Here is a 55981-nt window from a genome sequence, read left to right as displayed (position 1 = left end):
AAAACCCTGCTAGTTCCCTATGTGACTAAGGTGACAATGCCATTTAGCTATACAATTCCGGATACCTTGGACCAGTTACTTTCGCGTACTGTTCGATCAGATTGGGGTGTGTATACGTTTCTTGAGGTACCTGAGAATAATTTAGCAGATTTTTCAGGTAAGGAGAACAAGTTTTTTCAATCAAACTTATTGGTGCTTATCGTTTGGCAAAACGCCGTATGCGGCCAGTCAGAAATGCTTTAGGTCGTAAGTACGTTTTCACAGGTGAGGACTTAACTTACATTCAATTTAAGTGCGTAGGAATGTTCTCAGCCCATTTTTATGTTGGATTCCAAATTCTCAGAAGGATTCGGGCAACACCCAAAAAGTGAGAATTTAAAACGTAATTCGAAACTTCAATAACGATTTTCTCAAAACACGTCAGGTGGCTCATACGACCTAATCAAAACAAACTCTAGAAATGTCTTTTTGTTATTTATATGTTTTCCAATTGTTAGTCTTGTTACACTTTCTGACAAGCCGCATTGCGAAAGAAAAGCGAAAAACAAAGCCCCACTGACAGCAAAACATCGCACGATTTGATGACAACTCAACAAAAGTAGCACGCACACATCGAAATGGCCAAGGCAGTCTTTCTTCGCCAGTCGTTTTCCCAACATCACTCGGCAGTTTTCCTTCAACTAGTGCTGGTGACAAAGAGTGAGGAAAAGCAATTTCCTCATCAATTTTAGTGCCGTCACCGAACAGATTTTCCACCTTTGCTTCAGTTTTACGATTGTCTAACTCGGTCAGATCAAGTCAAACTTAACAGATAGTTATAATCAGTGGAATAATATATATTCGGATGAAGAAAAATTGCAGTTTCGTGAAAATTAGGTTGATCAAGTCTGTCCTCTAAAAGATATTGAAAGAAGTGTGCGTGCGCGAAAATCTTCTGTGTGTGTAATATAAAGCAAGAAATGAATGACGGAAGATTGGAACGGTCCGGAACAGCAAAACTCGAATCGTGCCACCAGTGTTGCCATAAAATTTGCTTCTCTGTAATGTAACTTTTCTATGGAAATGATTATATTTAACTTGAAAATATATCGATATTTATAGTTAGGTAGGTTTTGAGATACTCTAAAATTTATAAGCTGTTACTTGAGCATCGGAAAATGGTGATCAGTTTAGACATTTCCTGCTAGCATTTCAATAAAAACTGAGTCCCGATAATTTTCCATCGCTTTAACAAGCTTTTTGTAATTTATACTAAAAACATTTACTTAGAATCAATTTTACTCCTCTTAACAGTAGATATGTATATGTAAAACTCAAAATTGTAGTTGTACTCTCGAAAAAAAAAATGTTTCGATTTAATGTAATTTGGATCCTAAACAAATTAATTGCGCATTTGCCTTGCGCCTTCTAGAAAGCTGAATGATTTGTAGAAAATTTTCCTTGGAACAGTAAATTACAATTTTGTATACATTTCCTTTGACTCTTGGCTTCATTCAAAAGGGTATTAAGCCTAGTCCACACTAGGAGACGGTTCGTCTCGAGACGGTCACAGCGTCTCCCATTTCCTTCGGGAGACACTGAGACCGTCTCAGGTTTCCAACAACAACAACAGACTTTTTTTGCCAGGAATTTACCACATCGTGGCATTCTTCCCTTAAACAACAACAGACAACAAAGTTAATCTCATAACAAAAATCGCAGTTCATGTTGCCTAGTGTGGACTAGGCTTTAGACAGAACAAAAATTCTCAATAATTAATATACACATACACATATGTTTAATTAAAGTTTCATTCTGAACCTATTTATCAAATTCCTTCTGTAACTTTAAGGTTCCCGTAAAAACTGCTGTATGATGCTGTACAATCAATTTTCAGCTATTCAAAAAATCCATTATTTTTAGGTGTCATTTATTATTAACGAAATAGAAATACTTCAACAGTATGGAATAATGATAGTTTATTATTTTTACCAGATATTGATGTTGATTTGGAATTTCTGCCACGGCAACACTGGTGCATAAGTGCAGGAAAAAATCGCACACACGTCGAAGAAATTCAGAAGGAGCGACGAACGAAAAGTCAAGACTGAAGTTAGTTCAGTCCATCAAAAGACGGCAAAAAGTGAAGGCGATCAGCAACAGCAGCAAGCAAAACCAGTCACACATCATCATTATTCAGTAGTATCACACTGCTGGCCTGGCTGACCGAAGACCAGATAATATAAAAAAGATTTGCTGCAGACAAAAAATAATACCGAAAGGACAAGCAAATAAAAAGTGGCAAGTCTGTGCACTAGAAACGACAAAAAAGGGAAATATCAGAAGTTGAATATTGCGATTCAAAGTATCCCAAGTGTGTGATCTGAAAAGTGACGGAAAATGTCTTGAAAAATCACTTTTTTGCTTGCGCCGATTAGGAAATGTGTAATGTTCTGTAAAATAGCTGTTCAAGGTGATAAAAATGGTTCCAATTTCTTAGTAATACTAATTTAACCCCTTTTTCACAATTGGCTGTGCATAGCTAGGAAGTGGTGGGTGGTTTCACAATATGCTATTTTTGATGAGTTGGTTTTGGTTGCGGTATGGCGGGGTCTTCTCTGGTGGGGAGTGAAAAAATTTGTCCTGCATGATGAAAATTCCATCCGACTGTAGTTGCTACGCGTAAAAGGCCGCAGGTGTAAAAGAAAAAATGCGTAGACAGAATGGGGAGAAAAATGAATCGAGAAGCAAAAATTAAAGTGAACGGTGCTGCGTATGCATGAAACGAACGACCTAAAGAAAGGTGAATCATCATACTTTAGTTCCGAAATCCTGATGGAAAGTTGGCTCACCGAAGACAAACTCAGTTATAAGAGGGCTAGAGAGAGAGGTGGACAAAAAGAGAAGGTCATCGCGACCTAAGGAGGACCCAAGGATAAGTAAAGAAAATCCTGGAATGTGGGATGAATGTCGATTTTGTGGGACCTTGTTAGGTGTTAGGGATAGGGGTTTCGTCAGCTCTTAAAGCGGCCAAGTGGACGCCTAGCCCCCGGATAGGTGGCATGAACAAATATAGGAAAATTCCTGTCTGCTGCGCTGCTGCTGCTCCAACCGAGCAGTGTATGAAGAGCGTAAAAAACGGGCAAAGTAAAGTGCCTTCACGAAATAGCAACCAGCGGCAGCAACAGCACAGCACCAGTCATTTCAGTTCAGTTTGGTTTCAGTCAGTAGTACTAAGTGCAAACGTAAAAAGGAGAACGGTTGAATAAGTATAGTGTGAGCTCACTCGATCGTCATCGTCGTCTTTTTCAGCCGCCTGGGGGCCAGTGCTGTAAGATCGGCAGGTTTCGCTTACACGTATACAATTCTGGCCTCGACCGAACGTTGGATTGGAATGCATATGGAAGGTGGTTTTTAACATAGCTACAAGACAGAAAAAAAATAAACCACGACTTCAATTGGTGTCAGCTTGAGAGCCACTCGGTTTGGTTTTGAGCTTTATAAGACTATATTTTTAGTTGCTGTTTGAAAGGCTTTGGTAAGTTCCTCCTAATTTTAATTTATGCTTCGTGGAGCGGATGAATATCTAGAAGAACCTACCGAAAGTAAAAAAAAAATTAAGTTTTCAGATCACTCCTTAAACCCCCAATTCCTTTTTAAGATGTTGGACAGTTGAATCGTTGAATGAACAACAAACGTCTAGGCCGAAACAAATATCAATTACTTCTTTTGTCACCATCTCTTCAAAATTTTATGGAAACTCCGAAAAATTTATCAAGTACCCGAAAGTAAAAAATCAAAAAAACAAATTTTGTAAGATGGGAATTTTATAACCTTTTGTATTCTTGTTTGTATTATTTTTCGATGAAAAATTACCTGATGTTGCATACAAGCTTTCGTGCAATAATATTCCCCCTCGAGAACTCCGAGTGTCAAAACAAGGATTTGCGGACTCATTTCTCATGAATATTTATCGGAAGTCTACTATATCAAGTAACAAGTCATAACTATTTGTTACTTGATGAAGTTAATTTCCAGTTAAAATTTTTTTTGAGGGTTTCCTGTTCATAACAATTATACTCTGTTGATTATATACCGATTGACATAAAGTCATTTGGCATAAATCCTTTTGGGTAAACCTGAAACACGGGGTCTTCCTATAGGGCTTTGAATAAACCTAGAAAAACGGGCCGTCCTAAAATGATGCATCAATATGCATCAAAATTATGTATGGGAAATTGTCCCTAGCTTCGTAAAACTTAGAAACACGGGGCCTTCCTAGGGCTTCGAATAAACCTAGAAGCTCGGTAAATTGAAAAAAAACTAATGTATTATAATTTTTAGCAATATTTTATGTTACTTAATGAGTTTTTATATTTTTGTGACAAACGGACATTATGCCAAACGGCCATTATGCCAAATTACCATTATGCCAAATGACCAAATGAAATGATTTTATGCCAAACGAATTTTATGCCAAACGGCTTTATGCCAAATGACCAGTCTGTTTATGTCAGATGCTGGTTTCCGGAAGTCATTTCCAATCATATTTAAAAAATATAAAGATATATGGATAAATATAATAAGGCTATGATAGTTTAGTTTCCGGACACTTAACTTCGGCGAGAGGGATGAATCATCCTAAAGGATGAAAATCCTGAAAAAAAAATTTACTTCGGCGATAGCTAAGTTACTAGACCTCGGATATGCAGCGTTGTGTTGGTTATAAAAAGGACTATCTTGCCTATTTTTTCAAATTTTTAAGTTAACGTATGTTTGAGATATTTACGATGCAAAAAGACATGGTAAAATAATTTTGCACAATTGCCTTGGAAATTTTTCATTGTAGACTTTAAAAATCATGAGCTGATGGTTTTTTCTGAATTGTTTTAGGTCAAAATGGTTAAGAAATAAGAGGAGCCACTCTAGAATGCTCACGAAGTTCAAACCAAGCATCAGAGTGGAACCCTTGTTCTCAACTATGGTTAAAAGTCATGGTTATTGGGGATAACTGAATGCAGGCCCCTTAAATATGCAGTAAATCCGTTTCCGGCGGCTAGAAAGTGTTGCCTGACTAGTAGACACATGTCAATAACTATAGTTATTATGCTCACTATTACAATAGTGAGCAGTTCCATAGATCGCAATCTGTGCAACCGATTTTCACGCAATTTGACACATGTGTTCTAATGGACCAGAAAATTTATCTTAAAACCGAATTAATGAGATCAAATTCTTCGAGATACCTACTCATGAAAAGGTTCCAACCAGATTGCAATTGGTTTTTACAGGTGAATTTGAGTAAAATACCACGATTTTGCAAGGGTTTTGCTTCTGTGGTAAAAGTAATAAATAAATATATGACTAAAAAAAGTATGCAAAGATAAAAAAGAGATTTTATGATAAAGTCAAAGTATTTCTTGTAAACAAATTTTTTTTTTATTTTTATATTAAATATCATATTAACACCTTCATTTCCTCCATAGTGTTATCGAAGAAGAACCCCCTATAAAGCCCCTCCTTCCCCTTATTTAAAAAGTTCTAACAGTTGAGTCGCCGCGACTATTACGGCCCCCTTCCCTACTAATCTAGTGAAACGAATACACTCGGCACATTGAAACTTTGTAAAAGTAAAAAGGCCTTTAATAAACTAGTTGTTAAATTAAAAAAAAAAATTCTCCATAGAAAGTTTTTCGATCAAATGAATAGTTTTTAAAATACACACGTTTGTAACCTGTCGGATTCTAAATGATCATAGCCTTAGATATATAAAGTCTAGGGTTTTTTGAAAGAATTTACATTGTGCAATCGAAACATGACTCAAACGCTTCAATTAACAATATTTTTTTTGGTTTATTTATGATACTTTACCACAGTTTACAATATGAATCTGAATCCTTAGGTCCTTAGTATTTATTTCTCATTATTCAAAGTCTAAATGAAAATAAACTATTCTAAACTTAAACGCTTCTGATAATAACACATTGCGGTCCAAATACGAGGTATCTCGTGTGCTCCACTTAGGCGCACAACTCAAATATTATAAATTTTATAATGAAACTATATTCGACAAAATTCAACACAACACTTTCGGTAACTCAAAGATACTTAACTTGTAGAATGCCGTCCTACATAGTAAACGAAAATTACCGAGTTCGGTATTTTTTTTACCGAAATCCTAACATGTGTAAATCGTTAAACTGTTCGGTAATTTTTTTCGGTAAAAAATTAAACGAACATCGGTAAATGAAGAATCGATTTACCGATGTTTGTTTATCTGTTACCAAAAAAATTACCGAACAGTTTAACGATTTACACATGGTAGGATTTCGGTAAAAAAAATTACCGAACTCGGTAATTTTCGTTTACTGTGTATGGTTCTATTTCTAATTTCACTGTTTCGAAGCTTAGATTTTTTTAACAAACTCTGATACAAGATTCTAATACTAGATCTCAATTCTGAATCAATTGTTGTTTGTACAATAAGTGTGAAGACTTCAAAGCCAAATGGATAATGCTTATCAAATTCTGATATTTAAATCTTTAATTAGGGCAAATTTTGGAATTTTACGTTTTTGATTGAATAAAAACCAAAACTTTTCAAAAAATATATTAAGTAGAAACGCGCACAAGGCGCAAAATTCAAGAGCGTATCTTCTCTTGCTTTTGTGCACTTTTATCCCGCTGAGTCATTGTTTCAATTTGAAGTTTTCGAAAATTTTATTTAAAAACTAAGAATTTGAAATCTGATTCTTCAGATTTGGATTCGAATTCTTCCTATGAGAGCTGAATATGAAATTTAAACCTAAAATCGTTATCCAAACACACGTGAAAAATCCCATTCTGTATCTGAAATATGAATTTAAAACCGAAATCTAAAAACTGAATTTGAAATCACAATCTAGAATTTTAAATCGGAATTTGAATCAACAAATGAATCTGAATCTAAAATCTCAATCTGAAACTGAATGTGAAATATAATTATGTGGTTGTTTGATCCGTAGGTACCTACCTATTTCAAATTAAAAATCTGAATCTGGAATATGAAATCTAAATCTGAAATTTAAATCCGGTATATGAACCTTGAATGTTAGAACCTAAAATTTAGAAACTGAATAAAAAAATTTAATGAGAAATTAATTACATTAATTTGATCTGAAATCTGATTCCTAAATTTGAATCTGAAATCTGAACCAGGAATCTGAAATTGGAAATTTAAATTTAACTTCTTAATCTCAAATTTTGAATTTTGAAATTGGAGTTCTAAATTAAAAAAAATGGTTACTGAATAAAAAATCCAAATTTGAAATTTTAAACTGAATCTGGAATCAGAATCAAGATTCTAAAGTTAGGATTAGAATAAGAACTTGAAAATTTCTAAATCTGAATTGTCATAAAAATGTCGATTTCATACGTGAATCTGAAATTTTATTTTGAAATCTGAATCTGAGATCTAAATCTGTGATCTGAGTTTGAAATCTAAATTTTAATTCACATTATATAAGCAGGATGTGAAAAATGCTTCTAAAAATTCACTCATTTTCAATATTTTTTTAAATCTTCTATCCATCTGATACTCTCAAATTTTGAAATGTTCTTACTAAAAATCATAAAATACATCGGCCGTAAAATTAATGAACACATAAAAAACTCACGGTAAATAATTATCATAAATATAAAAATATATATAATTAAAAAACCCCGAATCTGAAAATGAGAGTAGCAATTATTGATCAAGTGGAATAATATCATTTTAATTCGAATAACACAACTGAACAGGTTTGAAGTCGTTATTTCGTGCTATGGTCCATCAAAGTTGAAAAGTATCTTTTGAAATTGTTGATTTATTTCAATATGGTTTTACCATTTTTTTTTCCCAAACATTGTTCATAAGCTGCAGGAAGTTGTTTGTAATTGATTGAGATTGAAAAATTTGTTTGAATTTCTAATTTTGAAGAAAAATCAGCAATTTTACGAAAACTACTTTTTCCAAAAAAAATAAATAAATTTTCTGCATAGCTTCTTCGATATCTCACACATTCATTGAAATATCGTATTATAAATATCTCTGGTAAATTTCTTTTTATCTTAGAATATTTTTTTGTGAATACGTAACCCAAAAATATCCACGCGTTTTCGAGCAATTTGAATTTTAGTGAGTGTTGTTTTAACCCTCGTTCGTCCATGAAATTTTTCAACCGATTTTTACAAAGTTTATAGTTTTTGAAAACCTCGTAATGTAATATAACAAATATGTGCCTCAGACATTATTCACCTACATCACTTTAGTTTCCCGTTATTCAAAGTCTAAGAAAAAAAAATCCGAAAAACATGCTTCGGGAAAAAAAATTCACTCTGTGTTCATGAAAGCTGAAGTTAGAAGTTATTTATTTTATATATTTAAAAAAAAATAAGTTCATGATCACAAAAAATTAAAAAAGTAATGTAAAAACCGTACTTTTCAATCAATGAACCGTCAAAATTATTCAAGTCACACCACATAGATTTTAAAAAGAAGATTGAAAAGTTAACGTAACTTGGCACATTTCCGCATCTTTGGATTTTCAAAATACGAAACACAGAATTTTTGCCGAATTTTCAAAGGTAGCTGTTTTTCTAACTTTTTATCAATTTGAAATTACCCAGATTTTCTTGAACTTAAATTCAACTTAGCACTGGGTTTGGAGTATGTTAACGGAAGATTTCTGCAATAAATTCATATTCACCAGAAAGCCAATTTCATACCGATTCTAGTGGTGTAATTACATAAGCACTGCGATACTTTTCAAAAATATGATAAAAATAAAACTAAAAGTAAATCCAGAAAATTTACGAGGACGCTTACGTTTTCTCTTACTCGAGGTTCCCAAAACATAATTTTTGCAAAAATCGCTATATAGCGGTTTTAAGCGAGGAGTGTCAAATTCGCACTTATGATTAGGGAAGTTATTTTTTCTGGGTCTCCAGGGTGCGTCTAAAAAAAGAAGTAATAATGCAAAACTAAAGATTTCAAGAATTCATTGTGGGTCTCCGAAGAAATTGTATTATTTGGATGCACCCGAATAAAGTAACAAGCCGCCAAACTTCCAATAGAGTCTTAAAGCTTGGTTCTTTAAAAAAATGGGACACTTTCTTTGGCTAATAGCTCGTTTATTAGTAACCGGACATTCAAAATATTGAACGAATTTTGTTGCCTGTACTATCCTACCTATTTTTTTTTTTTTCAAAATTTGAAATTTACGCGTTTTTGAGATATTTACGATTCTAGAGAAAAGGAAAAAACTAATTTTGAACAGTTTCCTTCAAAATCCATCATTATCAAATTGATAGCTGACAAAACCGTTGATTATTCAGAGAATTACTGTATGTGAGCGGTGGAAAAGTATATAAACACTGTCAAAAATGTCTACAAAGTTCAAATCAAGCATTGAAGTAAAGCACACGATCGGGAACTATGGTTGAGGGTCATCAGGGAAGTCAAGTCTCATACCAGCATTTCTTTAAATTTTCAATAAGCGAAAAACTAAGGGTACACAGCAAAAAATAATGTAACGGTGGACGATGTAATTTCTGGAGATGATGTTGTGTTACGGAATTCTGTTGCAATAATACATCTAAATGGTGTTTATCAACGCGAATACGTCGTGAAGTGTAATATCACAACCAAGGCGGGTAAAGCTTCAGGTGTGTTCTTATACCAATGCACGGAATCGTCCATCTTGTGACAGGCAATCGTAATCGTAGGCATGGTAGGCGAACAATTCGCTGTCAAAAAGCGCACCGTCTCCACCCCCCACCAATGAGAAACTTTTGGTACCCCTTGCCTACTTTTCCTCAATATGCACCCACCCTACTGGAGGCACTCTGATCACAACCTTCTATGTGATATCGCATCAAGTAGTCAATGTTTTTCTTTGTTGACGTTCAAATTTGATTTCATTTCAATAATCAAGAAACGGATTACGGACCTCTGCTGTATTTGTTTGGCTTGTAAGTACTACCAAAATTAATTAAAAATATAAGCAAACCGAAAGCTTCAAAAATAGTTTCATTATTTTTCATTTTTTAGGATTTTTGGCCCCCATGGATCGGCGGTACGAAAAATATTCTTTGACTAGAAACCGCCGGGTACATCGAGGCAATGTAAAATTAGGTTCAATTTGCGACTCAAGTTATGTGCAGGTATTTGATGTAATATCGCAATACTTTTTTTGCTGTGTAGACGCTGAAATGTACAAAAAAAATTTCTCCGATAAGCTGAAAGTGTTTCCTAGTAATGAGTCATTCAAGCCTAACCTCAAACAACAATTGTTTGTTAATTCCAGAGCTAGTAAGCTGTATAGCCGGTACCGAGGCTATGTGACAGATGATTTCTGATGAAAGACAAACTTATGAAAAACCCTTTTTCAAACAAATTCCACCTTTTGAATCCTATATCATGACTGCTCGTGACAAGGTCCCGAGTATATAAAAGTATGTATTTGCTGATTATTATGTATAAAATATGATGATTTGTTAAAATTCTGCTAATGTAAAAAAAAACAATTTTCAAAACAAAAACTTTGGTTTTCGCTGTTTTTAAAAGCATAAAATGAGTAATCTCGTTTGTTCCCTCCGCAACCTACGATCTATACTAACCGATTATACTTTAAGTTGAATCTCATGATGGTTTTACTTCGTTATTGCCAGATTTTGCATTAAAAACGATCAAAAAAGTGGCTCAAAAATAATCAAATTTGTTAATTTCGACACAGCTGTATCCACAAAATTGTCCTCAGCTTCTTTTAAAAGAGAAGTACTGGACCGAAAAGAAGCAGGAATTGAAGGAGTAGAATGTAGCTGTCTAAAATACCGATTAGACGAAGAATAAGTTTGAAAAACTGATCAATATCATGACTGAAAAAAGTTGAGTTTTTTTCTTACAAAAAAACGATATATATTTTTTCAAATTTTTCATGAATTATCATAAGATTACCTTCATTTCCTTCATAGAAAGTGTTTAGATCAAACGAAAGGTTCTTGAGATACAAGCATTCGTAACTGTCCCATTTCTAAAAGAACTAAGCTTTATTGACACTCAGTAGCAGATTAGAGTTAAAAGTTCAAATCTGAATCTGAGATGAGATTGAAAGTTTTGAAATCTAAATCGGGAATTTGAACCTGAAATCTGAAACCTCAATCTGTGATCTGAATTTGGCATATGAATTTGAAATCTGGGTCAAAAATCTAAATATTTAATCTATTATATAAAATTCTCTTGTAACGGTGTTTGTAATACTACCCCTGCGAAATGACCCAAACGATTCGAATGAAATTATTTTTAGAATATTCTGTAGCCATGCGAACCGGTTTATATCGGATAAGAAAACAAAAAGTCGCATCAATTGTCCGTAATAATTAAATTTGAAATAATTTGAATCAAATAAAAGTCATGGCTTCCATTTTTTCGAGACTTTCTTACCTTTGGGCGGTTTGTTTTTCGTCTCCAAGGTCGAGGCGTCGCGAGAGAATATTAACGCGTATTTCTCAACCAGGCATACTGTCAATGCACGTGGTGGCGCTATGAAGCCTAGATGTGATTTTTTCTTTATGATTCCCAGCACATATTAATGAATGCGGCCTAGAGGTGGCCCAGATTGATATTTTGTCGACCAAATCAAAACCATATAAACGATTTTAAAAATTAAAACTATTTTGATTTCGTGTTAATTAAAGCAGCATTTTTTGTCTTAATAATATAAATCTTAGGTATCTTTGCGGACGTTTGAAAAAAGACAGTGGGAAAATTTACAAACAATTCTATATTGAATACGCCTAGATTCCTATTGATAGAAGACAAAATAATAACATGGTTTATTTTTTTAGAATCACAATAAAATAGGTTATACATATGTAAAAAGTGAGGATATGCATTTGCTCGATGAATTTTTAGTTGAGAAGGTACACTAGAGCAAGTGCAAACTTTCAACATTTACAAAAAATGAATAACTTATTTCTTCGCCTATAAATTGTTGAGCCCAAACAAACAATCTGACGAAATAAAGTCAACTTTTTTTTAAAAACCATTCACCGAAAAACACTGTACTGTTTGTTTACACACAATTCAAACGTACTTAACATGAAAAGTGTGTTGTTGTTCTACTTATTTTGGCTACATAGAAGAGACTTTTTTTTAGATTAATGTGCTTGTGGAAGCAGATTTTTTTTGATAAATTTGAATATGACAGTGTTGAAAATACTATTAACTCATGTCATTTTACATGGTGTAACAAGTTCAAACGCGCCTTTTAGCCATGAAACATTTACCTTTTAGGCATTTCCTCTCCAAAACGATTCAGAATTATATGAGAAATGTCTGAAAGGGGTATCCCGTGTGTTGAATCTGAAGTGGATATTCAAAATTATAAAAAGTGTCTTTGTAAATGAAGACGTATTGATTAAAACAGCATTCAGTAAAAGTGCAGATACATCAATGAAATTTGATAAAACAAACAGGAACACGTAATAAATTCACTTCAAAGCCTTTACACTATATTTTGCATCTATGAAGAAGGTCAGAAAAAGCATTGTGTTTTCATTTGCTTCAATAATTAGGACAAATGTTTACTTAGAAATATCTCATATCAGTTATGCAACAAACGAAAATTGATTTGTTTTAAAGATTTACATATTTTTCTTATATTTATAAAAGCTCAACTATGTTAAAATTCTATTGCACTTGCCCCGGTGTATCTGAATTGAAATTGAGATTGAAATAAAAAAAAGTTTAAGCAAACGAAACTTTGATACATGTTTGCCGTCTCTTAAAATCATCATTTTAAGGTTTTGTGTGATGTTTACTAAAAATTTTTTAGAAAATATTCATACCACTGTCGAAGCATGAACAGATTGAACACTTCAAGTTGTAATGTGTCATGTCTACAAGTTTAATATATTGCGAGAAAAATTATAAACATGATTTTAACATGGGAAGGAATTTGGATCCGAGATATGTTTCTATGATTGTTACAAACCTTTCTGCATTGCAGTGTGATGGAGGGAGGAACAAAGGAAGTTCAATATAAATTGCGATGTATAGCTTGAAAACTTATCAAACCAATAGCTTGTAAAGCAAAAGGAAGAGAGAATGTTTGGGTAGGAAGAATTAACGATAATCCCTTATTTCTGGGTGGATTCGGAAAGAAGGAGGCAAGTCTTCATTCATATCATATTTGCATAATTTGAAAACTTATCAGACAAATAAAGCGAAATGCTACTCTTTGAAGCTTATAAAAACAGAGTAAAATTTTCAGATCTTGAAAAACAAATCTAGAGATCAATTTTGAGAAAATATTATTAAATCATCTTTGTACTTTTTTTAAAGCATTTGCTTCTAAATTATCTTGACATTTGGTTCGAAATGCTGCTTAAGAAATAAAGCTTGATTTCAGAAATTTTAACAAATTTAATTTATTTTCGGAAGGTGCAGCAAAGCACACCAGGTCAGCTAGTTCGAATATAAAAAGCTGGATAATAAAAAAATATTAATCTGATTCTGAATTTGAATTCGAAGCAAATTCTAAATTTTGAGTCTGATAACTGAATCTGTGATTGGAATCATTAGCCTTCATTTGAAGCCCTTGATTGAAAGTACTAAGAAAGTTTAAGAAAACTATACGTGAGTTCAGATTCTATGAAGTTAAGTAGTAAGTATTTCGATTCGCTTGAAAATATTTGTCAGCAAAGGTAGAGATAGGAAACGGTCTCCAAATTTTGTAACTTGGAAATTGTACGGTGTTTTGATATGTAAATAAATTAATTAAAAATAAAATTTCAAATTCAAATAACAATCTCATAATACATATTACTACGAGGAGAAAATTTGAATTTAGATATTCTAAACCAGAACGTTCAACATTGCTGTGGTAACTTCGAAATTTCCATCCAATGTTTCCCTCAATATGGTTGGGTTTGAAGTTCTGAAGAAACAGTATAGGTAGCTTACAGTTGCTAATGTCACAGCACAGAAGCCTTCCACGATTCCACTTCACTTACTACTAGGTACTACTACACTATACATTGGAGTGCACTGAAGGCAGTCAGTCACTTTTAATTATCTTGACATGCTTTTATGACGAACGGTTGGTTGTGGTTGAATTTCTTGTTGAGAGATGCAAGTTGCACAAATAATTGCCATAATTTTATCTTTTTTTTTGTTCACAAAATGTTGCATGTTTGATGACAATTAAAATATTATCTACAGATCCAGATTGACAACAAATCTTTAGCTATTGATGACTTCCGGTTATTTAATAAAATTTTTGTTGATTGTGAATGTTATGATGGTAATTGAGAATGGAGAAGACGCTTCCGTACGTTTCGGACGTTACACCTTTTCCGCCACTTAATTCAGAGATAAACAATTAAACAAATTTCTAATACTTTATACACGTATTCCAGCTAAATTAGAGAGGCATGCTCATCACTCACCTGTATGCAGAATGTTTGGGTAAAACGAACTACAACAAGTTTTCTAATTTTCGTCCTGATTTATCCCAATTTTATTCTTCATTCCAGTTTTTAGCAATAATTTTTGTTTTTTTTTTCATCCATACAGTTTTCAAAGTAAGGATAGCATAATTCATTATTAGACGAAACAAATTTACGTAGGAAAAATTTTTTGTTACATTTTTTCCATCAAGTTTGGTATGTTCGTTTTCTATTCATCTATTCACAATAGCTGCTTTGTCTTTAAATAAATTTTTAATGTGCTCCCAGGCAAGAAATTGAAGAACCATGCTGAACCAGCTCTTTTGATTTTCCAACAAGAAGTGTTTTTCTACTTTGAAGTTTTCCTCCGCGAAGCGGAAAACCACATCGTATCGTTAATGTTTAATTCAAACCATCTTCCATTATAATACATTCAATATTCAACAATTATGTGATAGAACGATGATTCGAACGACGAGACGACGACAGCCCAGAAGACAAAAGATTTGTCTACATGTCGGTAAAGGTACACTTCCATTCCATCTCACGCCGGAGCAGCCAATAATGAACGGAAGCTTCCTTACACAAAAACCGTGGTTAATATTTGATTTCAGTCATCGTCGTTATTTCTTTTGTAAATAAGCCATGGAAAAGTGAAAAAAGTTCCGCTCCATAATATGCAATCAACCGTCAATAGCGTATCGGCTGAAATTCGAACTTGGTCGCAAGATACTAGGTCGTGCTATAAGAGGACCATCCGAAATGAGATGAAAGGGAAAATTTGCCTTGGAAGAAAGTGTAGGATACCTTGGTAGAAATATCCCGCTAAAACTGGTAGCTACTCTCTAGCTAGGTTTCCAAAATAATAAAAAAATAAAGAAAGTTTTACATTTTCAAGGAAATTTAATTGAAAACTCCATTTCAAATAATTATTGACCATCAGAATTCTTCCCCTGATAGGCATATTTCGGCCTCTATTACCCCTTGAAGGTTCGATTGTTCATACCAATATTCGATCCAACCTCCTACTCGATGTCGGTTATCTCACCTTCAGTAAGTAGTAGAGAGGCACCAGCTGATGATGCTGCTGGGAGAAAGACTTTATCTGTACCGTAACCGTATTCTGTTCCTGTTGCTGGCAAAGGCCGCTGTGAAGATCTGCTGCTTCAGATTGCCATTAGGAAAATCGTTTTATGTTGTTGTGCTTTGCATCTCCCATGTGAATTCCCACGAACGAATACCGTCTTATGAAATCTAAAGCAGACGCGCGGAAACGTCGACAGTTTGGTTGGGGTTGTTCCCCCCAAGTTGAGAGAGCTGAAAGAGCAATGTGGTCTACATACAGCGGAAACTCCTTTCTCTTGGCTTTGCTATCGGTTGTGGTCAGCCAGTGGATCTCATTGTTGGGAAGAACATTCGCATTTGACTTTGAGGTTCCCATACTTAATTTGAAAAATAGATCCTTGTGTGCAACAAAGCTATTAACTTCATCTTACAAAGTGACATTTTTACCATTTCTTGACTTAAGCAAGCTTGATATTTTTTGCACTTAAATATTAAGTATTTCTATAGCTGTGATAACCTCAAAAAGGCTGTAACAATTTAAAAGCTATTATTAATTTCATAGGTACAATTTTACTAAAGATTGATTCATTTAGAAATGAGACACATTTGATTAAAGCTTATTACCTAGAGATCGAACATGCGAAATTTTGACAGCGTTATGATGTCTGTAAAAAGTACTATCCTGGCTATTTTTTTTAATTTAAAGCTTACGCATTTCTGAGATATTTAAGAAGAAGGCAAACATAATTCTGTTCAGTTTTTTTTTTTTCAAATCTATCATTATGAAATAAAGAGCTGACAAAACCGAAAACTACAATGCTTAAATGGTGAACAAGTATTAAAACACCGTCAAGAATGTTCACAAAGTTCAAACCAAGTGTTAGGTGAAGCACATGATCGGAAACTACAGTTACAGGTCATCAGGGAATTGATTTGGCATGATTTGGCAAAACTCTGCTCCTGTGGAAAAAAAAACAAAAATTTTCAGATGAAAACTTTGGCTTTCGATGTTTTTAAAAAGCTAATAAAAAGTAGCCTTGCTGAAAAATTGTGCAATTTACGATTTCAACTAACCGATTTAACTTTTAATTGAGTCTTGAGATCATTCTACTATGTTTTGGTCTGATTTTGCCAGCTAACATTCATTAAAAACCTATTTAAGTGGCACAAAAATAATCAAGTTTTGCTAGATGGTCTCCAGTTTCTGTCAAATAAAAAGTATTGGTCAAGACAGTAGCGAAAACTGAAGAAGAAGTATGCAATCACCTAAACCACCGATTATATGAAGTATTACTGGAAAAATCTGATCAATGTCATGACTGAAAAAAGTGTGCAACGAGCGATGAGCGGTACCAAGAATAAAGTATGAAATTATTTCTTACACAAATCATAAGATTACCTTCACTTTCTTCTCAGAAAGTATTTCGATCATTCCAATGTAGGCTTGCCAGATGGTTTTAAAAAAAGCGGGACATTTTGAGAAAAAAATAAATTAAATTAAATTAAAAAAAATTAAAAACCTTTGAAGAAATTTGCGTAAAAAGGCGTCATCTGTGATTAAGTGATAGATTTTTTAAGGAAGCGAATTTTAATTTTATGTGCTTATTTGTTCACTATAATCCATTCAAAAATCAATGGTGAACATAGAATTTTGGATTACCAAAAATTAAGATATGTAATTTGATATAAGCTTAAGCTTAAGCTTAAGTTATCAAGTGTTTACTGGAGGTTTAAATCAATATGAGGCCCTTGGAGCCAAAAGGGCATAAGTTAAGTTTTGCCAGATTACCCGCATATTTCACAAAATAATTGAGGAAAGTCCAGCCCGGACCGGTTGCCCATATTTTTTCCCGGAATTATTGACTTTAATTGTAAAGTCTTACAAAACCTCAAATTGAATTACTAAGATTTTTCATTTTTAAGTCCAATAAGAAGTTTTTTACAGCAATCCAAATAATCATGACTTGTGTTTTGAAAGCATGAAATACGATTTAAAATTTTCCGATGTGGTTTGACGAGAAAAAATAAATTTCAAGTGTATTCTTGTTTTTTTACTAAATAAATCCGTAATTTTGACCAAATTTGCCCGGACGTTGCCCAGATTTTGGGTTGAACATTTTGATATCAAATGCTTGAATTTGTCCGGTCCGGATACGTCCGAATAAAATTCTGGCAACCTTAGTATAAGTACCTCAAAGCTAATTTCGAGAAAACACGCTTTAAGTTGTTTTGTTTGGTAATTTTTCATTCCGAAAAGTTGCATTTTTCTGTTGAACGAAATAATATGTAGGTATCTAAATAAAATTTAAAAAATCTGAAAAATTACGAAATATTATTGGAAATATAAGAAATCGTTTGACATTAATAAATTAAAATCGAACATTTCTACACTTATAATACCCGCTATACCTTTGGCTCTGAAGGCCCATATAAATTTGAATGAATTTTGAGTTAAGTCTTAAAGCAACGTTAAGCAAAAAGCTAATGGTTTTTTCGACAATCCAGATTATCATTTTTTTTAAATATTTTCTTAAAATTTTCCCAGGGGGCGTTGAGATCGTAAATTTGGCAAAAGAAGGCGGTGAGTGAGAAAAGTTTGAAAACCACTGCTCTAATGGTTTTCAACATACGTGCATTCATAACTGTCCCGTTTCTAAATGAACTAAGCTTTAGTGATGAATCTTTTATTTATACTCATGATTTGTTACATTCTTAAGTTGGGAACAAGAACAACATCTGAATTTTACTGTAGTCATGCTTTTTTTTGAAAAATTGAACAACATCATATGTATGTTTTTATGGAAAAAGTTCTGCACACGATAAACATTACAACATCGATTTTTGCAAGCAGTAAGCTTTAAAAACATTATTAAAATGACTTCATCTTCTACATAAAAATCAGCGACTACCTGTCAAACTCTAAATACAAATAAATTAAAAAAACAAATTAAAATTTTCTTTTCTTTCTTGAAAAATTTCCAATTTTGACTGAATTTATCTATACTTTTTTTTCAGAACTACCGAGCCATATCTCTCATCTTTAAAAATATGAAGCTTTTAAATTGTTTAAAACCTTTTGACGTTTTTTCTTCTAAATTTTTATATTATATAAATTGCATTCACTTTCAAGGTAATGGAAATTTGGATTTTTGTCTACATGAAAAAGTTTTAAAACATTTCAAACATTAGAAATTGGTCGCCAGATTGAAAGCATCTAAATATTATCATAGAGTCAACTATTCTCTCAACAAATGACTTTTAACTGCAAATTTGGGCAGTTAGTTTAACATTAATTTATGAATTGTAAGCTTGTTAGATTTGTATTGTTCAATCAATTAATTGAATATAAATGGAAACAACTAATTTATTTTAAAAAATTGAGCGATTTTTCCCATTCTTCCGTTTCGCATGAAGCATTAGTTTATCTCGCAATTTCTCGAAGTCTGCTTAGATATATTTTGATTTGAAAAACTTTGAAATGTCTAGCATACCGATTTGACCAGCATATCGTTTATCAGTTTCTCTCAAATCAGAAAAAATGAACCTGCTACAGGTAAATTTGATAAGCTTCTCTAATTCTTATTCGAATATGTTTATTTAAAACTCTCTCTAAATAAACCAATTAGAATTAGATATGCTTTTTTTTGCTGTGTATAATGGAGTAGCTCTTCATTATAATTTCTTATAAAAGCCTTTAATCTAGGTCAGGCAAATAGAAATTCGCTGCATCATTTTTCTACCTTTCGACAGAAAACTGAGCACTTTTTGAAAAGATTTCGTTTATGATACAAACTAGTGCCGAAACCGAAATAAATCAACAAAACTATTGTTTTATAGATGAGGCATGCTCAGTTTAGTGAAACTTCTAAACCTGTCGAATGTAAAACTCTCTCAAAGACTTAAAAAAAGTTTTACGTAACGCTCCTAGGGGGGGAGTGAGTAAGCTCGAGCGTTACGAATTATGACATAGGGGAGAGGGAGAGGTATGCTCATGGTTACGTAACGATTTTTTTCTTTAAAATTTCAGTTTATTGCAGCTTTTTAAATGTCAAGCAATTTTTCCAGAATAATAAGCAAACTAATATTTGCTTAAAATTCGTAAACTTCAACAAGATTGAAGCTGTTGTAACCCTCCTCTTTAAAGATTCTGAGATAGGCTCCATGAAATGTGTATTGGATAACCGTTGGAAAACCGAATATTAGATACATTTACCCCCAAGAACTCAATTCAATCTTAAAACGGAAATATTACTATTTTTCTCATTTGTTTAAAAAAATGCAATTTTGATTATTCCGATGAATATTACCAAGTGGAGTATATTTTGCATAACAAGTTATGCTCCTTGAACAGAATAAAGTAAGCAAGGTAAATCATCAGTTAACAAGCATAGAGCAACTCGCAGTAAGACAATTAATTTATCTTATCAGAGAGATATCATAAATGAGTACTAAGAAGCGATTTAGATAGATATTAATTCCGTTTTGAAGAACGTTAAAAAAAATCATGTTACAATCTTTTGTACCTTCGAAAATAAATAATTCGATAATTAATAATAAATAATAAATAATTCGAAACAAATGTTTTATTCTGGTTTTTCAAAAAAAAAAACTTTTATGAAACTCTTCATAGGCTTCAGTATTGAAAAACCCGTACTCACAAGACCTGTGCAGGTGATTTGAGTCATTTTGCTACGTTTTTGTGCCATTAGTGACAACTTTGGTGAAGTAATTCGTAGTGTCCGGCCATAGACAACACTTTGGAAATGAGTGAAAGCTAACATAAAATGATTTCTGTTACCACATAAATATACTGTAAATTAACATTTTTCTAATATAATTAAGTGTTCATAATATTGATACTCTTCAAATCAGTAGAGGAACCAATATTTACAAAAATATATTTTTGAAGTTATTGCTTAAAAACGTGAAGTGTCCGTTAGTAGACAAATTCTCGCTAGATGCCGAGAGATTTTTTAATTTTTTTTTTGAGCAAAGGATGAAAAATCCAATATTTTATATTTATGTTTCAGTTGTCGTTCTTGTTTGTTTCATGGAAGGTGTATAAAAAGTCCTAGAAAATATCTAATTACATCAAAACTTTTCTTAAATATTGGAGATTCGAATCCTACACCAAAAAAAAATGTATGTCACTGACTTGAGAAATAGACTATTTTCCAGCTTTTTTGGGATTTAAACCACTGTGCAGCATGACAGCATCCTTAGAAACTAAAAAGGAGTATTGTGTTAAAATGATCTAAAATGGGGTAATAGTAAAATGTTTAAGGACCTGCTGATATATTCTTTTCACAAGTTGGTAATGATCTCATGTTCCTAGGTATAAAAGATGATTTTATCTTTAAAGCATCGTATCAGTCAGCGTTAAATTCTCTTCAAAAGGTTTCAAGATACATGTAACAATTTATTCCATTTACTTCTATGACACAGAACAAGCAGAACTCCAGTTTGTAGCGATTACGCAAAACAACCCATTGCAAAGAAAGTAGTATTTTTCTTCCATTCGATGGCCTCCAGAAGGTCTCAGATTGCGAGCGTATCTAATGGCAGTAATATGCACTCAACAGCAGCAGCAGCAGCTCAGCGCTTGGTTGGCAAGTTGGCTGCTCGTTCATACATACTGTCTGTGTAGGTAGTAGGTAGGGAAGATTTGTATAAACATCAACTGGTATCAACTTTGTCGAGCAAAACTTTCACTTCCCCAGCTTGTCTGTTAAGTCACGTTGTGTCGTCGCTGTTTTTCCTATGCTTGCGACGACGATTTCCATTCGCCGCCGCCGCCGAATTAGGAGGAAGTGGAGAAGGAACTCCCGAACGACCGGCTTTTTGATGAAACGTGGCCATATCCATCGAATAAGTGTCGATAAAATCCGCTCATCGAGGCTTAAGTCGGGGAATAAAAGCTATTGACCTTTTTCTTTTTGGCAACCTTCAAGCAGTTTCGTATAAAATATGTGACTTTTTTTGGAAATTCGCGATATTTCATTTCTATGAAACAGATTTATTTGCTTCAATTCGCACTTTAAAGGTCACGATCTATTTTGGATTCCCTCTTAACAAAAAAAACCTATTTTAAATAATTCACAAAATTTTGGAATGATTTATAGCCTTTACCTGATATGTACAGTAGAGTAGCAATGAATTTATGAGAAGCATTTCATCATCGATTAATGAAAACCGACCATATACATTCTGTAGATTGGCGCAAGAAAGTGACATGTGCACAAAGTTCTTCGAAAAAAAGATTGGGATTTAGGATGACAGCTAGCTGTTTAATTCCTTTAAAAAAAACGAGCTACCTTATCCGCCACATTGGTTGTCAGATTTCTAGAATGATAACGTGGTTGTTGAGCATTGTACTGAATTCTTCAGTACTTTCATTGAAACATTTTTTTCATGACAGTTATTCGTACACCACTGCACAGTGGTCCAAAAAATGCCTCCCAATCAATCCCTTTCACCCGCACTCCAACCAAAATTATTTAGCTAAGATGTAGAGGTAATCTCGGTCCTAGATCGCAGTTTTGTATCTTTCATTACTTTCTCTATTCTTCCTATATCCTATATCTATTTTTTAATTTATTAACATTTTATTAGCAGATGGATTAGTCTGAAGACTGTTGTCAACAGCTCCAGCCAGAGAATTTAAAAATGTGATGTGCACGTGACTCCGTTGCCTTCATTGGAGGTAGACGCTTAGGGTTCCCGGCTGGTAAACTTCACATGTCTATTTTGCTACAAGAGTTAGGATAGGTCATGGTAGGATAGTGGCAGGAAAAAGGATTGCAGAGCACAAGGATAATTTCCTATCCTAAGCTCCCAAGAGTAAGTAGGTTTTACCGCGCCTATACGTCGCGTTGCTTTTAAAGGTTGTCTTGGGAGTGCAATGCAAAAAAAGTTTGTTTTTTTCTTATGGCGAAGCAAAGAGGCATTGACTAGCACGTGGCCGGCGCCGTTATTGATGTTCAAAGAGAGAGCATAAATTGGTACATTGAAAATGAGCTTCTAGTAAGAACCATTTTTTTGGCCTTTGAACAAAATTGGTAGCCTCGGTCAATCACGTAGTAGCAACCGTTGGCGATGTGAAACTTGTTCTACTGAGCCACGCCAGTGATTGTTGTCATACTGAACTGTTCAATTTTTGTTTTACAACTCTTTAAAAATTATACAAAATTGGAATATTCATATTGGCCCAAAGGAACCTCAAAACAGTAAAAATATGAAGATCGAGTCAGCTGAACTTGTTCTTTCCAAATTGTTAAAATTGTGAAGCAAAGCAACGCCAATTTGTTCTAAAATTTTTTGAAAACCTTTTGAATTTGATGCGAAAAGACTACGTGGTGAAAGACGTCAAAGTATTTGTCATGATTTCATACCGATTAACAAGTTTTAAAGAAACATTGTTAGACATTTTAGGGCTTTACATTGGATTTTTTTACTCACCTTGATTTTCAATTAGAAAAACAAGTATAATAAATACCAAAAAAAACCATCATTTTAACCGGCAAAAACCGGAGGAAACCGGGAAAAACTTTCTAATTTCAAAACGAAAAATTGCGAGCAATTCTGATTTTAGAGAATTTAATTTAAATTTAATTGATAACTTTAGGGAATACCATTTTTGGTGCCTATTTTTCAATGACTAATGACTGAATGAATTTTTAGTCCTAAACATAAATATTTTTGTTCAATTTGTCTACCACCTCTAGTTTTGTTGATTTTAAAAATGAATCAGATTCATTTAAAATCAATCATTGATAACTGATTGAAAAAAACCTACGTAAAAAACAAAAACTGATTCTGATTTTGATTGTAATTCTTTTAATCAAAGAATAATGTTTGGTTTAGATATTCTGATATTCTAATGTCAGTCATACAATGATCTAAAAAAAAGTGAAATTCTAGATTTTATCATTATAAGTATTCCTGACCTTACACAATAAAGATTAAAAAAAAGGTTTCAATGTATTTGACAAATTTGTTGAAGGTGGTAAAGCGATTTAACTTTTGCTATAAAAAAATCTTAAATTTTACAGAATTGGGAAAAGTAAACAAGAAGAAAATAGGTAACAGTATAACTTTTTTCGCAGAAGTCAAAATTACTTGCGGACTTCGGAAAATTTGATTATTTGTTTATAATCTTTTTTTTTCTATTTGGTAATGTTTTGTCAAAAAGGTGCGTCAAATTTCTTAAATAATTTTTACCTATTTTCATAAGTGGGTCAAAAAATAAAACCTGATGGAAAAAAATAACTATTTGAATTCAGGACACCAAAATTAATCAAATAAGTTCTTTGCACCTCGGAAAAATGTGAACCATGGCTTCGTGTGAACTGTCATGTAAGAATGTGTTTTTTGTGTATGTGTAAGTCTTATTTGGAGAACGAGACAATCAGTTTCGCAACCATATAAGATTCATCACATTTTCAGTGTTGTGAATCTACGACAGGTATTCCGCACTCGTGTATATAATACCTGGCCAGTTGGCAACTGATTGAACATTCTTATTATAACGTCAGTTATAAAAGAAAACACATCTTACCTGTCGGCCACTTATAGGATTTGAGCCGAAAAGTTTTCTTGCCGATTCCGGGAATTGAACCCAGCACGCCTGGCATATCAAAACCAGACTCTCGGCAGCCTATCCACTCGACCACATAGGCGCTTAGCCAATCTTCTAACATGTTTGTTAACCCCCTTTCAATGCGGAAAGGTCTTTCGAACTACTATAGTTATATTTAAAAATCTGTATAACGCCACATTTCACTCATTTTCAATCAAAACTCCTCCCATACCAAATTAGGTTCCGTTGGTCGATAAGTTCTCAAACAATACAATACAACATTTATATTAAACCCCTCTGTCCCTCCCCCTCTCCACAATGCAAAGCAGAAGGGTCTGTAACATTCATAAAAATTAAAAAACATGCCTCGTACTCATATACTCATATACATATTTTCAAATAATTCAAAAAGGAATTTAAATTTTGTTGCTGCGTACCACCCGTAAATTCCGACCTTTGGCTGAAAGCAAAGTAGGTATCATCAGCAAATAATCTTCTACCTTTTCCTTCTGGTACATCAGGAAGATCAGAAGTAAAAATATTGTATAAAATTGGCCCAAGTATGCTGCCCTCAGGGATACCAGCTCTAATGGGTGTCTTTTCAGAGCATGAATGTTGATAGCTTACTTGTAAGGTTCGGCTAGTCAAGTAATTTTGAATAATTTTGGTGAGATATACAGGAAAATCAAATCGAGTTAATTTAGCTACTAAACCTTTGTGCCAAACACTACCAAATGCTTTTTCAATATCGAAGAAGAGCAACACCAGTTGAAGAACCTTCAGATTTGTTAGCGTTAATCATATTAGTTACACTCAAAAGTTGATGTGTAGTAGAATTTCCATGACGAAAACCAAATTGTTCATCAGGGAAAATAGAATTCTGATTAATGTGAATCATCATTCTATTCAAAACAACTCTCTCAAATAGTTTACTTAAAGAAGGAAGCAAATTAATTGCTCGATAACTTGAAGGCTCTGAAGCATTTTTCCCAGGTTTTAAAATTGGAGTTATTTTAGCATTTTTCCATTTATTGGGAAAATAAGCCAAGTGAAAACATTTATTGAAGATTTTAACTAAAAAATTTGAAGTGCTTTCAGGCAACTTTTTAATAAGAATATAGAAAATCCCATCTTCCCCCGGGGCTTTCATTTTCTAAATTTTTTTTGAGAATCAATTTAAGTTCATCAATATTTGTCTCACAAGAACTTTCAAATACATTTTGTTTAGAAAGAATATCAGCTAATTCAAGGGAAATTTGAGCATCAATTGGACTTACAACGTTTAAATTAAAATCATGAGCAGACTCAAATTGTTGGCCTAATTTTTGAGCTTTTTCTGCATTAGTTAAAAGAAGTTTATTCCCATCTTTCTTAGTAGGAATTGGCTTCTGGGGCTTTTTCAGAATTTTAGTTAATTTCCAAAATGGCTTTGAGTAGGGTTTTATATCCTCTACTGCTCTTGCAAAATTTTCATTACGAATAAAGTTTAAACGACGTTTGATTTTTTTTTAAGGTCGCAATAAATAAATTTCAAATAAGGATCCCTAGATCGTTGATATTGGCGTCGACGAATGGTTTTCAGTCGTATCAAAAACTGAAGATCATCATCGATTAAATTTATGTTTAACTTTAGGTATTGAAGCGGCTTTAGCATTGACTATTGAAGTTGTCAAATTTTCTACAGCCAAATCAATATCTTCTATTGAATTCAGTGGAACGTTTACATCTAAATTACGTTCAATAAAATTCCTTTATAGCTCCCAGTCAGCTTTTTGAAAGTTAAATGTTGATTTTAAAAGGTTATAGAATAATTAAAAAATCGCATTTTTAGAGAGAATTTTGTTTCAGGGAAAGTTTTAGACTCGATGGTAAGGTTTAACTCTTCATTTCATGATTTTTTTTTATTTCTCCTTAAAAATCATTTTAAACAGTTGGAAATGATGAGTAGATCAAGAAAAAAAATTAAAATAAAATACGATTTTTTACTTTTTTCATACATTAATTGTCGCAGATATGTTACTTTATGAAACGAAGAGTTAAAGCCAAATAAATAATAAAGTTTAGCTTGCTATTTAACTTCAAACTATCGTGTAGCTAATTGAATAAATAGTTTACGTGTGCCATTTGGGTGGACAAGGGTACTTAAAGTGACGAATAATTTTGAATCAGTAATTTAGAAGAAGTTGACGCATGTTCTTTTGCCATTAACTAGTAAAGCACACAGACAATTTGCAAGGTCCATGAGTTAGGTTGTTTCGCTGTTGTACGCCATACGCGGTTGTATATTTATAAGGAATCGATTGACCATTAGCGAGCATATCCTGTATGACCAGTGATACGCGCAATACGCTGATTATTAAAACAGTTAACCACTTTATGGTCTAATAAGCAGCTTGCTGCGGCCTAAACATGGCAAGTTCGATCAATTCGACGGCTTTTTCGTTATGCTAGAGTGAGCCGAAAAGAAGCCGCGAAGTAAAAAATCACCATTTACTAGATAGACCAACAAGTGGGAAGCAACCAAAGGCCATCCATCGGATTGAGTGGAAGACTCGCACAAGAAGAAAACAACAACAACAGAAAAAAAATCAGCGAATTGTTATGTTATTTTTACTGTATTTCATTTCATACCTAATTGGTAACGAATAAAAGACCTTGCATCAAAGTATTGCGTGAGACGATGCTAGTTTAGTAGGTAGTTGCTGCTTGCTGCTGCTGCTGCTGCGGTGAACGAAAGAAAAATCTGTTACGACGGCGACGACGACGATACCAAAAGTTGTATAAACGATAAATAGGACACAGAGCTAAGCGCACGAACCGCGAACCGACAACCAACTCTCGCCAGCCAGCTTTTAACCTGAGTTGGTTGGGAGAGATGTGGGCCACATGAAAGTGAAATGCTACCTTTTTTTTTGCAACCATACCGCTGACGGCTGTGGGGTCTTTCCCCGTCATGGTGTTATGCTGCTTAGAGCGTTAGAATTGATCAAAAATTTAATTTAGGCGAGGATGTGGTATCGGTTTTGCGTCTTCTATTTGTGGAGTTTTTTGAACAAATATCTGCGAATTTCATTCTCTTGAACATTAAAAGTTTTAAATTGTTGCAGAAAAGTTTTTTTTTCTTCAGTTGAAATTTCTTTTTTTCGACAAAAAAGCGAGTGCAATCGTAGCATTCACACTCGACATTCCGCTAAAGGTCGGACCGGATGTGTCAACACGTTTGGAGCCGTCTGACTGGATACAAAAACCATTCGATAGAAGGAAGGTGCGCTTGGGGGGAAACCTGAATCCAGTCTGTGGCTTTTCCTTTCATTTGTTACCGTTAATGGCCGGTCGTCGTCGTGGCCGTCCAAGGTGGCACATGGCAAACCATAGTCAGAGTTATATAGAGAGTAAACTGAGAGGTACACAACCGACTGACTGGCCACAAAAAAAAAGTCACTACTACCTACTAGGTGTGCTGTGGATAAATCATACTTTGTCCAGTCCGACAAATACTCGTCATCGTATGCTTTCGTCAGCAGAAATAGATGCGGAGTCTGGAAAGGTTCATTTTTTTATGCAGTTAGTACATAAATCGTCCGGTTTACGTACCTCACCTGACTATACCCAACAGAAGAAGGCCTTAATGCGAAATCCCTGCGATGAAAGATTGTGTGTAAACGTTGAAATGTACCTATAGCTCGAAATGAATTGTTGTGTGTGAATAAACCGCAAGGCACCACTAACTAACTTACTAACTCATTCAACCGGGTCACAGTCCCATACCAAAATCATCTTCTTCGGCCACATCGACATTGCCCGGTGTGTGGAATGAGCTGGACAGACAGACGACAGCAGCGACAAACGCCAAGAAGATTACCTTTTTTAGGCAATGAGAGATTTCAGCTTTGGGCCAACGAAATGTCGGTTTACGGCAGGCATACCTCAGCATGATTGAAGTCATCAACCGTTGCTTTATTTCGCCGCATCTGTCTCAGTCCGCCGATAATCGCAACTCCGCAACAACACTGAAGGGAATTCCCATGTTCGCCACACAACTCTTCGCTTTGCTTCGGAGCAATTTGCGATACCATTCCGGATGACTGTCAACGTGGCAAATGCACACGCAAAACCGATGCTCAACTCAAAACAGCAAAGTTGATTCACACCAGCCAGTCAGCCCGCATTCAACCGTTGGAATTGTTGCTTCATGCCTTCAGTCCGATTTGTGGTGTATTTTCAGCCATCAACTCAGCAAAATATTTCGTCTCGAAGAAGCGCCAGCCGCTGCCGTGAAACACCTACGGCCTTGAACGGCCTCGTGCCGTTTCGTTAAGCCGCGCTCTATAAATCGGAATATGAACGTTTCACTTACAGATTAGCAACCAAACCAAACCAAACCAACTCCATCGAAACAACAACAAAAAATACTGATACATATTTCAGAAACCATTGAACCATCGTTGTTTATTAGAAACTGTAGCCAACAATATTTTACGTTCACTTTTTTTTTCTACCGAAAATTTACTAACCCCTATAACCTGCAACGATCGATGGCGCAATTTTCAAATCCTGCTCTTTCATTACAGAATGCCGATTCAGGCGCCCCAATGGACAGAATTCCTCAGCTGTCCGGTTTGCTGCAACGAATTTGCAGCGAATCTGCGCCCGCCGATCAGTCTAGGATGTGGCCACACCATCTGCCGTACTTGCCTGGCTACGCTGCACCGGAAGCAGTGCCCCTTTGATCAGGTTAGTATTGTATCATTCTTTTAAAACATTTGTTCCCAAACCAAATTTTTGAAATTTTGTAAAATTGTCCGTTTGTATATAGTTAAATAAAGAATCAAAGACTTTCACTTCTAAAATGCTTCAACACTGCAATTAAGTGTGGCTAGCGAACCAAACTTTTAAAACTTTCAGTTCTCATTCACGAAACCAAGAATTTTATCTTTTGATCACAATAAATTTACATTTTATGGAAAATGAATCATGAAGTTTCCCTCATCTAGGCGAGTCACTAAAGTACAAAGTGATATAATCTTATTACACTAGACATAATTAGAATTTTTACGGACAATGTTTCATTCCCAAATTTTAGTCCAACAATTTGTCTGTGCATTTTTCGTAAGCACTGTCGCTTCAACTTTGAACTTCCATAACTTTGTACTCTGATGATATTTTTTAATCAAATTTTGCACTAACGGTACATCAACTATCACTCTGCTATATCAATAAACTTGGAGTTCCTAAAATATGTATGACCTGACATAAAGCAATTCTACGGAAATCAGATTTTTTTCGATTTTTACTATTCAAACTGAAGGCAATAGCTTAGCTTAGCTTAGCTTGATTGACTACTCACATCCACCTTAAATCGTTGAACTTTAAACACAACATGAAAAATATTCTAAAACAATAGTTCCTTATAAGCTTCGTCCACCTTTAAATTTTTTTACCGATATTAAAATAAAAGCATTTCAAATTCCATAATCGCAAGCGTGGCTCAGTAGAACGGATTACACATCGCCAATGGTTGCTACTCCGTGATTGACCGAGGCCAAGAATTTTAACCAGAGGTCAAATTAATGGTATCTGGGATTGACAGCACATTCACAATGAACAAAACTGATGCTCTCTCTTTACACATCAATAACGGCGCCGGCCACGTCCTAGTAGTCAATGGATAGAAGGAAAATAGAGAAAAGGGATTGAAAGACTAATAATTCACGCTTGAGGACCGAGGTCACCTCTGCATCCTAGCAAAACAAATTTTTGTGTGGATTAGGTAAAAGGATATGATCGGGAAATACTTTTGATTAGTGTTAAAAAAAATTACTGAAATTGAAAATGAAACTTAACTCATAACGCAGAATTTTTAATGTTTTCCGGATAATCTTTTTTTCAACTAAACAAGTTTGATTCTTAAATAAAACTGGCCAAATCGTTTCAAATATTTAAACGAGTTCTTAAAAAAAAAAAATAAAAATCCAGTAACCGCAATAAAAAGGTGGAAAATTAAAAAAACTTTTCATATTTTCCTACCACCACCTAGTGAAACAGCTAGTCTATTCTCAAATATCATTCAATACCTCTTTTCACTAATCGTCAGAAGTAAATATTATAAGCTAACATTTAAGAGCAGCATTTTAGAAAGAAAGTCAGGTGCCCGAAACGTAACGCGAGAAGAAATGAACTGTCCATCAACCGATGTTGGAAACTGGCATCCCTGCCTAATCGCTTTCCGACAGGCACTGACAACTTCAGTTCAGTGGCTGCTGGTCAACGTTTTCATCGCGTCATTCTTCTTTCTTCGACAACGAGCGTTGGTACGAGAGTCCGTGATTTTTCTGCGAATTATAATTAATAACCAGTTAGTTGAAGTTTATATTTAAAGTGCCCATAGTTCTGCGTGTATAAATTTGATATATAGTCCTGTTCCGCGTGTAGAAGCCAGGTGAAAGAAACGCGAAAGGTATTTAATTTAGAACTTAACACACTTCCGATCCTACATACTCTAACCTAGATTCATGCTTCCAGCAATAGCGAATTACACCAGAACTAGGGAAATTATATCGCTATCTAGTATAGTACAAATATCTTGTACCAATAAAACTACACTAGCTTAAAGTACGCTAGGCGAAAGTGCGATAGCCGTTAGTACGGAAATTGAAGATTCGCCAACCGCGTCATCTAATAAAGATATTGTTCGGGCGCAGAATTTAGGGATCGAATACTGAATTTCTTGAAGCTGTTTACTACCGCTGCCAAGATTCAGCGTGTTTTCTTTTCATCCGCCCCGCAACAATTTCTTCAAGAAATTCAATGGCCGAATTCACCGACACCGTCCGGACCAGCACTCCAGTGCCAACAGTGGAGCAGTACAATTGCGTCGCTTGCAATAAACCGGATTCCATGTGTGACATGGTGCAGTGCGACACCTGCGATCAGTGGTGGCACCAACTCTGTGCCGGCGTGACGAGTTCTATTGAGAAGGTCCCCTGGAGCTGTCGGAACTGCATTCCGGATGGTAGCGTGCATTCTGTAACATCTCGCGCGCGCCAGACCGCTCTCCAGTTGCAGCAGCTCGATGCACAGCGCGCACTGGAACGCCAGGCTAGTAAAGCGAAGCTTCAGGCGGAACTGGACGATATTGCTGCGGAACAGCAATATGTTCAAGACCGATTCAATCTGCTCCAGGAAGACAACGGTCAAGAAGAAGAACAAGAAAGCATTAGGAGCCAAGGCAGTCGCAGGGGCAACCGCCTGCGAGTGGAAAACTGGCTCAACAAAACGCAAACTCCAAGTGGTCAGCCGCAGCCGCCGATGAGCAGCGCGATCACCGAGCAACAACCGAGGGAAGTCCTCACGAGGATCCAGCAGCAAGGTCGAAGCACTGGCGCGTATCCGAAAAACAGCGCAGGAAGAAATCCATCCGCATTTCTCAACCAAAATGTCAAACCTTGGCCAGATAACCAGGAATGGAATTCCTGGTCCGTCATGGGTGTTCATCAGTGGGAATCCGTCCTGCTACAAAAAGGCCGTTTACAAATGGAGGGTCCCAAAACCAAATCGTTTGGTATTCAACAACATTCAACAGGAAGTGCCAACGTAGGTGCTAGGTCGAGTCAGGAGCACCTTGGTCTTGAATATCAGCCGTCGAACCAGCCAAATCCGGTCAGCCGGGCAGCAAAATCCAGACCTACTTTCCCATCACTAGTTCCGTTGGCCCCACCTCTTGCCGCACCAATTCAGCTTGCCTCCCAGGTCGATGCGGGGATTACCACTGGTACCTCAGGACAAATTCCAACTTTTACGAGATCCGATTGTCATTCAGCCCCTCGGATCACACCAGCAGCTAATCCCTCGGATCAATTCGAGCCGGAAACGCCGAGAAGAAACCCGTCGCATCCGTCGACGAATCCAGGGGCACCGACCGACTTCGGGCATCGTGTGCCAAATCAGTCCAGCCATCAACAACGTTTCGCCCAGCAACCGTGGCAGCCGATCAACAACAGACAACAGCCAGCAACAAGTACGGTACCACTTCCACCCTCCAGGAACCACATCAACGAACAAGGTAAGACTGCTCCAATGTATGCCCCAAATGAAAATGAAATGCCTGCCCCTGAATATGACCCCCTCGAGCCTTTAATGAACCAATTAGGCCTTGAGCCAAATGAACGCCCACAATACACCCCATTTATAAATACCTACCAACCATCTCAATCACAACTTGCGGCACGACAATTAATGGCCCGCGATCTCCCCATCTTCGATGGCAATCCCTCTGATTGGCCAATATTTGTGAGTACTTTCACCAACACCACCCTCGCCTGCGGTTACTCTCCCGTGGAAAATCTAAACCGTCTACAACGCTCCTTGAAAGGTGCTGCCTTAGCAGCCGTTCGCAGCAAGCTCATGCTCCCTGATGCTGTTCCGCTCATCATGAAGACTCTTCGCGCCTTCTACGGTCGTCCCGAATCGCTTATCAATTCCCTCTTGGAAAAGATCCGCGTCTTACCACCTCCAAAGCCCGAGAACCTGGGGTCACTGGCCGACTTTGGAATGGAGGTGCAGAATCTTTGTGACCACATTGAAGCAGCGAATCAACAAGCACATATGAACAATCCCTCTCTCTTATCGGAACTTGTTGAAAAATTACCGGCGTTTGCTGCATATCAGTGGGCAGTCTACAGCAGTGGTTTGGCGAGTGTCAGTCTACGAGAATTTGGTGATTTCATGTCGGATTTGGTCAAGCATGTCGGTAAGGTGACAAAGTATCGTGGGGCGTTAGTGAAGGAAGACAAGCACACACAGACACACACATTCAGAAACACCAACTACATCGAAGGAGGTCGCTGTTCCGAAAAAGTGTTCGCTTTGTACTCAAAATCATCCTCTCAAAGATTGTCCGAAATTTAAGTCATTGGATGTCGATGGTCGTTGGCATACGGTACAAAGGGAAGGTATTTGTCGCAATTGTTTAAACTACCATGGTCGAAGGTCGTGTCGCAGCAACAGTCGGTGTGGAATCGAAGGCTGCACAACTCGTCATCATCCTCTGCTCCATTCAAACCGCTCCTTCCAAAACAAGTCATCCGCATCAACATCCAATAATCGATCAAATCCTACTCCATCAGCTCCGGTGCAGAAAGCACCAGTATCCGGTGAATGTCTAACACATCGTAGCCCAGAACACAAGTTCCTCTTCCGTATACTTCCGATAACAGTTCATGGTGCAGGAAAGTCAATTGATACACATGCCTTTGTTGATGAAGGATCCTCTCTCACACTTGTTGAGCAATCTCTTGTTAAAGAATTAGGTGCGAAGGGAACTCCACGAGTTTTATGTTTGACATGGACAGGCAAAATATCTCGAACTGATAGAGAATCGGAAGTTTTAGACTTGACTATCTCCGGCCAGAACAACATGAAAGTTTGTTTGAAAGATTCACGTACTGTCAAGAACTTATCCCTGAGCAAGCAATCTCTCGATTTTTCGCATCTTTCCGAACAATTTCCGCACCTGAAAGGGCTTCCTGTCGCTTCGTATACCAATATAACTCCTCGTTTGCTCATTGGTTTGAACAATCTCAACTTAACTGTCCCATTGCGCATTAAAGAAGGCCAGCCAGGAGCGCCTACAGCAGCAAAAACAAGGCTTGGTTGGTGCTTGTATGGCGGAGTAGCGGAGAATAGCTCATTATCCATGGTCAACTACCACACCTGTTCATGTACGGCCGACAATTCTTTGCACGATCTAGTTCGGGATTATTTCAGAAGAGAGGACGTAGGTGTATCACCTGCGATACAGATAGAGTCAGATGCTGACACAAGAGCACGGCGTATTCTGCAGACAACTACGTCACGATGTGGTGATCGATTTCAAACGGGTCTACTCTGGCGATTCGACGAATTTGAACTTCCGGACAGTCGCCCGATGGCATACAAACGCTGGGAATGCTTGCAACGTAGAATGAACCGTCAGCCTCAGTTGCGACTCAATCTTGAACTGCAAATAAAGAGCTACATCGAAAAGGGCTATGCCCACCGTGCAACTGAAGAGGAGCTAATTGATTCCGACCCGAGACGCACTTGGTTTCTTCCGCTTGGAGCGGTCATCAATCCTAAAAAGCCAGAGAAGGTGCGCATGATATGGGACGCTTCCGCCACCGTAGACGGAATTTCCCTGAACACAATGCTATTGAAAGGCCCTGACGAACTCAATCCTCTACCTTGGGTCCTGTTTCGTTTCCGGCAATTTCCCGTGGCCATTTCAGCGGATATTGCGGAAATGTTCCACCAGATTAGAATCATCGAAAAAGACAGGCAAGCTCAGCGCTTCCTCTGGAACCCTGATCCACAAGGTCAACCAGAAGTTTATACCATGAACGTAGCTACCTTCGGTTCCACCTGTTCTCCCGCATCTGCGCATTACGTTATGACTCTGAACGCTAAGCAAAACGAAAAACAATATCCCAGGGCAGTAGAAGGAATAGTTAAAAGAACCTACGTTGATGATTACGCAGATAGTTTTGAGGATGAGGAACAAGCGTCACGAATAGCGGGTGAAGTCAAATTGATTCATGCCAAGGGTGGATTCAACATAAGAGGCTGGATGTCTAACAGTTCTAAGGTCCTCGAAAGCCTCGGAGAAGCCGAAACCTCACAGCCGAAATCGCTAAACTTGGAGAACCCAAGGGGTTATGAACGCATCTTAGGTATGCACTGGACGTCGAAAGAAGATAGCCTGGGGTTCTCGAGCATTCTACCTCCAGATATCAACGAACTGCTAGCCACCGGTAACCGTCCGACAAAACGACAACTGCTACGATGCCTTATGAGCTTCTTTGATCCTCTCGGGCTCCTCGCAGCTATCATTCTCCATGGGAAGATTCTCCTCCAAGATGTCTGGAGAGCAGGAACGCAATGGGATGAGCCAATAGACAACAATGCCTTCGAAAAATGGTTACGGTGGACGAAATGTTTCCCGAAGATTGCCGAAATTTCCATTCCTCGCTGTTACTTCCAAGAAGCATCCCGGGAACTTTATCAAGATCTTGAACTCCATATTTTCGTTGACGCAAGCGAAGAAGCTTACGCCGCTGTAGCGTATTTTCGCGTCTCCACTCCTGAAGGATTTATCTGCTCTCTAGTATCCGCTAAAACCAAGGTAGCCCCTTTAAAACACTGGTCCATACCTCGTCTGGAGCTACAGGCAGCCGTGATAGGAGTTAGATTGCGGAAGTTTATCGTAGACGGACATTCACTGAACATTCGACGCACCGTTTTCTGGTCTGACTCAAGCACTGTCCTCGCATGGATTCGTTCGGACCACCGGCGTTACACCCAATTTGTTGCGTGTCGTGTAGGCGAAATACTCTCGAACAGTGAAATCTCCGAATGGCGTTGGGTCCCTTCGAAACTCAACATTGCAGATCATGCTACAAAGTGGTTCCACGAGATTGAGATCGAACAAGATTCGGCATGGTTTAGCGGACCCGAATTCCTGAAAGAGTCCGAAGGAAACTGGCCTCAACCTAGATCGTCTACGACTACTACTGAAGAACTCAAGGTACCCTGTCTCGTCCATCAACCTTTTGAAACTCAAACAACTGTCGATTTCACCAGATTTTCTAAATGGGAAAGAGTCTTAAGAACCACTGCCTATGTGAACCGGTACATTGCCCTCAAGACAAACCGAGTGAAAAGTTTTCCAGAACATCTTGGTCAACAGGAACTCCGTGATGCCGAAAATTCACTGTTTGGGAATGCCCAATGGTGTTCATATCCTGCCGAAATGAGCGTTGCGGTTCACAATCGAGGGAAATCGACAGAACAACGAAATGATCTACCGAAACAAAGCATTCTTCGTCAAATGTCACCGTACTTGGATGAAAACGGCGTTCTTCGCGTCGACAGCCGTATCGGTGCTGCAAAACGTGTGTCAACGTGCACCAAGTATCCAGTGATTCTTCCTCAATACCATCGACTAACCGACCTGATCATAGATTTCTACCATCGAAAATACATCCACTGCAACTTCGAAACCGTCGTCAATGAGTTGCGCCAGCGATTCTACATTCCCCGTATTCGCCAAACAGTGAAGCGTGTCCTTCGACAATGCCAGTGGTGCAAAATCTATAAATCCAAACCCCAGGTTCCTCGGATGGCACCTTTACCGGAAGCAAGACTTGCCGCATATACTCGTCCCTTCAGTTACACCGGGCTGGACTTATTTGGACCAATACTAGTGAAGTCTGGGAGACAAGCGCTGAAAAGATGGGTCGCCCTCTTCACGTGCTTGACCATCAGAGCTGTGCACGTAGAGGTCGTTTACAGTTTGAGCACCGAGTCGTGCATTATGAGCATACGTCGTTTCATCGGAAGGCGAGGAGCTCCAATCGAGATCCATTCAGACAACGGGACGAATTTCCGTGGCGCTGATAATATCCTGCAACAACAAGTCCGGCAGTTCCACGAGAACATGGCAGTAACGTTCACCAACGTGGATACAAAATGGGTATTCATTCCACCAGGCACTCCTCACATGGGCGGTTCGTGGGAGCGCCTGGTACGCTCTGTGAAAACAGCGCTAGAGGGGAGCATGATTCCGGGAAGAAAGTTGGACGACGAGGCCTTCTACACACTGCTGGTAGACGCTGAAGGAATCGTCAACAGTCGACCGTTGACCTACTTACCTATCGAGTCAGAAGAAGCAGAAGCACTAACACCCAACCATTTTTTGTTGGGAAGCAGCAATGGTGTCAAACAACCGGAGTCGGGACCGATCAGCGAGGCCACTGGGTTGAGAAACGCGTGGAGTCAGATAAATCTACAGCTAGATCGTTTTTGGTGTCGCTGGGTGCGCGAATACCTCCCGACCTTGACGCAACGGTCCAAATGGTTCGGTGAGGCGAAGCCGGTTCGTTTGGGAGACTTGGTTGTTGTGGTGAATGAAGCAAGGAGAAATGGCTGGGCTCGAGGGCGGGTGTTGGAACTGGTTCCGGGGTCAGATGGGCGTATCAGACGGGCAGTCGTGCAGACAAATAAAGGACTCACTCGTCAATCTGTGTCAAAGCTGGCGGTCTTAGAGGTCACACAAAGAGGAAACCCTGGGTCTAACACTCCAGATACCAGTGTTACGGGAGGGGGGATGTTGGAAACTGGCATCCCTGCCTAATCGCTTTCCGACAGGCACTGACAACTTCAGTTCAGTGGCTGCTGGTCAACGTTTTCATCGCGTCATTCTTCTTTCTTCGACAACGAGCGTTGGTACGAGAGTCCGTGATTTTTCTGCGAATTATAATTAATAGCCAGTTAGTTGAAGTTTATATTTAAAGTGCCCATAGTTCTGCGTGTATAAATTTGATATATAGTCCTGTTCCGCGTGTAGAAGCCAGGTGAAAGAAACGCGAAAGGTATTTAATTTAGAACTTAACACACTTCCGATCCTACATACTCTAACCTAGATTCATGCTTCCAGCAATAGCGAATTACACCAGAACTAGGGAAATTATATCGCTATCTAGTATAGTACAAATATCTTGTACCAATAAAACTACACTAGCTTAAAGTACGCTAGGCGAAAGTGCGATAGCCGTTAGTACGGAAATTGAAGATTCGCCAACCGCGTCATCTAATAAAGATATTGTTCGGGCGCAGAATTTAGGGATCGAATACTGAATTTCTTGAAGCTGTTTACTACCGCTGCCAAGATTCAGCGTGTTTTCTTTTCATCCGCCCCGCAACAACCGATAAATATCGAAGTTTAAAAACATTGAAAGATACTTAGCTCCTGATGATTTTTTCGCAGCATTTAGCTTTTTACCTTTTGATAGATTATCTATATGCCAGAAGATGTAGCTGTATCCATCGGTAGTACGAAAACATCCTATTCGGCTTCCTCCTAAGATTTTCACATATCTGGATCGTTTTTATAACTGATGGATGGCAGGTTACTTCAAATGCGCACTGAAATTTACAGGATCATTCAATTTTTCATATTTTATCACAAATCATGAAAAAAATTTCAGGAATTTTGGCAGGAGAAGAAAACAAAAAACTTTCGCTTCCAATCGTTTAAATATTAGAAAAACTTGTCAAATTTTACAATAAAATACCTTGAAATTTCTTTCCTCCTTCTGGATTTTCGGAAAAATCGAAGGGAGGGAGGGTGACAAAAGAAGAAATTGAAATTCGTTTCGGTTTTATTTGAAATTTGTAAACCACGTTTTGTTTTTTTTATCGAAACAACATGAAAGTGATTAAGCTTTTGATCGTAAATCATAAACGAACAGTTTCACAGCAGATTTTCATGTAAAAGTTTTTGAAAATGATTAAACATCCCCTAAAAATAAACGATTTATGAAAGCTTTGATACAAAAACCTATTTACGGGCGTTCCGTTAGAATGCAATAAATGTGATGACAATGTTACGATAAAAACTGGTAATTAGCTTTGAGTCCCGGTCCAAGAACTTTTAAATCCCTGCATCTATACTACCTTCATCTTTAGTACAGTCTTTAGTCCGGAGGTCCAGGGCGCCTGATTTGAAGCTTGGCAATAGATCAAGGAACCGGGAACCTGAGCAGCACAAATCCATCTGCCAAATCACAGCAAATCTGGCTTCATTCCCCGTTGCACTAAACCAATTTAAAAGAAACTTAAAAAAAAATCAATTTGTTTGAAAACTTCAACAGTTTTTGGAGGAGCAAATTTTGTCCTATTCAAACTGAAGTCAATACTTCAGAAACTAAGTAATTACGCAACGCGTATTATCCTAACTTTGCAGGGTGGATTATGAAATGTAAAACTAACATGTGTTCAGTTTTTAAAGTTCAATCGGTTGGATCAAATGGGACTCGGTAGGCTGTGATCGATCAACACTGACGCGTTTTTCTTCTGCCGTAAAAATTTCAGTTTTCAATTTTTCAATAATTTAATTTGTTCTTCAAATTTCAAGAAATGCTGAAGATTGTTTTATAAGGAGCGATACAGTTATTTATTGTCTGGATTAGACCAACATATTGGTGTCCTACCACAGCTAAGCAGTTCCAGATCCCTTTGACATCGGAAACCGACGTTTAACAATGCTTTGGTGAGCCCGTTCTATTTTCTTTAATTTACGAGGGTTGTTTTATTTCTATAAAATAATTTGTTCTCTATTATATCAAAAGTATTTAACGGATCAAAGAAATATACATATAAACTCATAATATTCTGATAATCCTGTAATCAGTTTAGACAACATTATTCCCATTTGATGGGCATTTTAACTAGAACAAGGAACTCTTATGTCACATAACTCTTTGTCTTTTTCTAAAAAAAAAACTCAAAGAACATTTGAACTAGATTTTGGATTGCATCTTCCAATTGTATATGAATATTTTAGTTAACTTTTGAGCTACTTTTTTAAAACTAATTTCGTTATCGTTCTATGAAAATTAGGTAATTTTCAGTCAGGAAAGCGAAAAGCAAATCAATACCAAATAGAAGGCATTAAAGCTTCATTCAAATTATTTTAATAGTTAAAAAAGCTAGCTTGATAAAAGAATAAATAGTTAATAGTCAGATTAGTTAACCTCATGAACTTTCATTTTTTTTTAACAAAAAATACAATTTGATTCGAGACTATGCCAACGTTAAACTACTGATTTCGTAAAAAAATGGCAATCGCAAACACTTGTTTTTGGTTAAATTCAATTAGTTTTTAGGTATCACGATAAACACACTGCCCTTAGAACTACGCCTTCAAATTCAAAATCTAGGAATACAAATTAAAATAACTAATTGACAGGGTAACGATCGGAGAATTGATTGCACTAGTATAACACATGAAGAGGTTTTCTTGAATTAATATTTGAAAAAGCTTATCAAGAAGTTGAATTTTTGGTAGTATGACAGTGTTCAGCATGTCCAATTTAGGATTTTGCAGATAAAAATTGTTTATCGAGTAATAATGTCAATAACAGGATTGAAAAAACTAGATCACACTGGTCAAAAGTGTTTCCTGATCTTATCCTCTCACCCACTCTCCAAACCAAAATTGTTTGCTAGGATGCAGAGGTGACCTCGATCCTAAAGCACAAATTTCTTTCTTTCATCCCCTTCTCTTTTTTCCAATCTATCCATTGACTACTAGGACGTGGCCGGCGCCGTTATTGACGTTCAAAGAGAGAGCATCAGTTTTGTGCAGTGTGAATAAGTTTCTAGTCCCAAGCACCATTCATTTGACCCCTGAACAAAATTGATGGCCTCGGTCAATCACGGAATAGCAACCATTGGCGATGTAGGATTCGTTCTACTAAGCCACGCCTGCGATCATGGTTTTCGAAATGCATTTCTTAAAAAAATGAGTGACAGACAATAATATCATTAATAGAATATTAAAAGAAACATAAATTTGTTTAGTGAAAATAATTTTGTAATAAAGCATTTCGGCTTCAATGATTCAGGTGGATGTGAGTAGTCAATCAAGCTAAGCTAAGCTAAGTTCAATCGGTTGGATCAAATGGTACGCAAGGTTTCAGTCTCCCGGAAAAAAAATCGATTTCTATTTATAGAATTCCGGACGAATGTTTGCTTATGAAAACCATATCTTCTATTCAACATCCTGCAAGTCAATTTTAATCAACATTTAAAAAATAAATCATAAGATTCTCTCGAATGAATCATTAGTCCCATTTTTCCTTTTTATTATACACTCTGCCAGACTAATAAGTGGATGAAAACATATTGTTCACATAAACCGTCCGAAATTCTCTAGAAATAGCATTGTTCAGTTCAAGCCTGAAATGTTGTACTTCGCGTAACTTTAGATTCAACCGATAGAACTTTCCAAAAACTAAACACATGTTAGTTGTGTGATGCGCGAAAAGTCGGAGAACGGTTGCCATGGACCGAGTGAATTGGAGGAATATTGTTCTCCAGGTTATGTCGTGAGACGGAAAACCAAATAGGGGAGATGAGGGCATAACAAGCACCCGGGACGAATTGGGCACCCTTCTTTTCTGAGGAAATACGTATTTTCTCAAATAAATTTTCACGGCGAACAATGTTGTAGTTTCTATAGTATTAAATTTTTGAGCAAAAAAGAAATCTCATTGCCATTTTTGATTTTTAATTATAATTAATTTTAAAACGCGTTTTTACTTTAACTTGTTGACTCGGGGTGAACAGAGCATCATTGATCGGGTACGATGAGCATTTTCTGCCTTAGAATATACCTGCAAATTCATCTCGATGAAGTCAACTGAATTATAGAGCTACAGCTTGACTAGTTTACATCTGACGATTTAGCCTATTGGTGAGATATCGGAGAGGTAATTAGAAGACTCGAGTTCGATTCCTATTCGAGGTGATTTTTATACGGTTAGTAGCATCATCCGCAAAACAAAACACCAGACACATAATGTATGAGTGTGTGTGAATTGTTTGTATTCTACAAACAGACATACATTTTTTTTATTGATTTGTTTGGTGGATTTACGACTCACCGTTTAGTGCAAAATGCACCGATCGTGAATGGCAAATGGAAATCGAACTCGAGTCCTCTGATTATCTCTCCGATGCCTTACCAATAGGCCGAATCGCCAGATGCAACTGACAGGGCTAGAAGTTGGTCACTTTTTAATAATTTTGTCACTTTTTTCAAGCTGGTCATCCACCTGTCATCAGTTACGTTTTTTTTTTAAATTTGATCACTAAGTCACTATTTAAAAAAATATAAATTAGTTATTTAAACTATCTTATTTTTTATGATTTTTATTCTGCCTTTCGGACTCGATAATTCGCATTTTTAGAACTCTATTCCATTCATAAAAACGTGTTAATCTCAACGTTAATTTTTCGACTTATTCAATCAAGCTCTATGACAGTTTATGAAAGATTAGGAGCCACATTAATATGTGGAATTCAGTTCAAGAGTATGAATTGGTACATGATTTTTTTATGATACAAAATTTAGAGTATTTTTAGCTTGGAGCGTTTAAATACAGGTTTGGAGTTTATTTTTCTAAATTTAATTTAAAAAAAAATCAACTCAAATTTTAAATGTTCCGAATATTTATTTGAGTTTTCCTATTCCTTTAAAAGTTTTACTTGAATTTCTCAGGTCCTCAGGTACCAATATGTCAATGTGTTGAACAGTAATCAAAAAATTAAGGCTTTTAAAGAATTTTAACGATAAGACATTATTTTTATAATGGCTTTTTAAATGGATGAGAAATGCGAGATATTTTTAAGAAAACCTTAAAAAATAAATATTTGTTTTGAATATTTTGATTAACAAAACACCTATGTAAAACAGTGTAAATACAATTAGGCAATAAATTGGGGTTTCAGTTTTAGCAGATTTACTTGGTTTACTAGATCGCACTGGTCAAAAGTGTTTCCTGATCATATCCTTTAACCCACACTCCCAAAAAATTATTTGCTAGGATGCAGAGGTGACCTCGGTCCTAAAGCACGAATTATTTCTTTTATCCCTTTCTCTCTTTTCCAAACTATCTTTTGACTACTAGGACGTGGCCGGCGCCGTTATTGATGATTAAAGAGAGAGCATCAGTTTTGGGCATTGTGAATGTGCTGTCAGTCCCAGACATCATTCATTTGACCTTTGAACAAAATTGGTGGCCTCGGTCAATCACGGAGTAGCAACCATTGGCGATGTGGAATTCGTTCTACTGAGCCACGCCTGCGATCATGGTTCTCGAAATGCATTTATTTTAAAACAATAAAAGACGAACAACCATATCACTAATTAACAATTTAATGAAGAAAAACCATTTCTATGAAGATCTTTTTTTTAATTTAACAGAGCATTTCGGGTGCACTGATTCAGGTGGATGTGAGTAGTCAATCAAGCTAAGCTAAGCTAAGCTAATTTCTCAGGTCCTCAGGTACCTTTCCCGGCCCGTCCGGAGTATACGTGTTCACCACATGTAGACTTCGGACCAACCAGATTTCATTGTATAGGTTAAGGTAGTGCCACCTCTCTATCCCGGTACTACTTCTCCTAAATAATGAAATGTTGCGGGGTAAAGTATGGTGTGGTGTACGTTAATAAGTTTCCTCGCAAAAATGCTCTTTCGCTCTTTTCAACATCTGTAAATTTTCTCCTCACTTCTCTATCCATCTTTATCAATTTCAGAACTACATTTCACCAATATGCCGAAAAATAAATTTACACGTTTTAAATTTTTTATCCGAAAGCTGAAAATCAGTCGGTGTAGGGGCACAATGAGAACCCACCCTAACACTGGGGCAGTATAAGCATAATTAATTAGGACACGATGAGCGTTTGCTCCCTAAGAATCTAGTAGCGAATTCAACTTGGTGAAGTTAACTGAATTATAGAGCTACAGCTTGACCAGTTCAGGGCTAGAAGCGACCATGAGGCAAAAAAGTGTGGGTAAATAGTTACTTTAAAATCAAATTAGAGAAAAAATTACATCAATAGAGACTTCGTAAATTACAACCAGAGGTTTAATCCTTTAATGCATAGTTTTTTTTTGTTTCGATTATAGTCGTTTTACCATCTTTATGGCATTCGCGACTTTATCAACGTTGCAGTTGGCGGATCGTTATTGAAAAACTTATCCGGTACAACTGTGTTCGATGTTTACTCTTGGGCTCGAACTCGCGAACATCTGCTCAGGAGACAACAGACTTGCCAACTGAGCTATATCACAAGTCCGCTTTAATGCATAGTATTGTTTTAAAATAACACTAATCAAAATCCATATATCTCGAAAACGCGTGCATATTTTTGAGTGATGTATTCACAAAAAATATTTAAGACATTAAAAAAATTGGCCCATGGTATTTTTATTACAGCAAGTTCACTGGTGTTGGGAAAAAGTGGCAGACATTTTGACACTTGTGGCACATTTTGAAAACTTTACCAGGCAAAAGCATTTTCAAGATCTTCAATTTAGTTCAGGCTTCAGTTTTTTTTTTACGACACGTGTTCTATTTTCGCATGCTGTGATGCAAAAATAGCTCGATTTCTATTACATACGGCTGAAATAGAAACAGTACTGTACAAGAAGACAACGCCCAGAGAGGTTGAAAACATTTTTACATGGTAAAATTTTCAAAATGTGCTACAAGTGTCAAAATTTCTACCACTTTTCCCAACACGACTGAACTTACGATATTTTAATGTATAGGTATGTGAGATATTGAACAAAGTATGCGGAAAAATTGCAAAAATCAAATTCACGTTTTTGACAAAAAGTTATTCGAATTAAAATATTACTGTTTCACTGAATCAATAATCACTATATCTTGTTGACGTCTGTTACAAAATTTCCTAAAATAATCAAATCTACAACTTTTTTGAAGACATCAAGTCTTTGAAATAATTATTTCTAGAAATATTTAAAATCCTTAATAAATATTAAAGGCCTAATCTAATTGAGGAATGCATTTCCGTGGTGATTCGCCGATGTTGAAGATGGGCAGCATAGCTGTTAGTTGCGAATGGAGAGAAAAATAAATTAAATCATAGCATGTATCAACTTCGAGCGATGCTGCACGTCATCCTGTGCAGGTTGACGTCATCATTATTATGTGATGTCTGTGCATCATCACTGCGCTTTTCCGGTGTATGAAAAGGCCATCTAGATGGACAAATAAATGCCAAATGGTGCTGCTGAAGCTCCCGCAGTTGAGAGTTTGGAAGCCTTTTTCAATCCGTGATAGTGCGTCTTAGAAACCTATTTTTCTAAGCAAGAAAGGAAAAAATGAAAACGCTCAAGGCTTAGCTAGAACGTAACGAATATTCTCCAATATTCTATTGAGCTGTGTATTATTGCATCATATTCGGAATATTTTCATTTTGAAATCCTTTAAATATGAAACTTAATTTTGTCGGACTTCCATCTACACGCACTGGTTTCAATAAATATTTCAAATCGTGAAAACCCAAAGGTAAACGATTGAAAATCGAACGTTTCAAACACAAAAAGGCAAAATGGTCATCAAATAATAACAGTTGTGCTTGTATGGCAGTTTCCATACTATGTACCTACCTAACAGGATGTCATCGTCTCATTCGGTTAGGAGAAAAGGAAATCTGTAGTAAAATATGCTGGTAGATGCCTACGTCTGTTGATGTATTTTGGGGATCAGTAATAAAGATTGAATATAAAATGACGTTAGGATTGGTTAGTATTTATCGGGCCTCGGAAATAGAAAAGGGACCACCAGGATTAGGGAATTGCGTTCCCTCATCAATTATATATGTATCTACCGGTCATATATTCATATGTGTATGGTTAGAAGGGATTTCAGTGCTCCGTGATACCTTCTCGCAGTGGACTCTTTTTACGACCACCGAAGACATTTCGGATTCCGGTTTAATAAGGAACCGTGTGTTTTATTGTTAAAACAAAATCCTATTTTGTACTTATTGTAAAGATACTTTTTGGATATCAAATCATTTTTAGTTTCTATAAATATTATGATTTGATATTAAAACTTGGTTATCAAATAAAATAATGTGTTTTACAGGCATTTTAGCTAAACGTATCTCTCTAGTAGAGAGTCAAAATTGAAAAAATAATTCAAACATGAAAGCATATGGCAGTTTATGTCAGCTGCGTCACGACATACAGATGATTTGTCTTTCTAAACTTGCTTAATTTAGGATCAAAGGAGTGTAACGAAGTTCGGATGGATAACTTAATGTATCTCAGAAAAAAAACATTTCTCCAGTAATTCAGAGAATTATGAAACCGAGTGAAAAAATAATGCAATCTTTTTGGGTATATCTTCTAACTGATCATTGTCTATGGTCCTTAACCTGTAGTTCCAATAAAGTAACAAATTTGAAGTAGGTAATGTGTAAAAAGGTGAAACATATCATTTCTAACAAGAGTTTAACACTTTCATAATTTTGACATGCCTGATTAAGGTAATTCGAATGTCGAATTGAATATTAAAGTAAAATGTGGAGCGTTAAAAAAAGTGCATCTCTGTTGTTTTTACAAATCTGTTTTTAGGTTTTGCGACAAAGTTAGATACATATTTGAAAATCATCAAAATTGGTTTTGATTGATGGAAAAAAAATCCATAAGGTACACCGGAGTAAGTGGGGACGGTTTTTCGTATAGTTCAACTTAAAAAAATCATTCAAAAATCAGCAAGGGATCAATTTTGATAAAATCGTATTCAATATGATGCAGAACATGTTGTTTACAAATGCTGGAGAGATGAGCTTGATAGACGAAAAGGGAAAAAAGTTACGTCAAAATGATGCGCTCAGTGAACTTAATGTTTCATAGATCATCTTATAAAAAATTGGTTGTATACAACCTGAAAAAATACCAGCTACATTAAAGTTTTACTACATTTTTTGCTGCAATTGAACGTAGTTCAAATAAAGTTTAGAGGAAATTATTTTTTTATTTAACTTAGTATTTTTAATTGTTTTTTTTTTACTTACAGACGATCATATCGACAGATCTCGATAATCTGCCGGTAAACAATGCATTGCTTCAGCTGGTCAGCACGAGCAACACCGTCATCAACAGTCCAGGGAATGGAAGCGGAACAAACAGTACCATGCCTGGGACTTCCACCCTAGGCAATCCTGGCGCCAATGCAATCGATTCCGATCTTAGTTCGCCGAGCGTCCAAAACTTGAATCCGGACGATTTGCAATGCTACAAAGTTGCCAAAGGATGCATAGAAGAGCTGGCCCTCTATTTGAAACCGTACCCCAATGGGAACGCAGGTGGACTCCTGTCGCGTCCGATGCAGCGCAAATTGGTCACCCTAGTCAATTGTCAGTTGATTGAGGATGAAGGGCGTGCGCGATCATTGCGTGCCGCACGATCACTAGGCGAACGAACGGTCACTGAGCTGATCCTGCAACATCAAAATCCACAGCAACTGAGCACCAACTTATGGGCGGCAGTTCGGGCCCGTGGTTGTCAATTCCTGGGTCCGGCCATGCAAGAGGAAGTGTTGAAATTAGTCTTGTTAGCTCTTGAAGACGGTTCAGCACTTTCGAGAAAGGTGCTAGTCATGTTTGTCGTTCAACGACTTGAGCCTCATTTTCCTCAAGCTTCTAAAACAAGTATAGGCCACGTTGTTCAATTGCTGTACCGAGCTAGCTGTTTCAAAGTGTCGAAGCGAGAAGGAGATTCCTCTCTGATGCAGCTGAAGGAAGAATTCCGTACTTATGAGGCGCTTAGGCGAGAGCATGATGCACAGATAGTACAAATAGCAACCGAAGCCGGCTTACGGATAGCTCCAGATCAGTGGTCTTCACTGTTGTACGGCGATACTGCTCATAAATCTCACATGCAAAGCATCATAGATAAGCTTCAAACTCCACAGTCGTTTGTACAATCAGTACAAGAACTGATAATAGCACTGCAGCGAACCGGAGATCCTGCCAATTTGTCCGGTCTTAGGGTACATTTGAAACATTTGGCTGCCATTGATTCCAATGCTGAAAATCACGTACCGTCATGGCGAGAATGTTCAATGGCCCTGGAGGCAGTCAAGCGTGTCGTTATAGGTTTGGTAGAATTTGTCCAACACCATGGCAATCGGAAGTTACAAGAACCGGGTCATCTGGCACACAATAGTAAATATAAAATCAGTTTGTGTCGAGATCTGAATCTCCATGGAACATGTCCACGTGGTTCAAATTGTACATTCGCGCATTCTGAGGATGAGCTTGAAAAGTACCGCACAAAATTGCGTAAAAACAACATACGTACTCCTAACGGAAAGGAACATTCTGAGTTTGTGGGAGACCTTACTATGCCATCTGGCTCACATGGGTATCATTCTCCTGGAGATGATTCGTCTCCTATGCGGTATCCGAAACCTTCTAACTCGTTCCGATACTTGGATAAATCACCAATGAGCAGTCATAGTCATGCAAGTGGAAGTAGCAATAGTAACAGTAGTCATAATAGCCATTTACCTCCCATCCCACAGAATCAACACCCCTCGTTTCCTAATTTACCACCCCCACCAACATCGCTTCAACAAGGTGCCAACGGACGTAATTATAGCTTCAATCAAAATTTTCCTAGCGGTGGAAATAATTTGCAATACGGCACTCGTCCTCCGCCGCCGCCAATTCCACCTTCAGTACATTCATCTGGTTCGCTAAGAGGTAATTTCGGCGTTATGCGCCCTCCCAATGGAACATTCATTGGTCATCCTCCACCCCATTCCCACATGCAACCTAATCCTGGTAATGGTCCACCGATAAACGTTCTTCATGGCGGCGGCACACATCCCACATATCCTGCAGGCCAACCATCACCGATAGATCAAGTTCCGCATCCTCACATGATGAATGCTCCGCCTCCTTTCTCCGGAAACAATCAGAGTTTCTCCGATTATCCTGATAAGATAGACCAACGAAGACAGTTTAGTTCTTGGGAAAATCAACCACCCCAACCTCCGCCACCTCCGCTTCCGAATGTAAACAGCATAGCCTCTGGCGGCTCGGTATCACAGCAGTCTCTAGTTCCTCAACTGAACCTTATGGGGCAACAGTCGCAGCACAAGCCTGTCCCTAACGTCCCGTACCAATCGGCGGTACTGAGTGGAAAGACACATATTCCACAAACACCGCATACACAACCCACCATGCAGGCACTGCCACAGCATCAGCAGCAATCCCAACAAAACCAACATTATCCCGTACCAAATAACAACAATAAGTACTATCCTAGCGGCGGTGCCTTGCATGCTAAGGCCCGCGATTTCCGGGAGAATAAACATCACAGTAGTAACAACGGCGGAGCCGGTCGGATGAATTTACCTAACTCGCAACAACATTCGTCTCTTGGTTCGACGATGCATCAACAAATGCCGAATTCTCCGTACGGTAGAAACAATCTACATTCAGCGGCAACCCTATCACAGGCAATGTCTAATTTGACTAGCAACGGCAGCATGAACTCTAGCAATGGTTCCCTGAATGGCTATCCGGGTGGAAATAATATATCGTTTAATCGAACAGAATCCATGGAATTATTGAAAATGCTCAACAACAGTACTAACAACGAGTTGGCTCATCTTATTGGCTCACGAGGAGATAACACATTTGTTCGTTCAGATTCTTTACTGGCCGATGATGACAACATAGCTCTGGAGAATGAATATCCCGGAGGGAGCAGTGCAAAGTATGGACCTATCTCTAGGAATGCCCTGTCCTCGAAGCAACGTGATTTTGCATTTGTCAGTAGTTTCTTTGAAAAAATCGACTTGATCTCCGCTATGCAACAGGTAGCGCTTGGCGATCAGTCTTCATCGAACTGCTCGTCTACTTCATCATCGTTCTATCAACAGCAGCAACAGCAACCGTCTCATCCTGTAGCTTCACAAGTTGTCCTCAACAAGAGTGAACCCAACAACAATACACTTGATCTAGATTTTCTTCAGGTCGATCGAAAGCAAACAGATTACAATAATCACGTTTTGAACAGTGGCGCAAACCAGACGAATACCAATGCATCACAGCTCTTACATCATCAACAACAGCAGGCAGAAGCCCAGCTTTTGCAACACCATCACTATTCGAATATCCACGGAATACCGATGCAACATTTGACCAGTGGAGGCACAGCAGGATCCGCTAATTCAGGGATGGGAGGAGGTCAGCTAACGTCCAATCATCATTCAGGAACATCGGCCGCTGTCGCAGCAGCCCTGATGTCTTCACATCACCAACATATTCAAGGGACACAGCAGCACTCACATCATACGTCCCCACAACCGCAACATCATCATCATCACCACCATCAACAACAACAACAACAACAGCAACACAACCAACAGTCTCATCATTCACAAAATCCGAACAACAGCAACAACCACTCGTACGTGCAGCTTCAGCATCCCAATTCAGTGCCGCAGTCGCACTCAATGCAAGGATCCTCCGCTGTCGGGCCGAATCATTTGTCTGATCCATTGCGATTTAGTGAGCTGATGAGTAAAGCTGCTGCAATGGGAGAATTCAATCCGCATGCTTTGAAAGAGTTAAAGGTAAATGGTTGTTCTTTACTAAACTTTTTTTTTCTACAAAGATCAAATGTGCCAAGTGTATTCGATGATGGCCTCCTGAATCATTACTTAACTAATAAGTTTAGAGCAGTAATTTACTGCTTGGAGCTTTTAATAGTTTTCGTTTGGTCTTATTATCTGTTTTTAATCCTTCTGCATTTCCCACTTGTAGGCACACCAAGTTATGGCCAGCATGTCGCCTTCGTCCGGTGGAGTCTTGATGACATCGACACCTTCTTCATCGATCGCCGCTGCACCGCTATGGAACAACTTCCTAGATCTGTCGAGTTTGAAACCATCTTCCAGCGACTGTAGCGACCTGGCAATGTCCATGAGCGGCCATTCCAATAGCAACAATAGCATTGGCCTCAGTGCTGCCAACAATACCATCCTGAGCAGCAGCACTGCTAGCAATAGTAGTATTAGTAACATCAATAATCAGGAAGATTCCTACGAAGCTGGAATAGCCGATGACATGCGGGAACTAGCACTTCGTCTGGAGTCTGAGCTAGAGTTGGATGAAAATGGAGTTTAAACCACTTCATCAACTCTCTAAGGAGAATAGAAAAAAAACAACCACACTCATTACGTAACACATATTATACACACACATACACTGACTGATTGTGATCAATATCTCCTATACAAATTGTAGGCGTAGTTAGAGTGTAAGCTTTTGATGAAAGCTTACTCAGCTGGAAAGTTAGCCGGATTGAGAAAAGGCAGAAGTAACACATTTCATTCAATGAGATGGAATAGAACAAATACCAATTTTAAAAATTATTAACGTTTAACAAAAGCGATCCGGATCGCTAACATCGTGGAACGGAGCGCCATTTTTACAGGCGCTTATCGTTTGTTGAAAACATTATAAATTTGTTTTGCAAAGCCAGCCAACCAACAACCATGCATGATTTTGCGCCCCACCCTCGCCCTACGATAGGTAGAGGACCGTTATAGTTTAGACAAAAAGAAAGCAGAGGGTTGGACGCAATGACAAATCGACCTGTGTGAGGGAAAACAAACAAATATGAATGTTTATTTTAGAAACTTTTCTTTTCTGTTTTGCAGAAAATGTGTGTGTTTTTAGGAATATCTTTTTTGGGATCGAAACTATAAGGTATGCTTTTTCAGAATCGAAAAGGCTTCAAACGCTAGCATGAGCTATCTTTATCCAAATCAGTCCAAGATGATTATTAGCTAATATATTATAGATTGAAGATTGCAAACTTATTTCTCATAGATTGTGCAGTACGGTAGGCCGAAAATTGTACAGACGAATAAAGAATATGCGAAATTCATAAGCGGGAACAGAATGGAGCCAAGCAACCGATAGAGTGATAGACCAGAAAAAGGTGATTCATTATTATTGATTAAGATTATATTATTATTGATGGTTATATTGTAAATTATAAAAAAAATTATAATTATTATATTTATTAAACGTTCATATTGCTAATATTATTATTACTTACTCGCTATTCGTTATTGGTAACTCTATTATTCTTAATCACGAGATGTTCTTTATCTAATAGTAGCGCTAGGCGGTTCAGTTAGAATCAATTGAGGAATGGTTGAGAACGTGTTTCAAAATACATTTTCATCTTATCTCATTTCTCGTTTTTAAAATGGAAAAATATAATTATGAATTATATTTTATCAACAAAAAATCAAATGTTTACATAGTAGCAAATTATTAATTCTTTTATTATGCGTTTATGGATATGATTCAATCTTTTATACCGACATTTTATGCATAGGCTTTTATATTAAAAAAAACAATACTATTTTACAGCACCATCAGCAACCTGAGGTGCGTGAAAGCAAGAGTAAAACTATGTTTTTATTGTAATCAAATGTAAAGATTAATTTAGTAAAAAAAAATCAACACTAAGTGAAATATCTAACTACATTTACTTAACATCAAATCAATGAAAAAAAAAACAATATGTTTTTAGTTAGTTCAAAAATCGCCGTTGGGATTAAACTTTGTTTTGAAGTATTGTTGGTTCAAGGTTGTTGTGTCAGAACAGGGGTAGACTTTATTGCGACCCGTTATAAGATTAATTATAACTTTTTGACATTTCTCATGAGATGTTTCATGAGATTTTAGAATTTTCATTTTCAAAATGTCTATCATAAAAGAACTTGACAATTTTCTGTAACGTAGGATACGTGTTCTTCATACAACAGTTCTGATATTTAGCACTTCAATACGACTCAACATGACTGTGGTTTGCATCATTCGACCTTCTATGAATATCGAAGTTCAAATCGTTTGTCTATATATTTTTTTCTTATACCCATCTTGCAAATGCCAACACGTGCTAGCAGGCAAAAAACGCAATCAAGCAGAATAATTCAAAAGTTTTATCTCAGGTTTCTCAAATGCTCATCGAAACTTTTACATCATGCAGTTGAAATTTTAGAACCAACATTACTACAGAACAACTAGCGGTGATACATATGTCTATTAAAAAACGAATTGCAATGCTTTTATAAACGTTAAAACTAGTTGATTTTTATTAAATCAAACAATAGCGCTTGTTTCGTTATTTGGCTTTACGCGGGATAAGAGTATAGAACAAAAAATTGCACACACAAATGTTAGGTTGCTTTTTGTCGGGCTAATAACATACACACAGTGAGAAGTGCCGGAGGGAAATGATAAACGTCCAGATCAGAGTAAAGTAGTGAATAGAGGTATCAAATGATTAAATAGAAACAACAAATAAACAAACGACAAAACTTACAATCGCTTGGTAGTCGCTTAAATCATAAAACTCCAATCCATTTGTAGGTAAACGAATTCCAACAAACCGATAGTAGTTTTTCACCGGAAAAGGTATATTGAAGTTAAAGAGTTTTTAAGAATCATTTAGCCAGTATACCTTCAATAATTTTCGATTTAAAATCATACTCGGTAGATTCCTCAGCAGAATGACAAACCGGTTATTGAAAAAACTAAACATTGAAAATTCTCGTAGAAAGCAGTTGTTGTACGACAAAATGGACAAGTCTCGCCAAATGAAATGTTCGCAAGAAAGATTACTGTAGAATTGATCTATTGTTTATCGTTGGCAAGAAAAGCTGAAGTTATAGTCGAAAAACATCATAAAATAAACTATTGAAGATAACCCATAACCAACTGCATACAAATTTTGTTCATGAAGCTTTGTTGCATCAATATTTAACTTCTTGCAGCATAATTTGGAAAAAGTTTAACAACAGTTAATGACTGGACTACGTATACAAAGGAAAAAAAGAAACTGCTACAAAGTCTAAACGAGATTGGAACATCGCCAGTATAATACAAGAATTAGACGACCGTACACCGTAAATATCGCAAAATGACATAACATTTGGGCTGTTGAATCACTCGGTGATTTCCCTTCGGAGTTTGCTCAACTTTGTGGACTGCCAAACAAAGGGAGGAAGCTTTTGTAGAACTTTTCGATTAGATTTTGTTTTCATTAATATTGACAAAAACCATCAAAAGTTGGTAAGATCACACATTTTTATGTTCCAAATTTTCTTGTCAAATATTCCGACATTGTAACATTTATTAATGTTATGACTTTGTTCAAAGATTTCCATTTCATTAAATAGACTTTTTAAATCAGTTAAAAATGATCATTTTATTGAGAGTAACCATTATATTAATGGATTCAGCTCCGACTATCTTTACAAACGAAAATTCAACTTACAAAGTAATTTACGAATCCATCTATTGAAAGTCAACCCTCCAATGACGATCCACATAAACTTCGTGCCTGCACAAACAAACGCGCTGGGAAACATCGACGTGGTACAGTTTGTTTCTTAAACCCAATGGGTTCATCGAGAATGGGATTTAACATTCGACTATATATTATTTATGTTTATTATAAAGCAAAACTGAAAAGTAATTAAAGAAAACTACGAGCGAAAATCAGCTCAATTGAAGATCGAATCAAACGCCCTTAAAGTTCTCTAACAGGAGAATAGTGAAAATGTAGGAAAACTTAGAAAGACCCGTGCTACTGTACGTAAATGTTTTTATCACGATCACAATGGACTAAAAACACAAACTTTACAACATTGAAATTATACCCAAACGAATAACATGAATTCCAAAATGGAACATGAAGTAAACACATTTCTCGAGAGAAAATTCTTACATACTACTACAAATTATAGAAAACGCGATATAAAGATATCTTTAAAAGAATAAATGATTATATTGAGCGATGTGTGTAATATATCTAAATCGATTTAGATTCTCAAATCGTTTAGCTACAGTTTTACTAAATAGTAAACGCCACTAAATTCAATAGTATATCGTGAAGTGTTGAGATCACGCAGAAAAACGGCATCCTGAAAGGAGCTGGAAAAATAATATACATAAAATGCCTGTGTGTAAGTATTTTGTATTATTTAGACTCACAAATTGAACGATGAAAAATATTAGAAACTATATACATTTGAATATATTAGGAGCATCTAAGGAAAGAAGAAAGGAAACAGTTAACATTTGATATATATTATTGTGACGATGAAAAAAAACAAGAATCATACTAAATCGTAGATATGTCAAACATCTATTGAGTAAGCAAGAAAACTCAGCACAGACATATACAAAACAAAAGTGAAACAAACGTTATTACATCTTTCCAAGCAGTAAAACACCGAGTGTTCTGTTAAAAGAAATAGAACACTTTTCAAATGACATCAAATTCCTTAAGTTCAGTTTTTTTTATTAAAGAAAAAGTACTAAGCAGTTTTCATAGTTCGTTTGCTTTTTAATCAAATTCCTTTGAATATATGTACAACTCATTCGTATGAACGCTGAACCATTGAATTGATTTTTTTTTATCAAAGTCTCTTGACTTTATACATGGACACAATGAGTCAAGCATAGTGCCAGCTAATCGGTAACCGAAATGCGACTTTGTTGTCTTTTCTTCAGTCTACCTACCTACCTAAATAGTGATTGCTACTAATTGAGTTGATGAGATTGTGAAGCTATATTTTCATATTACTAAAAAAACAACAAAAAAAAAGCTTTTAATTTACTGAAATTTTGAGATGGAATTACTATCAACGAATGGGATTCGCATCGCGGTAGGGCTATAACTAGACCCGAAAACGAGGAAAAAACAACAGTAGGATTATATCAAAATATTTTTGTTTTATCTTATTCGTGCTGCGCTGTCATTATTATCATTATTAATTATTATTATTATTATGATTATTATTATAACTATTACAATCTTACAATATATTCTTTATTTGTTGGAATGTTTCCGTTATTGTTTTATTTCGATTCTTTGCCATTTTTTCCCTTTTTCGTCGAACCCCTCAACATGTTGGAACTGATGTAATGGTAACTAGACTTCTGTGAAGGTTGTTTCCTACGGCTTGAAGACGCATTCCTTCCCCAGACGCTCATCGACAATCTCTTTTGCGTCCAAGAACATATGTCCCTTTAATCCAACGAGGATACCGTTTGATATATTCTTGCAATAGGCATTAACTTGATTTTTTGTTTTAAATCTGAAATTTAACTTGACTAATCAGGCCCTGCACAACAAATGAATGAAGCTTCCTTTTCGTCATGTCTTTCTCATATATGGCTTCCTTGGCATGCCTCCGTAGTTCCTGCTTCATAATAACTCAGTTTTTGTCAATATACTCAACTAGTTACGATCTTCGACAAAGTTGTTTGGCTAAACAATCTCCTTTAGAGAATTTATAAATTGACCCAAACCATTAGCAGGCTCGGTTCAACTGAAAAAAAAAACAAAAATGATGTTGATTTTTCAGTACAAACCTAAAAGTTTAAATTTACTCATGTAAACGTTACTTAAAAATTCTGCA

General features: G+C 36.6%; 1 protein-coding gene across 4 annotated transcripts; it reads left to right on the top strand.

Moving 5' to 3' along the window:
• The first annotated feature begins 652 nt into the window (after nucleotides 1-652).
• On the top strand, nucleotides 653-54881 carry LOC129751189 (roquin-1). Of its 4 annotated transcripts, none has more exons than XM_055746553.1 (5): nucleotides 653-876; nucleotides 1975-2452; nucleotides 28663-28825; nucleotides 46532-50104; nucleotides 50295-54881. In XM_055746553.1, exons 3-5 carry the CDS (start codon nucleotides 28664-28666, stop codon nucleotides 50655-50657), a joined length of 4098 nt encoding a protein of 1365 aa, XP_055602528.1. In that variant the 5' UTR covers nucleotides 653-876; nucleotides 1975-2452; nucleotide 28663; the 3' UTR covers nucleotides 50658-54881. The 4 variants fall into 4 exon arrangements, with proteins under 4 accessions (XP_055602528.1, XP_055602527.1, XP_055602526.1 ...); XM_055746552.1 differs by having other exon boundaries at nucleotides 653-1040; XM_055746551.1 differs by having other exon boundaries at nucleotides 653-1105.
• The last annotated feature ends 1100 nt before the right edge of the window (nucleotides 54882-55981 follow it).

Source organism: Uranotaenia lowii, chromosome 3 (genome assembly GCF_029784155.1).
Source record: "Uranotaenia lowii strain MFRU-FL chromosome 3, ASM2978415v1, whole genome shotgun sequence".
Lineage (NCBI taxonomy): Eukaryota > Metazoa > Arthropoda > Insecta > Diptera > Culicidae > Uranotaenia > Uranotaenia lowii.
This window is presented reverse-complemented; position numbering and strand designations above follow the sequence as displayed.

Bases quoted from the DNA above. Each gene is read 5' to 3' on its own strand.
- LOC129751189 (XM_055746553.1), top strand. From the start codon at position 28,664: ATGCCGATTCAGGCGCCCCAATGGACAGAATTCCTCAGCTGTCCGGTT. The intron at 28,826-46,531 runs GTTAGTATTGTA...TTTTACTTACAG, and splicing joins AGCAGTGCCCCTTTGATCAG to ACGATCATATCGACAGATCT. The intron at 50,105-50,294 runs GTAAATGGTTGT...TCCCACTTGTAG, and splicing joins ATGCTTTGAAAGAGTTAAAG to GCACACCAAGTTATGGCCAG.